The sequence below is a fragment of the Rutidosis leptorrhynchoides genome, chromosome 6 (genome assembly GCF_046630445.1).
Source record: "Rutidosis leptorrhynchoides isolate AG116_Rl617_1_P2 chromosome 6, CSIRO_AGI_Rlap_v1, whole genome shotgun sequence".
Classification (NCBI taxonomy): Eukaryota; Viridiplantae; Streptophyta; class Magnoliopsida; order Asterales; family Asteraceae; genus Rutidosis; species Rutidosis leptorrhynchoides.
The window spans coordinates 433573782-433645870 of NC_092338.1; the positions used below are offsets into that span (position 1 = coordinate 433573782).

The 72089-nt window shown below is 34.3% G+C and overlaps 3 protein-coding genes and 1 long non-coding RNA gene across 5 annotated transcripts; 3 read left to right on the forward strand and 1 right to left on the reverse strand.

The window, feature by feature from the left end:
- The first annotated feature begins 2258 nt into the window (after positions 1 to 2258).
- Positions 2259 to 52395, forward strand: LOC139854464 (uncharacterized). 2 transcript variants are annotated; one of them, XR_011761376.1, is made up of 4 exons: positions 2259 to 2656; positions 51801 to 51879; positions 51962 to 52048; positions 52156 to 52395. It is a non-coding gene; the product is annotated as an uncharacterized lncRNA (long non-coding RNA). The 2 variants fall into 2 exon arrangements; XR_011761375.1 differs by lacking the exon at positions 2259 to 2656 and having other exon boundaries at positions 51371 to 51879.
- A 3276-nt stretch (positions 52396 to 55671) lies between these two features.
- Positions 55672 to 58037, forward strand: LOC139855278 (uncharacterized). Its single transcript, XM_071844514.1, has 2 exons — positions 55672 to 55828; positions 57358 to 58037. The coding sequence occupies exons 1-2, from the start codon at positions 55672 to 55674 to the stop codon at positions 58035 to 58037; spliced, it is 837 nt and encodes a 278-aa protein (XP_071700615.1).
- A 410-nt stretch (positions 58038 to 58447) lies between these two features.
- On the forward strand, positions 58448 to 59248 carry LOC139855279 (thaumatin-like protein 1). Its single transcript, XM_071844515.1, has 2 exons — positions 58448 to 58499; positions 58584 to 59248. The coding sequence occupies exons 1-2, from the start codon at positions 58448 to 58450 to the stop codon at positions 59246 to 59248; spliced, it is 717 nt and encodes a 238-aa protein (XP_071700616.1).
- A 1087-nt stretch (positions 59249 to 60335) lies between these two features.
- Positions 60336 to 63172, reverse strand: LOC139853172 (fructose-bisphosphate aldolase 6, cytosolic-like). The gene is made up of 3 exons (XM_071842554.1): positions 63005 to 63172; positions 62227 to 62454; positions 60336 to 61416 (listed from the first exon to the last, which is right to left on the reverse strand). Exons 1-3 carry the CDS (start codon positions 63030 to 63032, stop codon positions 60599 to 60601), a joined length of 1074 nt encoding a protein of 357 aa, XP_071698655.1. The 5' UTR covers positions 63033 to 63172; the 3' UTR covers positions 60336 to 60598.
- Between the last annotated feature and the right edge of the window lie 8917 nt (positions 63173 to 72089).

Consider the following 72089-nt stretch of genomic DNA (forward strand, 5'->3'; position numbering starts at 1 on the left):
TTCACATATAGGTGGATTTGATGGACTTGTGTATAGGTCCAATTGGCACGGTTGTGAATTTTGGTTGACCACCTTTGGCGAGGTACACACTTGTGTGTACGCTATCACATGGACTTGTGATATGGAGTTATATAATCCCGATGTAGTGGGATTGGTATTGAGATACGGTTGAGTAACCCCGCTGATGTGGGTATTGATGAAGTAATGAATCTCGGGTAGTGCGGATTCATGATGACTCGGGTTGTTCGGTCATCTTATTGATGAGGTAGTGAATCTCGGGTAGTACGAATTCACTAAGGCACGGGTAATTCGACCAACCTCGGTTGTTGAAGTGGCGAAGGAAGTGAATCTCGGGTTGTGCGAATTCACTAAGGCTCGGGTTGTTCGGCCAACCTTCATGGGTTTAAGGTTAAGGGGTTAACCTTGTTGTATTACCGGTTGTATTCTTTTATATGCATATATATATATACTTATTGTATGTTGTAGCTAATCTTACGGATTTGGCTTGGTGGTACGTTAGGTATAACATTGCTTAGTTATGCTCGGATTGCGGTATGTGTTTACTATTTGTGCGTTGGCGATGCGTATTCATTTTATGCATATATATGTATGTAGTATATTCTCACTCACTAAGCGTTAACTTACCCTCTCGTTGTTTACATTTTTATAGATTCGCGTGGAGGCGGTGGCTCGGGTAAGCGTGAGGACTAGTGGACTTGCGTAGTTCGCTTTAAAAGACGTGCTTTTGGATTTGATTAGGATTAGGTAGCGTATCCCCAATCACCATGCTCGGTCTTTATTTTTGTGTTAAAACTCACGTGGTCGAAAACTTGCATTTTGTACGAAAGTAGTAAAACGGCCGATGTGGGCCCAGTGTTGTAAAACTTGTTTTATCGTGAAAATCTCTTAGTTTTAATTATTATAACATGTTGTGAAAACCGTTTCGTCTAAACGTGTCGGGAAGCGAGTTTTCCGCTCGCTTAAGTTGGACTCCGGGGACAGCCCCTGGCAGTTCATTTGGACGCCGTCCTGCCCTTCACTACTGGACGCCGTCCAGATGGTCTATATATATAAAAAAAAAATCTTGGTGTTTTGGTTGGATAACGGGTTGGGTCGTTACAAGTAGTAGAAAAAATGGCTCATGAAAAACACATACATATATACAACTTTACATAAGCTCTTGTAAGTATAGTGTTCATCCTTTTGAACAATCAAAGTGTGTAGCTTATGAAGAACAATATAGACAACTTTTTCAGGCAAGTGTTCACGTCCGGCAGTACTCTGCTTCGGACCGGTGTACCCTGGAAACAGACGAAGAATCTGTTTAAGGGAATTGTGTCAAACACAATCCCGGTTCAATCTTAAATTCGGTTAGCTCGTTTTAGTTTTCAGTTCTTATTCTATATATGTTTATAATGATTATATTGCTTGAGTAATATGTTATTATTTGATTTACTCAGTTTCAGTTTCGTATACTATATTCCTACAAACTTAAACAGATTTCTAAAACGAAATTGAGATGTTTGTTATTTTGATTCGGATTATAAACTGGATGTTTAATAAAACGATTTGGTAAAACCGTATTGTGTTGTTATCTATGATGATAGGAAAAGATATTTTAGAACTATGGCCTACGCTGATAGGCAGAAGTTTATATATGGTCATACTGAATGTTTTTGGCATTGTAATAAGTTTATATAGCCTTATTTGCCGTATTTTAATGTGTTGATTAATTGATATAAATTGATTGTTAATACGTTGTGAATTAAAATTGCATATCATTAAAGTGTAGCGACACATTATTAAATTGTTTTAACATATTATTTTAGAAAAGTTACACATGATATGTTACAATGTGTTTGAGATTTTTTTTTTCTTCTAATCCAAATATGATATGCTGGTCTTATAACATATATTGTGGTGAAGATATATTATTATAATGGTTAATGCATATTATAATTTGTGGTCATCGTTTGCGATTAATATGTTGATGATGATAATGATTTAGAACTGATGTTGTTCACACGTGTTAACTGATAAGACTTTTGCTTAAGATTTAATATATAATTTGATGTATGCATCCAATTATTTGATAAACCTCCACTAATAGTATCGTGTTATTATTCTAAATTCTAATTCTAATTCTAATTCTAATTCTAATTCAGTATAACAGCCCATGAATAGTAACTTGGGCATTTTGATCTTTTTACCTTGGCCTATATAAGTTCACACACTGGATTTTATACTCTTCACTTCACCTCCACCGCCATTCTTTGTTCTTCACATTCTCATCTGCACTCCCACAAGGTTCCGGCGATTTTAGAATCGCCACGTTCGTCTCCATCGCCGCCGATCCGATCGTCGTTGCTGCAATCACCACCACTATTACTCACCGTTGTTAACGTCTCCTCCTCCACCGTTGTCGTTGCTTTTACACCTGAGGGTTATAGATTTTGTAACTGGCATCACCGCCTTTGACGGTGGTGATGAAGGGCGATTTAGCCAATTTTCGTAGATAAATGGAAGTTACGATGATACTTCTTTGATTTACCATTTTTTCCCTTTTCTTAATTGATGTTCTTGAGGATAAAAAGTTAGGGTTCGTTGTTGCCGTCTACTCCTGTCACTGCAGGTTCCTTATTCGATTGTAGCGCAGGTTTGATTTGTTGATTTTCGTGATTTTTAGGGTTTGAACCGATTTCTACAGGCTTAAAAAAATACATTTTCTGTAGATGCTAAAATTGAAGGCCTAATTACTAAACATATTAACTCAATTAATCATATTTGTGCTTTTCTCTTTTTTATTCTACATCTACTGTTGTTATTTCTCATTACCTGCTATTATTTTTCATTACCTGCTGTTGTGATTATTTGATCAGTGATGTGAGTTTAGAACTGAAACTCATAGAAATTAGTTTTAATTATTTCATGCTTACTTAACTGATCATTGATTATTATGTGAGCTTAGGACTGCAACTATGGTTGAATTTGTTAAATATCAAGTGAATGCAATTTGTTTCATTTTGTGTGTTCTTTTAGTTTATTTATTGTTTAGTTTTCATATTATTGGAAGTTTGTGTATGTGCTATTTTGTTTTTGTATTTCAAGGTTTGGTATTTTGTGATTTTCATCTTGGTTTTAAGGTTTGTGTATGTAACTGGTATGTGATATTAGGTATAATGTGTAGTGACCCGAACTTTTCCATGTTTATATATATTAATTGAGATTGATATTTACATGATTAAATGTTTCTAACATGTTAAGCAATCAAACTTGTTAAGACTTGATTAATTGAAATATGTTTCATATAGACAATTGACCACCCAAGTTGACCGGTGATTCACGAACGTTAAAACTTGTAAAAACTATATGATGACATATATATGGATATATATATAGTTAACATGATACTATGATAAGTAAACATATCATTAAATATATTAACAATGAACTACATATGTAAAAACAAGACTACTAACTTAATGATTTTTAAACGAGACATATATGTAACGATTATCGTTGTAAAGACATTTAATGTATATATATCATATTAAGAGATATTCATACATGATAATATCATGATAATATAATAATTTAAAATCTCATTTGATATTATAAACATTGGGTTAACAACATTTAGCAAGATCGTTAACCTAAAGGTTTCAAAACAACACTTACATGTAACGACTAACGATGACTTAACGACTCAGTTAAAATGTATATACATGTAGTGTTTTAATATGTATTTATACACTTTTGAAAGACTTCAATACACTTATCAAAATACTTCTACTTAACAAAAATGCTTACAATTACATCCTCGTTCAGTTTCATCAACAATTCTACTCGTATGCACCCGTATTCGTACTCGTACAATACACAGCTTTTAGATGTATGTACTATTGGTATATACACTCCAATGATCAGCTCTTAGCAGCCCATGTGAGTCACCTAACACATGTGGGAACCATCATTTGGCAACTAGCATGAAATATCTCATAAAATTACAAAAATATGAGTAATCATTCATGACTTATTTACATGAAAACAAAATTACATATCCTTTATATCTAATCCATACACCAACGATCAAAAACACCTACAAACACTTTCATTTTTCAATTTTCTTCATCTAATTGATCTCTCTCAAGTTCTATCTTCAAGTTCTAAGTGTTCTTCATATATTCTACAAGTTCTAGTTACATAAAATCAAGAATACTTTCAAGTTTGCTAGCTCACTTTCAATCTTGTAAGGTGATCATCCAACCTCAAGAAATCTTTGTTTCTTACAGTAGGTTATCATTCTAATACAAGGTAATAATCATATTCAAACTTTGGTTCAATTTCTATAACTATAACAATCTTATTTCAAGTGATGATCTTACTTGAACTTGTTTTCGTGTCATGATTCTGCTTCAAGAACTTCGAGCCATCCAAGGATCCGTTGAAGCTAGATCCATTTTTCTCTTTTCCAGTAGGTTTATCCAAGGAACTTAAGGTAGTAATGATGTTCATAACATCATTCGATTCATACATATAAAGCTATCTTATTTGAAGGTTTAAACTTGTAATCACTAGAACATAGTTTAGTTAATTCTAAACTTGTTCGCAAACAAAAGTTAATCCTTCTAACTTGACTTTTAAAATCAACTAAACACATGTTCTATATCTATATGATATGCTAACTTAATGATTTAAAACCTGGAAACACGAAAAACACCGTAAAACCGGATTTACGCCGTCGTAGTAACACCGCGGGCTGTTTTGGGTTAGTTAATTAAAAACTATGATAAACTTTGATTTAAAAGTTGTTATTCTGAGAAAATGATTTTTATTATGAACATGAAACTATATCCAAAAATTATGGTTAAACTCAAAGTGGAAGTATGTTTTCTAAAATGGTTATCTAGACGTCGTTCTTTCGACTGAAATGACTACCTTTACAAAAACGACTTGTAACTTATTTTTCTGACTATAAACCTATACTTTTTCTGTTTAGATTCATAAAATAGAGTTCAATATGAAACCATAGCAATTTGATTCACTCAAAACGGATTTAAAATGAAGAAGTTATGGGTAAAACAAGATTGGATAATTTTTCTCATTTTAGCTACGTGAAAATTGGTAACAAATCTATTCCAACCATAACTTAATCAACTTGTATTGTATATTATGTAATCTTGAGATACCATAGACACGTATACAATGTTTCGACCTATCATGTCGACATATCTATATATATTTCGGAACAACCATAGACACTCTATATGTGAATGTTGGAGTTAGCTATACAGGGTTGAGGTTGATTCCAAAATATATATAGTTTGAGTTGTGATCAATACTGAGATACGTATACACTGGGTCGTGGATTGATTCAAGATAATATTTATCGATTTATTTCTGTACATCTAACTGTGGACAACTAGTTGTAGGTTACTAACGAGGACAGCTGACTTAATAAACTTAAAACATCAAAATATATTAAAAGTGTTGTAAATATATTTTGAACATACTTTGATATATATGTATATATTGTTATAGGTTCGTGAATCAACCAGTGGCCCAGTCTTACTTCCCGACGAAGTAAAAATCTGTGAAAGTGAGTTATAGTCCCACTTTTAAAATCTAATATTTTTGGAATGAGAATACATGCAGATTTTATAAATGATTTACAAAATAGACACAAGTACGTGAAACTACATTCTATGGTTGAATTATCGAAATCGAATATGCCCCTTTTTATTAAGTCTGGTAATCTAAGAATTAGGGAACAGCCACCCTAATTGACGCGAATCCTAAAGATAGATCTATTGGGCCTAACAAACCCCATCCAAAGTACCGGATGCTTTAGTACTTCGAAATTTATATCATATCCGAAGGGTGTCCCGAAATGATGGGGATATTCTTATCTATGCATCTTGTTAATGTCGGTTACCAGGTGTTCACCATATGAATGATTTTTATCTCTATGTATGGGATGTGTATTGAAATATGAAATCTTGTGGTCTGTTATTATGATTTGATATATATAGGTTAAACCTATAACTCACCAACATTTTTGTTGACGTTTTAAGCATGTTTATTCTTAGGTGATTATTAAAAGCTTCCGCTGTCGCATACTTAAATAAGGACGAGATTTGGAGTCCATGCTTGTATGATATTGTGTAAAAACTGCATTCAAGAAACTTATTTTGTTGTAACATATTTGTATTGTAAACCATTATGTAATGGTCGTGTGTAAACAGGATATTTTAGATTATCATTATTTGATAATCTACGTAAAGCTTTTTAAACCTTTATTGATGAAATAGAGGTTATGGTTTGTTTTAAAATGAATGCAGTCTTTGAAAAAACGTCTCATATAGAGGTCAAAACCTCGCAACGAAATCAATTAATATGGAACGTTTTTAATCAATAAGAACGGGACATTTCAGTTGGTATCAGAGCGTTGGTCTTAGAGAACTAGAATTTTGCATTAGTGTGTCTTATCGAGTTTGTTAGGATGCATTAGTGAGTCTGGACTTCGACCGTGTTTACTTGAAAAATGATTGCTTAACAAATTTTGTTGGAAACTATATATTTTTAACATGTGAATATTATGTGATATATTAATCTCTTAACGCGTTTGATATTATGTGATAGATGTCTACCTCTAGAACAAGTCCCATTGACTCACCTAATAATAATGAAGAGTCAAATGTAAATTGGAATGATTCGTGGACTGATTCACAAGTTCCCGAAGAGGAACCGGAAGAAGAGTCGGAACCGGAAGAATCGGAACCGGAAGAAGAATCGGAACCGGATGAAGAAATAGAACCGGTGGGGGAAATAATAAAACGGTTAAGTAAAAGAAAATCCTCAACCAACCGACCAAGGTTAATTATGGTCAATGGTGTTTCCGCCAAGGAAGCAAAATATTGGGAGGATTACCAATTCTCCGATGAATCGGATTCCGACGAGAATTCCGATGATGTTATAGAAATTACCCCAACTGAATTTAAAAAGGCAAAAGAAAATAATAAGGGAAAGGGCATAAAAATAGAGAAATCTAATTTCAACCCCGATGAACTTTATATGTATCGTCAACCCCCGAAGTCCTTAAGTTGTAACAATGACCCGGGAACCTCTAAACCACCAGGTTTTTCTAAACCAATATGGAAAACGACGGCTCGTATTAGGGGAACATCATATATCCTTAGAAACTTGGCAAAACGAACCAAAACCGAAGAAGAAGAAACAAGCGAGTCGGAATAAGATAGTTGTATTCGTGTGGTGTAATATATGTATTATAGTGTGCTTATGCTTTATGATATATGTAAAAATTGCTTGTATTAATAAGTATTTTTTTTATGAATCTAACTCTTGTCTATTTTATAGTATAAAAACACAAAATGGATAGACAACCCAATATTTTAAGAGACCTACCCGGAGACATGATTGATGAAATCTTGTCTAGAGTCGGTCAGAATTCTTCGGCACAACTATTTAAGGCGAGATCAGTTTGTAAGACATTCGAAGAACGTTCCAAGAATGCCTTGGTTTATAAAAGGCTTTCGTTCGAAAGATGGGGGATATCACATTGGGAAATCCATAAGTTACGATGTGTTTACTTTGACGCATATATTGCGGGGAACCCAAATGCTATTTTACGCAATGGGTTAAGAAATTATTTTGACTCAATATATCCGAATATTGGACTTCGTGATTTAGAAAAAGCGGCTAACATGCAACATAAAGAAGCATGTTATGCTTACGGATTAGTAATGTTCGCTTCTCACCAAAGTGAGAACAAGAACATCGGGCTACAACTATTAAACAAAATGTTCCCACAAGTGACGGAGTCGGTAATTGGGGTAAGAAATGAGGTTTTTAGATTGTTACGGGACTGTTGGACATTACGTAACCCTCGTCCCTTTGACGACGTTACAACACGCTGTCTTATCAACGGCCATAACGGTTATGTTCCACAAGATCAAGGATGGAAAGTAATCCTAGTAAAACCAGAATGCATGACTTGTTTCTGGACGTATGAATTACGTGTCTTTATTGCCTTTGCTGAACGACTTGTGTACTAACTAGAATTATCTTCACAACCATCTTGTATCAAATTTATTGTGTGCTATATTTCATACTATATGTAAAATAAGCGGTATTGTAAGTTTGTAAAATATTGTGTAAAAGTTTGAACGCGAAATATTATTATAATCAGTTTTTCATATAGAATTGTAGTAGTTGAATTGTATATTAGCTACTAAGTATGAACTTAACGGGTAGGTACTACCCGAATTTAAACTTATAAAACGCTAATATGAAGAAAAAGCTTTTATAAATGAGTTCATATTATGCTACGAAATACTATTAACTACTCTTAATATTCTGTATGATTAACTTGTTCCATTTGACTATTTTGAAGGAAATGGCACCGACTACTCGACACACCGTGAATATGAATGAAGAGGAATTTCGTACTTTTCTAGCTTCAAACATAGCCGCAGTACAGGCTACGCTACATACCAACAATAACCTTGGATCTAGCAGTACAGGAAATCGTGTAGGATGCACCTACAAAGAATTCACTGCCTGCAAACCTTTGGAATTTGATGGAACGGAAGGACCGATCGGATTGAAACGGTGGACCGAGAAGGTCGAATCGGTGTTTGCCATAAGTAAGTGTACTGAAGAGGACAAAGTGAAGTACGCTACGCATACCTTCACAGGTTCTGCGTTAACATGGTGGAATACCTATCTAGAGCAAGTGGGACAAGACGATGCGTACGCACTACCGTGGTCAGCATTCAAGCACTTGATGAACGAGAAGTACCGTCCCAGAATCGAGGTCAATAAGCTCAAGACAGAACTTAGAGGGTTACGAACCCAAGGATTTGATATTACCATGTACGAAAGACGATTCACAGAATTGTGCCTATTGTGTCCGGGAGCATTCGAAGATGAGGAAGAGAAGATCGACGCGTTTGTGAAAGGATTACCGGAAAGAATCCAAGAAGATATAAGTTCACACGAGCCCGCCTCCATACAACAGGCATGTAGAATGGCTCACAAACTAGTGAACCAGATTGAAGAAAGAATTAAAGAACAGACTGCTGAAGAGGCCAATGTGAAGCAAGTCAAAAGAAAGTGGGAGGAAAACGGTGATAAGAATCACCAATACAACAACAACAGCAATTACAACAATAATCGCAACAATTATCCCAACAATCGCAACATCAATCGCAACTACAACAAATGGCCCAACAACAACAACAACAACAACAACAACAACAACAACAACAACAACAATCATCCCAACAACAATAATAATCGCAACAACAACAACAATCAGAAGCAGCTATGCCAAAGGTGTGAAAAGTATCACTCGGGGTTCTGCACCAAATTTTGCAACAAGTGTAAAAGAAATGGTCATAGCGCGGCGAAGTGTGAGGTCTACGGACCAGGGGTTAATAGAACGAAATGAACAAATGGTGTCGGAACGAGTAATGGCGGAGCAAGTAGTGTCGGAGCAAGTTATGCCAATGTAGTTTGTTATAAATGTGGAAAACCGGGCCACATTATTAGAAATTGCCCGAACCAGGAGAACACGAATGGACAAGGCCGCGGAAGAGTTTTCAATATTAATGCGGCAGAGGCACAGGAAGACCCGGAGCTTGTTACGGGTACGTTTCTTATTGACAATAAATCTGCTTACGTTTTATTTGATTCGGGTGCGGATAGAAGCTATATGAGTAGAGATTTTTGTGCTAAATTAAGTTGTCCATTGACGCCTTTGGATAGTAAATTTTTACTCGAATTAGCAAATGGTAAATTAATTTCAGCAGATAATATATGTCGGAATCGAGAAATTAAACTGGTTAGCGAAACATTTAAGATTGATTTGATACCAGTAGAGTTAGGGAGTTTTGATGTGATAATCGGTATGGACTGGTTGAAAGAAGTGAAAGCAGAGATCGTTTGTTACAAAAATGCAATTCGCATTATACGAGAAAAAGGAAAACCCTTAATGGTGTACGGAGAAAAGGGCAACACGAAGCTACATCTTATTAGTAATTTGAAGGCACAAAAACTAATAAGAAAAGATTGCTATGCTGTTCTAGCACACGTCGAGAAAGTACAAACTGAAGAAAAGAGCATCAATGATGTTCCCGTCGCAAAAGAATTTCCCGATGTATTTCCGAAAGGATTACCGGGATTACCCCCACATCGATCCGTTGAATTTCAAATAGATCTTGTACCAGGAGCTGCACCAATAGCTCGTGCTCCTTACAGACTCGCACCCAACGAGATGAAAGAACTGCAAAGCCAATTACAAGAACTTTTAGAGCGTGGTTTCATTCGACCAAGCACATCACCGTGGGGAGCTCCTGTTTTGTTTGTCAAGAAGAAAGATGGTACATTCAGGTTGTGTACCAACTACCGAGAGTTGAACAAACTTACCATCAAGAACCGCTACCCACTACCGAGAATCGACGACTTATTTGATCAACTACAAGGCTCGTCTGTTTATTCAAAGATTGACTTACGTTTCGGGTATCATCAAATGCGGGTGAAAGAAGATGATATTCCAAAGACTGCTTTCAGAACACGTTACGGTCATTACGAGTTTATGGTCATGCCGTTTGGTTTAACTAATGCACCAGCTGTGTTCATGGACCTTATGAACTGAGTGTGTGGGCCATACCTTGACAAGTTTGTCATTGTTTTCATTGATGACATACTTATTTACTCAAAGAATGACCAAGAACACGGTGAACATTTGAGAAAGGTGTTAGAAGTATTGAGGAAGGAAGAATTGTACGCTAAATTTTCAAAGTGTGCATTTTGGTTGGAAGAAGTTCAATTCCTCGGTCACATAGTGAACAAAAAAGGTATTAAGGTGGATCCGGCAAAGATAGAAACTGTTGAAAAGTGGGAAACCCCAAAAACTCCGAAACACATACGCCAGTTTTTAGGACTAGCTGGTTACTACAGAAGGTTCATCCAAGACTTTTCCATAATAGCAAAACCCTTGACTGCATTAACGCATAAAGGGAAGAAATTTGAATGGAAGGATGAACAAGAGAAAGCGTTTCAGTTATTGAAGAAAAAGCTAACTACGGCACCTATATTGTCATTGCCTGAAGGGAATGATGATTTTGTGATTTATTGTGACGCATCAAAGCAAGGTCTCGGTTGTGTATTAATGCAACGAACGAAGGTGATTGCTTATGCGTCTAGACAATTGAAGATTCACGAGCAAAATTATACGACGCATGATTTGGAATTAGGCACGGTTGTTTTTGCATTAAAGACTTGGAGGCACTACTTATATGGGGTCAAAAGTATTATATATACCGACCACAAAAGTCTTCAGCACATATTTAATCAGAAACAACTGAATATTGAAAGGACCCGTTCATATACATTATAAACGATTCACAATAGTTGATTACATTGCGAGGTATTTGACCTCTATATGATACATTTTACAAAAATTGCATTCGTTTTTAAAAGACAATTTTTCTTTACATCAAAAATTGACAGGCATGCATACCATTTCATAATATCCACTATCCAACTATAAATTGATTTAATAATAATCTTTGATGAACTCAATAACTCGAATGCAACGTTCTTCGAAATATGCTATGAAAGACTCCAAGTAACATCTTTAAAATGAGCAAATGCACAGCGGAAGATTTCTTTAACACCCGAGAATAAACATGCTTTAAAGTGTCAACCAAAAGGTTGGTGAGTTCATTAGTTTATCATAATCATTTATTTCCATCATTTTAATAGACCACAAGAATTTCATTTCCAGTTCTCATAAATATATGTCCCATGCATAGAGACAAAAATAATCATTCATATGGTGAACACCTGGTAACCGACATTAACTAGATACATATAAGAATATCCCCTATCATTCCGGGATCCTCCTTCGGACATGATATAATTTCGAAGTACTAAAGCATCCGGTACTTTGGATGGGGTTTGTTAGGCCCAATAGATCTATCTTTAGGATTCGCATCAATTAGGGTGTCTGTTCTCTAATTCTTAGATTACCAGACTTTAATAAAAAGGGGCATATTCGATTTCGATAATTCAACCATAGAATGTAGTTTCAATTACTTGTGTCTATTTCGTCAAACATTTATAAAAGCGCATGTATTCTCAGTCCCAAAAATATAAAGGGTAAAAAGGTAAATGAAACTCACCATACTGTATTTCGTAGTAAAAATACATATAACGTCATTGAACAAGTGCAAGGTTGGCCTCGGATTCACGAACCTAAATTAATTATATATATTTATGTGTTGGTCAATATTTGTCTAACAAATTAGGTCAAGTCATAGTGTACCACAATCCTAATGCTCGAGACTAATATGCAAAAGTCAACAAAAGTAAATTTGACTCAAAATAATTTCCAAAAATCTATACATGATTAATATATAGTTTAAATATCGTCGTTTTATATTTTTAAATATTTTTAAAAGATTTATTAGAGTAAATAATATAATTTATTTATTAATAAATAAAATTTTATATTATATTTATATAATAAAATATACTTTTATATATATTAAGTAATAAAATTTATAGGGTTCATTTAATATTATAAAGATAATATGATAGGTATTATTAAAGTAAGTTATTACACGTAGTAAAATATGTTTGTATTAAATATTTATTTGATAAAATAATATCTATAATGATAGTAAGTAAAAGTTGTATTATTTTGTAATAATAATTATTTTATAAAAATATCAATATTTATAATTACTAAGATGACATTATGATAAAACGATAATTCTAATTATGATAACTTTAATATTTACGATAATTTTTAATATTATCTTTAAAATAATAATTCTATTTAAAATAATAATAATAATAATGATATTTTATAGTAACAATGACATTTCTATTAAAATGATAATTTTTGTTAAAATGATAGTTTTAATACTAACGATAATTTTAATAATAATAGTAATGATAAAAATAATAAGAACGATAATTTTATCTAAATCAATATCTTATAATATTTTAATTTCATCATGATACTCTTACCCATTATTTCCTAATCGTTTCGTTTAATAGCTTTTAATCGTCTTTTATATCGTGTTCGTAATAATGATAATAATAGTAATCAAAATAATTAGGTGTTACAAATATTTATTTTAATTACACTAATATTAATAATGATAGTTACTATAACATTATTAACGATAATACTAATAATTATCTTAATGATAATATAGTAATAATAATAATAACAATAACAATAACCATTTTTAAATAATGATATATATATTAATAATGATAATAATAATAATAATAATACCAATAATAATAATAATAATAATAATAATAATAATAATAATAATAATAATAATAATAATAATAATAATAATAATAATAATAATAATTGGATAATAATAATAATAATACTAATTATAACTTTAACGATAATAACGATAGTAATAATAAAAAAAATAACAATTTTTAATGATAAATCCTTTTATTGATAAAGATAATAATAATAATAATAAGATAAAATTAGAATGACGATAATAACGACGATAATAATAATCATTTTTAATAATAATACAAAAATTCGATGGACTATAACTTCAAATCCGTTCATCGAAATCATTCGATATCTAAATGAAAAGTTCTTAATTTTTCGCTAGCTTTCCAACGACATGCATATCTTATACCTTATCTCAGTTGCATATATAACTAATTCAGGATTCAACATAACCTAACTAAAGGCAATATCAAAAGTACAAATATGCATAATCCTATATACTCGAGCACTAGTCAGGGATACACTATTAGTATGTAAAAGTTAAATTATGAGTACTCACGTATCAATATTGAGATTCAATATTGCAGGAAAGGTACGTAGACGCAACGGAGATGATAAACACTATATTGATCTCACGAGCATACCCATGAACCATACCCAACCACCTCCATAGCTATAACCCATAATTTCCTTAATCCAATCCCACTCGAAAAACAATTTCGAAATTACTCGGACAGCATTCTGACGTAATATTTTATGTATACTAATAATATCTTAAAATAATACGGAGTAAATATATATATATGTAAATCGATTGAGAGAGTTTAGAGAAAAATATTTTCAAGTTTTTTATGAAATAATGAAACCTATTGAATTCTATTTATAATAGATTTTTGAATTATTAAAGTGAATTATTAAAGTGAATTATTAAAGTATGAATTATTAAAGTGAATTATTAAAGTATGAATTATTAAAGTGAATTATTAAAGTATGAATTATTAAAGTGAATTATTAAAGTATGAATTATTAAAGTGAATTATTAAAGTTAAAGTAAAGTAAAAATAAAGTAAATGTAAAGTTTAAGTATAGTAAAAGTATAAAACTATGTACGTATAATACACGAATAAATATATATAATATTAATTTAAATCGTTATATATATTTAATAAAATAAAATATAAATATCGTTATCTTTATCATACTGGTTAAGTAATGAGTTGTCAAAAGTGGTTCCAGATATTTATAAAAGTTATATACGTTTTAATAATAAAATTCTTTTTAAACTAAAAACGTTTTTGTACGTTTGAAACTAAATCAAATAAATATAATAATTTTGTTTTTCAAAACCAAATATATTTTTAAGAATCATTTTGTTTAAAGGTTAAAATAATGGAAATCGTTATATCATAAAATGTTTTTGAAAAGTAGAATCATATATATTCATAATAGGTTTGAAGTTTTTAAATTACAGTTTGTTGGTGAAGCATGGGATAAAGTTCAAAGGTTAAATAAACGTATGAAATCATCTTAATGAAAAATGTCGAGTTACATAACTTGTCGATATCCAACATCTAAGTTATTTACACTTCACGTTCTTACTTATAAATCACTTTACCATTTTTCGAATGTTGTCAAAAAGAATAGATTTCTTAAATCACAGTGGACCTTATAACATAGACCCGTAATCATATCATAATGTATCTGATAAATCAATCATTTGATATTATCTTCTAATTTCATCGATAAACATATTGAAACAAATACGTTCATGTAAAGTATTATACGCTTAATACTTTATTAATATTCTCAAGTTATAATATATATATACATATATATACATATTTATTTATATATAACAGTTCGTGAATCGTCGAAATTTGGTCGAGGTTATAATGAATGTATGAACACAATTTAAAATTCTTGAGATTTAACTTAACAAACTTTGCTTATCGTGTCAGAATAATATAAAGATAAAGTTTAAATTTGGTTGGAAATTTCCGGGTTGTCACAGTACCTACCCGTTAAAGAAATTTCGTCCCAAAATTTGAGTGGAAAGGTCGTGAATGATAATAAGTATGTTTTCATGATGCATACAGGCTGAAAATTAGAGTTTTATCATCAGCGAATAATTTGGATAAACAATCCATTTATATGAAGAGTACGAATGAAGCTAACATAGAAGAGTGAAATGAGTAAGTGTAGATTCATCTTATCATTTGACGTAGATATGATTGATTTCCAGATTTCAAGGGATTTGAAGAAAATCTTTGTAATAAGATTTGATTCTCCGGTAACAAAAGGAATTAGGATCCGCTTTAAATGCGATTGTCCATTTTAATTCTTCTGTCAGAGATTTTCTTATAAATTCACCTCCTTCGTTTTCTTACAACTCACACCTTCTGTTGATGCATTTTATGCAAGTCCCTAGACATCTACCCACGTCCATTGCAGGTACAACAGTTTATAGGCCACCATGATCGTTCGTTATTATCCTATCCGTGTTTGTATGTGGTTACAGCAACTGCAGGAACGAGATTTGGATGTTTAACTATGTTAGACTTAGTCAGACGTCCGAGTGAAGCCTCACTCGTACGGCTGACAGGCTCATACGCACGGTTGATGCTGAGCTAAGTCACAATTACAACCTAAATAAGAAGACACGAGTGAGTGATCACCCGTACGGCTGATGAAGCCAACTCGCATGTGTGATGGATGAATCGTACGGGTGAGTCAACAGCAGGGGTATATAAAGTCTTATGTTCTTCATTTTAGGTTAAGCCTCTCATTTGTTACACACACTCAGATCTGGTGAGCTCCTCCGATTCTCTCTCAACCCAAATCACCCAGGTAGTGAATAATAGCTCTAGGTGTTGATCTAATCACACTTGATTTAGTTGTGGTATGACTAAATTAATCCCAAAAAGCTTAACCAATTCACTAGAGGGTTTGATTCACTTATTCCGTCATTGTGTGTGTTAAATCTGTTGATTTCTAAGTTCCTAGTCATGTTTCATCACCTTCTATTCTTTCCCCCTCAACTCATATTTTAAAGTATTCATCAATATGCTCCATCCATTTCTGATTCTCGATATACTTATAACTTTCATATCGGTCATTCTTCTTTTTCATCTATCACCGGAAGAATCTATTTACTTCTACTATACTCTTGGGTTTATAGTGTTTCTAGTTCTCCCGTGTCTTTATATTGCTATATGCATCGATATATATGGTTTATAATTTTTGGTTTGTAGTTGGGCTTTATATCTTCCCTTATATTTCAAAGTCTCTGTTTCTATCTTCTATAATCATTGTCATCCACAGTTAATGCTCTCTTTTATTTGCTGCAATTTATACCCCAATTTCTATTTCGGAGTTTTGTCCTTTCGTTTCTTCTTCTTGCGATTAAGCAACGCTTGTAATGGTCCAGAATTCACAGATATGAATTTCGGAATGAACATTGTTAATGTTCTAGGAAGGAAATTGTGATGGCACGATCTTGACTTGTCAAATTACTAGAATACCTTGTAAAAGGCCGAATCATCAAGAAATATTTTCTTGATATTTTAGAGGTTAAATAGAATACAAGAGTCGTATAACATGGCACATGATGATGTTATGATCTGTGAATCATCACGTTCCATTTAGAAACTCAGCATGAATTACTGTAATATAATCACGTTGATCAAGTGTCATTATATTATACTAACTCATGCTTCAGTTTCCAACACTACTTCAAAAACATTCATATTTTAAACTCAAAGGTTTACAGAGTATAGGAACTAAACAGTTTCCTTTTTGATGTAATACAGATAGCGCAAAGAGATAAATGATTCCAGATAAGAATAGTTATGGAAATATCTTCAGAAATATAGAGGATATTTATAATGAAAGATACGATGATATCTTAGAATTTCTAATATCAGAGGATGATGAAGAATATTGTCTGTAAGGTTTAGTGTCAGGAGCAAGGTATTCGTTAATGACTTCAGCAGACACTGAATCATTTGGATTCTTTGAAGTCAGGTTCAGTCTTTGTGATTTGTCCACAGCCTCTTTCATACTTTGCTCAATCCGTTTTCCAGTTCCAAAACTTCTCTATTTCTGAGCTTTGTTAATACACTAATCTTTATCATCAAACTTTTTACTGCTAAGGTCGTTTACAGCTTTTGTTGCTTCATCAGCATTTCGAGAACTAGTTCGCGGTTCAGAGTGTTTTTCAGAAACTTCACATTCGAAGTATGTAAGCCTTGGAAATAGACGTTATGTATAGCTGTTGGCGTCAACATGCTGTGAGATTTCAAAATACTGATTGCTAATTCCCAATGATTCGTATGGCAATTCTCGTTACAAGAGGCAGATGAGTAAATGATGAGGTTTCGATAAATATAAAGATTCTTCAGAATGCCCAAGATCAGTGAAGTTGTTGGTAAGTTTATTGCTAATGTGATGGAATATGAAAGGTTCTCCGGTAACAAAAGGGTAATCACATATATCAAAATTATGATAAGGCTACTCCGAATGGAAAAAATCGAAGTTGTCTTGCTGGAGCTGTGATATAATTTGCTACTTTGCAAAGGAATTGCAAGGTTATTTTGGCTAATAAATGCCAAAAGATCTTACACAGATATGTGTTGAATTATGACTTTGGTTTCGAGAGCTTTTTAAGTACATAACTGTGGGTAATATGTGGTTGGATCATCATCTCGATTGCTCATTATTTGAAGTGTCTTCAGAGATTTTCGAAGGGTTTGAACACAGAATGTAATCGTTTGTATACATTTGATGTTCTAACACACTTTTGAAGTCAAAGTATAGCTTTGAAAGATGTAGGAATCTAAAAGTGATGGTACCGGTTATATCTCGAATTGAATTCTGAGATTTTAAAATCAGAATATGTAATTGGGTTTGAATGAGTATGGTTGTTTTGATTTCTATGAAAGAATGTATATTATTGTGAAAGTAGGAAGTATAATTGATAATTTGCTTAATCTGATTCGAAGAATGTAACATATTAATTGTGAATTTATATATATCTCTCGGGTATTACCTACCCGTTAAAAAATTTTCACAATTAATATTTTGTACATTAGAATTTTATTACAGTCTTTATGAAAATATATATGTATATATTCTCCTCAGATGTAACATAGATTTTAATGAGTTAATACTAAATTAAACTCATTCGATTTACGGTTGGAACTAGAATTGAATAATTCCTTGAAGGCTTTAGAGGTTACATAAGTATTTCTTCAATAATATTGAAATTATAAATCAATACTTCGTTATTTGTTGAGATGTGATGTTGGTTTTCGTTAAATTCTTGTAAACTTCGCAAAGTACGAATGATGTTATCTGAAAAGTTTCGTTACATCAATGATGAAGTGTAAAATCAAATATATACTTGATTTATTAGGAATTGGAACTTGTTGAATTGAGACAGAGATTGTAGTTAACGATGGTTAAGTTGCGGGCGAGGGACGTACATTATTGCATATTTGTAATATGAATTAACCGAGTAGTTAAGATTCACACACAATAGCTTAGCACGGAAAGATTTATTTTTTATTTCAAATATATATATATATATATATATATATATATATATATATATATATATATATATATATATATATATATATATATATATATATATATATATATATATAAAATATATATATAATTTCTTCAGAGGGAATGAGTTAATTCTTCATAACTTGTTGATACAATATAAACGTTATTGATTCGTAATGATGTCCACAGTGATTCTTAAACTGACGGAGTTTGCAATGTTATAGGTGTTGTTGATTCTGATGTTGACTGTACTGACGATGCTGGTGACGTTGACGGTACTGTTGATGTTGTTGGTAAAACAATTTTAACTTGTTAATCACACACCATTTTTGTCAGGGTTTCTACTCTTCCTTCTATCATTTTGGTTCGCTTAACTGATTTATGGTTAGGGCTAGATTAGATAATCTCTAAGACTTTAGAGATTATATAATCGCCGCGGAATGTTTCTCCAATGAAGTTATGAATTAATACTTCATCAGTTATTGTTGTTGGTACTCCATGGTATCTATGGTGCGTATGACGTTGATGCTCGTGGGACAGATTGTGAAGTTGAGGTTTACAACGCGGTTGTGGTTGGAGGTGGTAATGGTACTGTTGGCGTTGATGATGGTGGTACTGGTTATTCTGCTGATGCTGCTGCTGGTGTTTGTAATCTCTGCACCATATTCTCCAAAGCCACTACCCGAGCGCGAAGTTCGTTGACTTCTTCTATTATTCCAGGATGATTGTCGGTCGGAACGAGCGGATAAATAAAATCTAGAATTTGATGTAGTATATAATCGTGACAAGATACCCTGGAAATGAGAGAGAAAATGGTGTCTCGAACAGGTTTGCCGGTAAGTGCTTCAGGTTCTTCGCCAAGAGGGCAATGTGGTGGATGGAAAGGATCGCCTTCTTCTTGTTTCCAATGATTGAGGAGGCTACGAACCCATCCCCAATTCATCCAGAATAGGTGATGACTGATTGGTTGATCCATTTCGGTCACACTGCTTTCAGAGCTTGAGTGAGATTCCATTTCGGAATCCGAGTGACTTGAACTGATGACAAATTCTATTTCGTACGATTGGATAAAGGATTTTCGATATAAAATGATTTTTCGGCTATCGGGTGGTATTCTATTTACATAGGATATCTATATATAGAGATCAAAAGATTTCATAGATTACGGAGGAATTTGCGGGATATGTCAGGCAAAGTTTAAGTAACAGATACGATAAGATATGATTTAGCAGATACGCTAAGATATGAATTTTGTCTATACACTACTCATGCAATTAATGTAGCAAGATGTGTCTAGACTAATAATGATAAGCAGGTAATTTCCTATGGATGATAAGCAGATGATTTTCGACTAGAAATGATAAGCAAAACTTTTGACATGCAGACACGGTCGAAGTCCAGACTCACTAATGCATCCTAACGACTTATCAGTTAGACACACTAATGCAGAACTGGTTCGCTAAGACCACCGCTCTGATACCAACTGAAAGGACCCGTTCATATACATTATAAACGATTCACAATAGTTGATTACATTGCGAGGTATTTGACCTCTATATGATACATTTTACAAACATTGCATTCGTTTTTAAAAGACAATTTTTCTTTACATCAAAAATTGACAGGCATGCATACCATTTCATAATATCCACTATCCAACTATAAATTGATTTAATAATAATCTTTGATGAACTCAATGACTCGAATGCAACGTTCTTCGAAATATGCTATGAAAGACTCCAAGTAATATCTTTAAAATGAGCAAATGCACAGCGGAAGATTTCTTTAACACCTGAGAATAAACATGCTTTAAAGTGTCAACCAAAAGGTTGGTGAGTTCATTAGTTTATCATAATCATTTATTTCCATCATTTTAATAGACCACAAGAATTTCATTTCCAGTTCTCATAAATATACGTCCCATGCATAGAGACAAAAATAATCATTCATATGGTGAACACCTGGTAACTGACATTAACTAGATACATATAAGAATATCCCCTATCATTCCGGGATCCTCCTTCGGACATGATATAATTTCGAAGTACTAAAGCATCCGGTACTTTGGATGGGGTTTGTTAGGCCCAATAGATCTATCTTTAGGATTCGCGTCAATTAGGGTGTCTGTTCCCTAATTCTTAGATTACCATACTTTAATAAAAAAGGGCATATTCGATTTCGATAATTCAACCATAGAATGTAGTTTCAATTACTTGTGTCTATTTCGTCAAACATTTATAAAAGCGCATGTATTCTCAGTCCCAAAAATATAAAGGGTAAAAAGGTAAATGAAACTCACCATACTGTATTTCGTAGTAAAAATACATATAACGTCATTGAACAAGTGCAAGGTTGGCCTCGGATTCACGAACCTAAATTAATTATATATATTTATGTGTTGGTCAATATTTGTCTAACAAATTAGGTCAAGTCATAGTGTACCACAATCCTAATGCTCGAGACTAATATGCAAAAGTCAACAAAAGTAAATTTGACTCAAAATAATTTCCAAAAATCTATACATGATTAATATATAGTTTAAATATCGTCGTTTTATATTTTTAAATATTTTTAAAAGATTTATTAGAGTAAATAATATAATTTATTTATTAATAAATAAAATTTTATATTATATTTATATAATAAAATATACTTTTATATATATTAAGTAATAAAATTTATAGGGTTCATTTAATATTATAAAGATAATATGATAGGTATTATTAAAGTAAGTTATTACACGTAGTAAAATATGTTTGTATTAAATATTTATTTGATAAAATAATATCTATAATGATAGTAAGTAAAAGTTGTATTATTTTGTAATAATAATTATTTTATAAAAATATCAATATTTATAATTACTAAGATGACATTATGATAAAACGATAATTCTAATTATGATAACTTTAATATTTACGATAATTTTTAATATTATCTTTAAAATAATAATTCTATTTAAAATAATAATAATAATAATGATATTTTATAGTAACAATGACATTTCTATTAAAATGATAATTTTTGTTAAAATGATAGTTTTAATACTAACGATAATTTTAATAATAATAGTAATGATAAAAATAATAAGAACGATAATTTTATCTAAATCAATATCTTATAATATTTTAATTTCATCATGATACTCTTACCCATTATTTCCTAATCGTTTCGTTTAATAGCTTTTAATCGTCTTTTATATCGTGTTCGTAATAATGATAATAATAGTAATCAAAATAATTAGGTGTTACAAATATTTATTTTAATTACACTAATATTAATAATGATAGCTACTATAACATTATTAACGATAATACTAATAATTATCTTAATGATAATATAGTAATAATAATAATAACAATAACAATAACCATTTTTAAATAATGATATATATATTAATAATGATAATAATAATAATAATACCAATAATAATAATAATAATAATAATAATAATAATAATAATAATAATAATAATAATAATTGGATAATAATAATAATAATACTAATTATAACTTTAACGATAATAACGATAGTAATAATAAAAAAAATAACAATTTTTAATGATAAATCCTTTTATTGATAAAGATAATAATAATAATAATAATAAGATAAAATTAGAACGACGATAATAACGACGATAATAATAATCATTTTTAATAATAATACAAAAATTCGATGGACTATAACTTCAAATCCGTTCATCGAAATCATTCGATATCTAAATGAAAAGTTCTTAATTTTTCGCTAGCTTTCCAACGACATGCATATCTTATACCTTATCTCAGTTGCATATATAACTAATTCAGGATTCAACATAACCTAACTAAAGGCAATATCAAAAGTACAAATATGCATAATCCTATATACTCGAGCACTAGTCAGGGATACACTATTAGTATGTAAAAGTTAAATTATGAGTACTCACGTATCAATATTGAGATTCAATATTGCAGGAAAGGTACGTAGACGCAACGGAGATGATAAACACTATATTGATCTCACGAGCATACCCATGAACCATACCCAATCACCTCCATAGCTATAACCCATAATTTCCTTAATCCAATCCCACTCGAAAAACAATTTCGAAATCACTCGGACAGCATTCTGACGTAATATTTTATGTATACTAATAATATCTTAAAATAATACGGAGTAAATATATATATGTAAATCGATTGAGAGAGTTTAGAGAAAAATATTTTCAAGTTTCTTATGAAATAATGAAACCTATTGAATTCTATTTATAATAGATTTTTGAATTATTAAAGTGAATTATTAAAGTATGAATTATTAAAGTGAATTATTAAAGTATGAATTATTAAAGTGAATTATTAAAGTATGAATTATTAAAGTGAATTATTAAAGTATGAATTATTAAAGTGAATTATTAAAGTTAAAGTAAAGTAAAAATAAAGTAAAGGTAAAGTTTAAGTATAGTAAAAGTATAAAACTATGTACGTATAATACACGAATAAATATATATAATATTAATTTAAATCGTTATATATATTTAATAAAATAAAATATAAATATCGTTATCTTTATCATGCTGGTTAAGTAATGAGTTGTCAAAAGTGGTTCTAGATATTTATAAAAGTTATATACGTTTTAATAATAAAATTCTTTTTAAACTAAAAACATTTTTGTACGTTTGAAACTAAATCAAATAAATATAATAATTTTGTTTTCCAAAACCAAATATATTTTTAAGAATCATTTTGTTTAAAGGTTAAAATAATGGAAATCGTTATATCATAAAATGTTTTAGAAAAGTAGAATCATATATATTCATAATAGGTTTGAAGTTTTTAAATTACAGTTTATTGGTGAAGCATGGGATAAAGTTCAAAGGTTAAATAAACGTATGAAATCATCTTAATGAAAAATGTCGAGTTACATAACTTGTCGATATCCAACATCTAAGTTATTTACACTTCACGTTCTTACTTATAAATCACTTTACCATTTTCCGAATCTTGTCAAAAAGAATAGATTTCTTAAATCACAGTGGACCTTATAACATAGACCCGTAATCATATCATAATGTATCTGATAAATCAATCATTTGATATTATCTTCTAATTTCATCGATAAACATATTGAAACAAATACGTTCATGTAAAGTATTATACGTTTAATACTTTATTAATATTCTCAAGTTATAATATATATATACATATATATACATATTTATTTATATATAACAGTTCGTGAATCGTCGGAATTTGGTCGAGGTTATAATGAATGTATGAACACAATTTAAAATTCTTGAGATTTAACTTAACAAACTTTGCTTATCGTGTCAGAATAATATAAAGATAAAGTTTATATTTGGTTGGAAATTTCCGGGCTGTCACAAATATGAGGCAGCGTAGGTGGATTGAATTGTTGAATGATTACGACTTTGAGATTCGTTACCACCCGGGGAAGGCAAATGTGGTAGCCGACGCCTTGAGCAGAAAGGACAGAGAACCCATTCGAGTAAAATCTATGAATATAATGATTCACAATAACCTTACTACTCAAATAAAGGAGGCGCAACAAGGAGTTTTAAAAGAGGGAAATTTAAAGGATGAAATACCCAAAGGATCGGAGAAGCATCTTAATATTCGGGAAGACGGAACCCGGTATAGGGCTGAAAGAATTTGGGTACCAAAATTTAGAGATATGAGAGAAATGGTACTTAGAGAAGCTCATAAAACCAGATACTCAATACATCCTGGAACGGGGAAGATGTACAAGGATCTTAAGAAACATTTTTGGTGGCTGGATATGAAAGTTGATGTTGCTAAATACGTAGGAGAATGTTTGACGTGTTCTAAGGTCAAAGCTGAGCATCAGAAACCATCAGGTCTACTTCAACAACCCGAAATCCTGGAATGGAAATGGGAAAACATTACCATGGATTTCATCACTAAATTGCCAAGGACTGCAAGTGGTTTTGATACTATTTGGGTAATAGTTGATCGTCTCACCAAATCAGCACACTTCCTGCCAATAAGAGAAGATGACAAGATGGAGAAGTTAGCACGACTGTATTTGAAGGAAGTCGTCTCCAGACATGGAATACCAATCTCTATTATCTCTGATAGGGATGGCAGATTTATTTCAAGATTCTGGCAGACATTACAGCAAGTATTAGGAACTCGTCTAGACATGAGTACTGCCTATCATCCACAAACTGATGGGCAGAGCGAAAGGACGATACAAACGCTTGAAGACATGCTACGATCATGTGTTATTGATTTCGGAAACAGTTGGGATCGACATCTACCGTTAGCAGAATTTTCCAACAACAACAGCTACCATTCAAGCATTGAGATGGCGCCGTTTAAAGCACTTTATGGTAGAAAGTGCAGGTCTCCGATTTGTTGGAGTGAAGTGGGGGATAGACAGATTACGGATCCGGAGATTATACAAGAAACTACCGAGAAGATCATCCAAATTCAACAACGGTTGAAAACCGCCCAAAGTCGACAAAAGAGCTACGCTGACATTAAAAGAAAAGATATAGAATTTGAAATTGGAGAGATGGTCATGCTTAAAGTTGCACCTTGGAAAGGCGTTGTTCGATTTGGTAAACGAGGGAAATTAAATCCAAGGTATATTGGACCATTCAAGATTATTGATCGTGTCGGACCAGTAGCTTACCGACTTGAGTTACCTCAACAACTCGCGGCTATACATAACACTTTCCACGTCTCGAATTTGAAGAAATGCTTTGCTAAAGAAGATCTCACTATTCCGTTAGATGAAATCCAAATCAACGAAAAACTCCAATTCATCGAAGAACCCGTCGAAATAATGGATCGTGAGGTTAAAAGACTTAAGCAAAACAAGATACCAATTGTTAAGGTTCGATGGAATGCTCGTAGAGGACCCGAGTTCACCTGGGAGCGTGAAGATCAGATGAAGAAGAAATACCCGCATCTATTTCCAGAAGATTCGTCAACACCTTCAACAGCTTAAAATTTTGGGACGAAATTTATTTAGCGGGAGGGTACTGTAGTGACCCGAACTTTTCCATGTTTATATATATTAATTGAGATTGATATTTACATGATTAAATGTTTCCAACATGTTAAGCAATCAAACTTGTTAAGACTTGATTAATTGAAATATGTTTCATATAGACAATTGACCACCCAAGTTGACCGGTGATTCACGAACGTTAAAACTTGTAAAAACTATATGATGACATATATATGGATATATATATAGTTAACATGATACTATGATAAGTAAACATATCATTAAGTATATTAACAATGAACTACATATGTAAAAACAAGACTACTAACTTAATGATTTTTAAACGAGACATATATGTAACGATTATCGTTGTAAAGATATTTAATGTATATATATCATATTAAGAGATATTCATACATGATAATATCATGATAATATAATAATTTAAAATCTCATTTGATATTATAAACATTGGGTTAACAACATTTAACAAGATCGTTAACCTAAAGGTTTCAAAACAACACTTACATGTAACGACTAACGATGACTTAACGACTCAGTTAAAATGTATATACATGTAGTTTTTTAATATGTATTTATACACTTTTGAAAGACTTCAATACACTTATCAAAATACTTCTACTTAACAAAAATGCTTACAATTACATCCTCGTTCAGTTTCATCAACAATTCTACTCGTATGCACCCGTATTCGTACTCGTACAATACACAGCTTTTAGATGTATGTACTATTGGTATATACACTCCAATGATCAGCTCTTAGCAGCCCATGTGAGTCACCTAACACATGTGGGAACCATCATTTGGCAACTAGCATGAAATATCTCATAAAATTACAAAAATATGAGTAATCATTCATGACTTATTTACATGAAAACAAAATTACATATCCTTTATATCTAATCCATACACCAACGACCAAAAACACCTACAAACACTTTCATTCTTCAATTTTCTTCATCTAATTGATCTCTCTCAAGTTCTATCTTCAAGTTCTAAGTGTTCTTCATATATTCTACAAGTTCTAGTTACATAAAATCAAGAATACTTTCAAGTTTGCTAGCTCACTTCCAATCTTGTAAGGTGATCATCCAACCTCAAGAAATCTTTGTTTCTTACAGTAGGTTATCATTCTAATACAAGGTAATAATCATATTCAAACTTTGGTTTAATTTCTATAACTATAACAATCTTATTTCAAGTGATGATCTTACTTGAACTTGTTTTCGTGTCATGATTCTGCTTCAAGAACTTCGAGCCATCCAAGGATCCGTTGAAGCTAGATCCATTTTTCTCTTTTCCAGTAGGTTTATCCAAGGAACTTAAGGTAGTAATGACGTTCATAACATCATTTGATTCATACATATAAAGCTATCTTATTTGAAGGTTTAAACTTGTAATCACTAGAACATAGTTTAGTTAATTCTAAACTTGTTCGCAAACAAAAGTTAATCCTTCTAACTTGTAACGACCCGTCAAAATCGCTATTGACGCGGCACGTTAATCATTGATTCCACAGTGAGGTTTTGACCTCTATATGATACGTTTTGATAAAATATTGCATTCATTAAAATAAGTGACTTTCTAAACATAGAAAGTTATAAACATGTGGGCGAGTGCTTAGGTATAAGCAAAACCCCGAAATACATAAGTCTTTAATTTACAGGTTGACATCACAGTCCAATTATTTATTACACAACGCAGTTTTATTTTGAATGCAATAAACTTTGTACAAAGCATGAGAGACTCCATGCAGGCAACAAGCACATCACAGCGGAAGCATTCTAAGGACCTGAGAATAAAACATGCTAAAAAGTCAACACGAATGTTGGTGAGTTATAGGTTTAATTGCTCGAGTCATAAACATATATAAAGATAGACCACAAGATTTCATCAAAAGTTTATCAATAGATTCTACGTAACAGAGCACCCTGGTAACTAAACTTAACGCTATAGTGATAATTACCCCATTCGTTTTAATACACGCAAACCAACGTGTCTTAAACTCAAATAACATACGTCCGTTAAAAGGCTAGCGCTCTAGCTCGGACGGGGATGTCAAGCCCTATGGATCCATATACAATTATTCGCGCCCACCAGTCCATATCCTATGTACTGGCAGCTACTAGTTACCAAAGCTAAGGGATTTTCGGTTTAACTCAGTGTAGAATTTAGTATGTACTTGTGTCTTATCGCGTTTAAAATAAATTGCATGTATTCTCAGCCCAAAAATATTTAAAGTATTTAAAAAGGGATCTATAACTCACAGTTCAATATTGCGATTCAATATTGTAGGCAAATTGCGTAGACGTAATGATGGTAGACGACTGTATGGTTGGTCTTGGATTCAAGAACAATACCCCGAACAATACCCAATATTTCCTTATTTTAAAACGGTTTGAAACCCGAATTAAAAATACCCTCGAATATACTTTATTATTATTAAACTTAAAATTAAAATTATAATTATAATTATAATTATAAAATTTACGTACATAAATTTTTATGAAATATTTCGTCGAGCAAAACTGACCTTTTATAGTACTTTTCGATTTACTGTAGCTCATGCGATCGCATGAGTTTTCAGTGTTTTTGCCATGCGATCGCATGGCCGCCTTTTTCTGTTTCTGTTTGCTAGTTCGCCGACATCAAATAGTGTTTACTGTAGCAAATAGTGGTACTGTAGCAAATAGTGTTTTACTGTAGCAAATAGTGTTTACTGTAGCAAATAGTGTTTTACTGTAGCAAATAGTGTTTACTGTAGCAAATAGTGTTTTACTGTAGCAAATCACTGTAGCAAACTCGTTTTTCACTGTAGCACTGTAGCAAAATACGGTTTCACTGTAGCAAATAGTGTTTTACTGTAGCAAATTAATTTTTACTGTAGGAAAGTCGTTTTTACTTGTACATATATATATACATACATATAATTGTTCATGAATCGTCGAGAGTAGTCAAAGGTAATTGTATATATGTAACAGTTCTAAAATTTTGAGACTCAATCTAACAGACTTTGTTTAACGTGTTAAAATAATAAATCGTATAGAGAATTGGTTTAAATAAGTCAAAAATTTTCGGGTCATCACAGTACCTCCCCGTTAAAGAAAATTTCGTCCCGAAATTTTGAGTAGTACCTGTTTCATGAGCGATATCAGTGAACAAATGTGGATACTTTTGCTTCATTTGATCTTCACGTTCCCAAGTAAACTCGGGTCCTCGTCTTGCGTTCCAACGAACCCTAACTATCGGTATTTTGCTTTGTTTTAATTGTTTGACCTCACGGTCCATGATTTCAACAGGTTCTTCGATAAAATGGAGTTTATCATTGATTCGTATTTCATCAAGAGGAATTACGACATCCTCTTCAGCTAAACATTTCTTCAAATTTGACACGTGAAATGTGTTGTGAACACTACTAAGTTCTTGCGGTAGCTTTAATCGATAAGCAACTGTTCCAATTCTTTCGGTGATTTCAAAGGGTCCTACGTACCTAGGACTTAGCTTTCCTCGTTTACCGAATCGTACAACGCCTTTCCAGGGTGACACTTTCAACATGACTTTGTCGCCCACTTGAAATTCTAGCAGTTTTCTTCTTACATCAGCATAACTCTTTTGGCGACTCATGGCCGTTTTCAATCGCTGTTGTATTTGAATGATCTTTTCGGTGGTTTCATGAATAATTTCTGGTCCAGTAAGTTGTCTTTCTCCTACTTCACTCCAACATATAGGAGATCTGCACTTTCTACCGTAAAGTGCTTCAAATGGCGCTGCGTTGATGCTCGTATGATAGCTGTTATTGTATGAAAATTCTGCCAACGGTAAGTGTCGATCCCAACTGGTTCCAAAGTCAATCACGCATGCCCGTAACATGTCTTCCAATGTTTGTATTGTTCTTTCACTTTGACCATCTGTCTGTGGGTGATAAGCAGTGCTCATATCTAATCGAGTTCCCAATGCTTTTTGTAATGACTGCCAGAAACGTGATGTGAATCGGGTGTCGCGATCAGATATGATAGAGATGGGTACACCATGCCTGGAAACTACTTCCTTCAAATATAGGCGTGCTAATTTCTCCATACTGTCTGTCTCCTTTATTGGTAGAAAGTGAGCTGATTTAGTTAGACGATCAACTATCACCCAAATAGTATTATGACTACTTGTAGTCCTTGGCAATTTCGTAATGAAATCCATGGTTATTCTTTCCCATTTCCACTGCGGAATTTCTGGTTGTTGCAGTAATCCTGACGGCTTTTGGTGCTCAGCTTTGACCTTTGCACACGTTAAACATTTGCTTACATAAGTAGCAATTTCTGTTTTCATATTAGGCCACCAATAAAACTTCTTGAGATCGTGGTACATTTTTCCGTTTCCTGGGTGAATTGAGTACCTCGTTTTGTGTGCTTCATCCAGTACTAGTTGCCTTAGGTTACCATGTTTTGGTACCCATATCCTACCAGCAAAATACAGGGTTCCATCGGCTTTTTCTTCAAGTTGTTTTTCTAACCCTTTGCTTATTTCGCCTTTTCCGTTTTCTTCTTTTAAAGCCTCTAACTGTGCTGCTTGAATTTGCTTTGTGAGATCAGTACGAATTGTAATATTCAAAGCTCGGACCCTAAGAGGTTTTACTCTTTCTTTTCGACTTAGGGCATCAGCTACAACATTAGCCTTTCCGGGGTGGTAACGGATTTCACAATCGTAATCGTTTAACAACTCTACCCAGCGACGTTGCCTCATATTGAGTTGTTTTTGATCAAAAATATGCTGAAGACTCTTATGGTCGGTGTACACTGTACACTTGGTGCCATATAGATAGTGTCTCCATATTTTGAGTGCAAAAACTACTGCTCCAAGTTCTAAATCGTGCGTCGTATAGTTCTTTTCATGAATTTTTAGTTGTCGTGAGGCATATGCGATGACTTTTGTGCGTTGCATTAATACACATCCTAAACCTTGGCGTGAAGCATCACAATAGATCACGAAATCATCATTTCCTTCCGGTAATGACAAAATGGGTGCAGACGTTAACTTCTTCTTTAATAACTGGAATGAGGATTCCTGTTCTGTGGACCAATCATACTTCTTTCCCTTTTGAGTCAATGCAGTTAAGGGTTTGGCGATTCTAGAGAAATCTTGAATGAATCTTCGGTAGTAACCAGCAAGACCTAAGAATTGGCGAATTTGTGTTGGAGTCTTCGGGGTTTCCCATTTACTAATGGCTTCGATCTTGGCGGGGTCAACTTTAATTCCATGTTTACTGACAACATGGCCCAAAAATTGTACTTATTGTAACCAGAAATCACACTTCGAAAATTTTGCGTACAATTCTTCTTTCTTGAGTATCTCTAGTACCAGTCTTAAGTGTTGCTCATGTTCTTCCTTGTTCTTCGAGTAAATCAATATGTCGTCGATAAAAACAATGACAAATTTGTCTAAATACGGTCTACAGATGCGATTCATTAGATCCATGAATACTGCTGGAGCATTAGTTAATCCAAAAGGCATGACTAGAAACTCATAGTGACCGTAACGGGTTCTGAACGCGGTTTTAGGAACATCTTCTTCCTTCACTCTCAGTTGATGATATCCGGAGCGTAGATCAATCTTAGAATAAACACTTGATCCTTGCAATTGATCAAACAAATCATCAATCCTCGGTAATGGGTACCGATTCTTGATCGTTAATTTGTTTAATTCTCTGTAATCTATGCACATTCTCATAGATCCATCCTTCTTCTTGACGAACAGAATAGGAGCACCCCAAGGTGAAAAACTAGGACGAATAAATCCACGGTCCGATAATTCTTGCAACTGGTCTTGTAATTCTTGCATTTCTGAAGGTGCAAGTCTATATGGAGATCGGGCTACAGGTGCAGCTCCTGGTATGAGATCAATCTGGAATTCTACACATCTGAGTGGAGGTAGCCCCTGTAATTCTTTTGGAAATACTCCGGGATATTCTCTTACAACTGGCATGTCATCAATGCTTCTTTCTTCAGTATCGATCTTCTTTACGTGTGCCAGAATAGCATAACAACCTTTTCTTATAAGTTTCTGGGCCTTCATGCAGCTGATAAAGTTCAGTTTTGAGTTGTTCTTCTCCCCATAAATCATTAATGACGTTTCATCCTTACGAGGGATGCGGATTGCTTTCTCAGCGCAAACAACTTCCGCTCTTGTTTTGGACATCCAGTCCATGCCAACGATTACATCAAAACTTCCTAATTCTACGGGTATCAAATCAATTTTGAAGGTTTCACCAGCGAGATTCATTTCGCAACCATGGCAAATTTTATCGGCTTTTATCAGTTTACCATTAGCTAATTCAATAGTATATTTATCGTCTAGAGGTAATGATGCACATTTTAGTTTAAAACTAAAGTCTTTACACATATAACTTCTATCAGCACCCGTATCAAACATAATAGAAGCTAGTTGATTATTAACGGTAAACGTACCCGTGACAAGATTAGGATCCTCACGTGCTTTACTGGCACTAACATTAAATGCCCTCCCACGTGCGGGTTCTTTGTTCTTCTCCTTATCAGGGCATTGATTTATAAAGTGACCAGACTTCCCGCATCCATAACATTTCTTGACATCGGTCGATTTTGTCTTTACTTCAGAAACGGTGGCATAACAATCTTTCGCCACATGTCCTTTCTTGTTGCACTTATCACAGACCACTTGGCAATAGCCTGCATGATGTGTGTAACACCTTTTGCAGAACGGATGAGGTCCCTTATAGTTTGGACTTGCATTTGCCCCATCTTGTTTACCTTTAAAAGTTTCTTGTTTCTTCAGGTGAGTACTTTTGCTCTTATAGTCTTCCCATTTCCTCTTTCCTTCAGTTGTCTTGACTTCGGTAATTGGTGCCTTAATCGAACTCTCTGTGATCTGGTCCATGAGTTGGTGTGCCATTGTCATGGCTTCCTGCATCGTATTTGGTTTGGACGATGTAACATTTCCTTTGATATTGATCGATAAACCGTCAATATACATTTCTATCTTTCGCTTCTCGTTTGGCACCAATTCGGGACACAACAATGCTAGTTCCATGAAACGCTTTTCATAGTTATTGAGATTCGCGCCGATAACCTTCAGATTACGTAACTCAGATTCCATTTTTCTGATCTCGTTTCGAGGACAGTACTCCTCGATTAGCATCTTTTTCAGTTCTTCCCAAGAGATATCATATGCCGTATCTATTCCTTCTGCTTTAGCATAATTGTTCCACCAAGTAAGTGCACCATCTTGCAACGTGCACGAAGCATACTTTGACTTGTCTCCGTTCGCACAATTACTGATTTTGAAAACGGACTCCATCTTTTCAAACCATCGGGTTAGACCGACTGGTCCCTCGATTCCACTAAACGTCTGTGGTTTGCATCCTTGAAAAGTTTTGTATGAGCATCCGTTTCGTGAGTTTGTGTTTACGGCTGCTGCTTTGGCTGCTGCTTCGTGTAGTGACCCGAACTTTTCCATGTTTATATATATTAATTGAGATTGATGTTTACATGATTAAATGTTTCCAACATGTTAAGCAATCAAACTTGTTAAGACTTGATTAATTGAAATAGGTTTCATATAGACAATTGACCACCCAAGTTGACCGGTGATTCACGAACGTTAAAACTTGTAAAAAAAACTATATGATGACATATATATGGTTATATATATAGTTAACATGATATTATGATAAGTAAACATATCATTAATTATATTAACAATGAACTACATATGTAAAAACAAGACTACTAACTTAATGATTTTGAAACGAGACATATATGTAACGTTTATCGTTGTAACGACATTTAATGTATATATATCATATTAAGAGATATTCGTACATCATAATATCATGATAATATAATAATTTAAAATCTCTTTTGATATTATAAACATTGGGTTAACAACATTTAACAAGATCGTTAACCTAAAGGTTTCAAAACAACACTTACATGTAACGACTAACGATGACTTAACGACTCAGTTAAAATGTATATACATGTAGTGTTTTAATATGTATTTATACACTTTTGAAAGACTTCAATACACTTATCAAAATACTTCTACTTAACAAAAATGCTTACAATTACATTCTCGTTCAGTTTCATCAACAATTCTACTCGTATGCACCCGTATTCGTACTCGTACAATACACAGCTTTTAGATGTATGTACTATTGGTATATACACTCCAATGATCAGCTCTTAGCAGCCCATGTGAGTCACCTAACACATGTGGGAACCATCATTTGGCAACTAGCATGAAATATCTCATAAGATTACAAAAATATGAGTAATCATTCATGACTTATTTACATGAAAACAAAATTACATATCCTTTATATCTAATCCATACACCAACGACCAAAAACACCTACAAACACTTTCATTCTTCAATTTTCTTCATCTAATTGAACTCTCTCAAGTTCTATCTTCAAGTTCTAAGTGTTCTTCATAAATTCCAAAAGTTCTAGTTTCATAAAATCAAGAATACTTTCAAGTTTGCTAGCTCACTTCCAATCTTGTAAGGTGATCATCCAACCTCAAGAAATCTTTGTTTCTTACAGTAGGTTATCATTCTAATACAAGGTAATAATCATATTCAAACTTTGGTTCAATTTCTATAACTATAACAATCTTATTTCAAGTGATGATCTTACTTGAACTTGTTTTCGTGTCATGATTTTGCTTCAAGAACTTTGAGCCATCCAAGGATCCATTGAAGCTAGATCCATTTTTCTCTTTTCCAGTAGGTTCATCCAAGGAACTTAAGGTAGTAATGATGTTCATAACATCATTCGATTCATACATATAAAGCTATCTTATTCGAAGGTTTAAACTTGTAATCACTAGAACATAGTTTAGTTAATTCTAAACTTGTTCGCAAACAAAAGTTAATCCTTCTAACTTGACTTTTAAAATCAACTAAACACATGTTATATATCTATATGATATGCTAACTTAATGATTTAAAACCTGGAAACACGAAAAACACCGTAAAACCGGATTTACGCCGTCGTAGTAACACCGCGGGCTGTTTTGGGTTAGTTAATTAAAAACTATGATAAACTTTGATTTAAAAGTTGTTATTCTGAGAAAATGATTTTTATTATGAACATGAAACTATATCCAAAAATTATGGTTAAACTCAAAGTGGAAGTATGTTTTCTAAAATGGTCATCTAGACGTCGTTCTTTCGACTGAAATGACTACCTTTACAAAAACGACTTGTAACTTATTTTTCCGACTAGAAACCTATACTTTTTTGTTTAGATTCATAAAATAGAGTTCAATATGAAACCATAGCAATTTGATTCACTCAAAACGGATTTAAAATGAAGAAGTTATGGGTAAAACAAGATTGGATAATTTTTCTCATTTTAGCTACGTGAAAATTGGTAACAAATCTATTCCAACCATAACTTAATCAACTTGTATTATATATTATGTAATCTTGAGATACCATAGACACGTATACAATGTTTCGACCTATCATGTCGACACATCTATATATATTTCGGAACAACCATAGACACTCTATATGTGAATGTTGGAGTTAGCTATACAGGGTTGAGGTTGATTCCAAAATATATATAGTTTGAGTTGTGATCAATACTGAGATACGTATACACTGGGTCGTGGATTGATTCAAGATAATATTTATCGATTTATTTCTGTACATCTAACTGTGGACAACTAGTTGTAGGTTACTAACGAGGACATCTGACTTAATAAACTTAAAACATCAAAATATATTAAAAGTGTTGTAAATATATTTTGAACATACTTTGATATATATGTATATATTGTTATAGGTTCGTGAATCAACCAGTGGCCAAGTCTTACTTCCCGACGAAGTAAAAATCTGTGAAAGTGAGTTATAGTCCCACTTTTAAAATCTAATATTTTTGGGATGAGAATACATGCAGGTTTTATAAATGATTTACAAAATAGACACAAGTACGTGAAACTACATTCTATGGTTGAATTATCGAAATCGAATATGCCCCTTTTTATTAAGTCTGGTAATCTAAGAATTAGGGAACAGACACCCTAATTGACGCGAATCCTAAAGATAGATCTATTGGGCCTAACAAACCCCATCCAAAGTACCGGATGCTTTAGTACTTCGAAATTTATATCATATCCGAAGGGTGTCCCGGAATGATGGGGATATTCTTATATATGCATCTTGTTATTGTCGGTTACCAGGTGTTCACCATATGAATGATTTTTATCTCTATGTATGGGATGTGTATTGAAATATGAAATCTTGTGGTCTATTGTTACGATTTGATATATATAGGTTAAACCTATAACTCACCAACATTTTTGTTGACGTTTTAAGCATGTTTATTCTCAGGTGATTATTAAGAGCTTCCGCTGTCGCATACTTAAATAAGGACAAGATTTGGAGTCCATGCTTGTATGATATTGTGTAAAAACTGCATTCAAGAAACTTATTTTGTTGTAACATATTTGTATTGTAAACCATTATGTAATGGTCGTGTGTAAACAGGATATTTTAGATTATCATTATTTGATAATCTACGTAAAGCTTTTTAAACCTTTATTGATGAAATAAAGGTTATGGTTTGTTTAAAAATGAATGCAGTCTTTGAAAAACGTCTCATATAGAGGTCAAAACCTCGCAACGAAATCAATTAATATGGAACGTTTTTAATCAATAAGAACGGGACATTTCAGTTGGTATCCGAGCGTTGGTCTTAGAGAACCAGAAAATTTGCATTAGTGTGTATTATCGAGTTTGTTAGGATGCATTAGTGAGTCTGGACTTCGACCGTGTTTTCTTTAAAAATGATTGCTTAACATTTTTGTTGGAAACTATATATTTTTAACATATGAATATTATGTGATATATTAATCTCTTAACGTGTTTGATATTATGTGATAGATGTCTACCTCTAGAACAAGTCCCATTGACTCACCTAATAATAATGAAGAGTCAAATGTAAATTGGAATGATTTGTGGACTGATTCACAAGTTCCCGAAGAGGAACCGGAAGAAGAGTCGGAACCGGAAGAAGAATCGGAACCGGAAGAAGAATCGGAACCGGATGAAGAAATAGAACCGGTGGGGGAAATAATAAAACGGTTAAGTAAAAGAAAATCCTCAACCAACCGACCAAAGTTAATTATGGTCAATGGTGTTTCCGCCAAGGAAGCAAAATATTGGGAGGATTACCAATTCTCCGATGAATCGGATTCCGACGAGAATTCCGATGATGTTATAGAAATTACCCCAACTGAATTTAAAAAGGCAAAAGAAAATAATAAGGGAAAGGGCATAAAAATAGAGAAATCTAATTCCAACCCCGATGAACTTTATATGTATCGTCAACCCCCGAAGTCCTTAAGTTGTAACAATGACCTGGGAACCTCTAAACCACCAGGTTTTTCTAAACCAATGTGGACAACGACGGCTCGTATTAGGGGAACATCATATATCCCTAGAAACTTGGCAAAACGAACCAAAACCGAAGAAGAAACGAGCGAGTCGGAATAAGATAGTTGTATTCGTGTGGTGTAATATATGGAATATAGTGTTCTTATGCTTTATGATATATGTAAAAATTGCTTGTATTAATAAGTATTTTTTTTTATGAATCTAACTCTTGTCTATTTTACAGTTTAAAAACACAAAATGGATAGACAACCAAATATTTTAAGAGACCTACCCGGAGACATGATTGATGAAATCTTGTCTAGAGTCGGCCAGAATTCTTCGGCACAACTATTTAAGGCGAGATCAGTTTGTAAGACATTCGAAGAACGTTCCAAGAATGTCTTGGTTTATAAGAGACTTTCGTTTGAAAGATGGGGGATATCACATTGGGAAATCCATAAGTTACGATGTGTTTACTTTGACGCATATATTGCGGGGAACCCAAATGCTATTTTACGCAACGGGTTAAGAAATTATTTTGACTCAATATATCCGAATATTGGACTTCGTGATTTAGAAAAAGCGGCTAACATGCAACATAAAGAAGCATGTTATGCTTACGGATTAGTAATGTTCGCTTCTCACCAAAGTGAGAACAAGAACATCGGGCTACAACTATTAAACAAAACGTTTCCACAAGTGACGGAGTCGGTAATTGGGGTAAGAAATGAGGTTTTTAGATTATTACGGGACTGTTGGACATTACGTAACCCTCGTCCCTTTGATGACGTTACAACACGCTGTCTTATCAACGGCCATAACGGTTATGTTGCACAAGACCAAGGATGGGAAGTAGTCCTAGTAAAACCAGAATGCATGACTTGTTTCTGGACGTATGAATTACGTGTCTTTATTGCCTTTGCTGAACGACTTGTGTACTAGCTAGAATTGTCTTCACAACTATCTTGTATCAAAGTTATTGTGTGCTATATTTCATGCTTTATGTAAAATAAGCGGTATTGTAAGTTTGTAAAATATTGTATAAAAGTTTGAACGCGAAATATTATTATAATCAGTTTTTCATATAGAATTGTAGTAGTTGAATTGTATATTAGCTACTAAGTATGAACTTAACGGGTAGGTACTACCCGAATTTAAACTTATAAAACGCTAATATGAAGAAAAAGCTTTTATAAATGAGTTCATATTATGCTACGAAATACTATTAACTACTCTTAATATTCTGTATGATTAACTTGTTCCATTTAACTATTTTGAAGGAAATGGCACCGACTACTCGACACACCGTGAATATGAATGAAGAGGAATTCCGTACTTTTCTAGCTTCAAACATAGCCGCAGTACAGGCTGCGCTACATACCAACAATAACCTTGGATCTAGCAGTACAGGAAATCGTGTAGGATGCACCTACAAAGAATTCACTGCCTGCAAACCTTTGGAATTTGATGGAACCGAAGGACCGATCGGATTGAAACGGTGGACCGAGAAGGTTGAATCGGTGTTTGCCATAAGTAAGTGTACTGAAGAGGACAAAGTGAAGTACGCTACGCATACCTTCACAGGTTCTGCGTTAACATGGTGGAATACCTATCTAGAGCAAGTGGGACAAGATGATGCGTACGCACTACCGTGGTCAGCATTCAAGCACTTGATGAACGAGAAGTACCGTCCCAGAACCGAGGTCAATAAGCTCAAGACAGAACTTAGAGGGTTACGAACCCAAGGATTTGATATTACCACGTACGAAAGACGATTCACAGAATTGTGCCTATTGTGTCCGGGAGCATTCGAAGATGAGGAAGAGAAGATCGACGCGTTTGTGAAAGGATTACCGGAAAGAATCCAAGAAGATATAAGTTCACACGAGCCCGCCTCCATACAACAGGCATGTAGAATGGCTCACAAACTAGTGAACCAGATTGAAGAAAGAATTAAAGAACAGACTGGTGAAGAGGCCAATGTGAAGCAAGTCAAAAGAAAGTGGGAGGAAAACGGTGATAAGAATCACCAATACAACAACAACAGCAATTACAACAATAATCGCAACAATTATCCCAACAATCGTAACATCAATCGCAACTACAACAAACGGCCCAACAACAACAACAACAACAACAACAACAACAACAACAACAACAACAGCAACTACAACAATCATCCCAACAACAATAATAACCGCAACAACAACAACAATCAGAAGCAACTATGCCAAAGGTGTGAAAAGAATCACTCGGGGTTCTGCACCAAATTTTGCAACAAGTGTAAAAGAAATGGTCATAGCGCGGCGAAGTGTGAGGTCTACGGACCAGGGGTTAATAGAACGAAAGGAACAAATGGTGTCGGAACGAGTAATGGCGGAGCAAGTAGTGTCGGAGCAAGTTATGCCAATGTAGTTTGTTATAAATGTGGAAAACCAGGCCACATTATTAGAAATTGCCCGAACCAGGAGAACACGAATGGACAAGGCCGTGGAAGAGTTTTCAATATTAATGCGGTAGAGGCACAGGAAGACCCGGAGCTTGTTACGGGTACGTTTCTTATTGACAATAAATCTGCTTACGTTTTATTTGATTCGGGTGCGGATAGAAGCTATATGAGTAGAGATTTTTGTGCTAAATTAAGTTGTCCATTGACGCCTTTGGATAGTAAATTTTTACTCGAATTAGCAAATGGTAAATTAATTTCAGCAGATAATATATGTCGGAATCGAGAAATTAAACTGGTTAGCGAAACATTTAAGATTGATTTGATACCAGTAGAGTTAGGGAGTTTTGATGTGATAATCGGTATGGACTGGTTGAAAGAAGTGAAAGCGGAGATCGTTTGTTACAAAAATGCAATTCGCATTATACGAGAAAAAGGAAAACCCTTAATGGTGTACGGAGAAAAGGGCAACACGAAGCTACATCTTATTAGTAATTTGAAGGCACAAAAACTAATAAGAAAAGGTTGCTATGCTGTTCTAGCACACGTCGAGAAAGTACAAACTGAAGAAAAGAGCATCAATGATGTTCCCATTGCAAAAGAATTTCCCGATGTATTTCCGAAAGAATTACCGGGATTACCCCCACATCGATCCGTTGAATTTCAAATAGATCTTGTACCAGGAGCTGCACCAATAGCTCGTGCTCCTTACAGACTCGCACCCAGCGAGATGAAAGAACTGCAAAGCCAATTACAAGAACTTTTAGAGCGTGGTTTCATTCGACCAAGCACATCACCGTGGGGAGCTCCTGTTTTGTTTGTCAAGAAGAAAGATGGTACATTCAGGTTGTGTATCGACTACCGAGAGTTGAACAAACTTACCATCAAGAACCGCTACCCACTACCGAGAATCGACGACTTATTTGATCAACTACAAGGCTCGTCTGTTTATTCAAAGATTGACTTACGTTCCGGGTATCATCAAATGCGGGTGAAAGAAGATGATATTCCAAAGACTGCTTTCAGAACACGTTACGGTCATTACGAGTTTATGGTCATGCCGTTTGGTTTAACTAATGCACCAGCTGTGTTCATGGACCTTATGAACCGAGTGTGTGGACCATACCTTGACAAGTTTGTCATTGTTTTCATTGATGACATACTTATTTACTCAAAGAATGACCAAGAACACGGTGAACATTTGAGAAAGGTGTTAGAAGTATTGAGGAAGGAAGAATTGTACGCTAAGTTTTCAAAGTGTGCATTTTGGTTGGAAGAAGTTCAATTCCTCGGTCACATAGTGAACAAAGAAGGTATTAAGGTGGATCCGGCAAAGATAGAAACTGTTGAAAAGTGGGAAACCCCGAAAACTCCGAAACACATACGCCAGTTTTTAGGACTAGCTGGTTACTACAGAAGGTTCATCCAAGACTTTTCCAGAATAGCAAAACCCTTGACTGCATTAACGCATAAAGGGAAGAAATTTGAATGGAATGATGAACAAGAGAAAGCGTTTCAGTTATTGAAGAAAAAGCTAACTACGGCACCTATATTGTCATTGCCTGAAGGGAATGATGATTTTGTGATTTATTGTGACGCATCAAAGCAAGGTCTCGGTTGTGTATTAATGCAACGAACGAAAGTGATTGCTTATGCGTCTAGACAATTGAAGATTCACGAACAAAATTATACGACGCATGATTTGGAATTAGGCGCGGTTGTTTTTGCATTAAAGACTTGGAGGCACTACTTATATGGGGTCAAAAGTATTATATATACCGACCACAAAAGTCTTCAACACATATTTAATCAGAAACAACTGAATATGAGGCAGCGTAGGTGGATTGAATTATTGAATGATTACGATTTTGAGATTCGTTACCACCCGGGGAAGGCAAATGTGGTAGCCGATGCCTTGAGCAGGAAGGATAGAGAACCCATTCGAGTAAAATCTATGAATATAATGATTCATAATAACATTACTACTCAAATAAAGGAGGCGCAACAAGGAGTTTTAAAAGAGGGAAATTTAAAGGATGAAATACCCAAAGGATCGGAGAAGCATCTTAATATTCGGGAAGACGGAACCCGGTATAGGGCTGAAAGGATTTGGGTACCAAAATTTGGAGATATGAGAGAAATGGTACTTAGAGAAGCTCATAAAACCAGATACTCAATACATCCTGGAACGGGGAAGATGTACAAGGATCTCAAGAAACATTTTTGGTGGCCGGGTATGAAAGCCGATGTTGCTAAATACGTAGGAGAATGTTTGACGTGTTCTAAGGTCAAAGCTGAGCATCAGAAACCATCAGGTCTACTTCAACAACCCGAAATCCCGGAATGGAAATGGGAAAACATTACCATGGATTTCATCACTAAATTGCCAAGGACTGCAAGTGGTTTTGATACTATTTGGGTAATAGTTGATCGTCTCACCAAATCAGCACACTTCCTACCAATAAGAGAAGATGACAAGATGGAGAAGTTAGCACGACTGTATTTGAAGGAAGTCGTCTCCAGACATGGAATACCAATCTCTATTATCTCTGATAGGGATGGCAGATTTATTTCAAGATTCTGGCAGACATTACAGCAAGCATTAGGAACTCGTCTAGACATGAGTACTGCCTATCATCCACAAACTGATGGGCAGAGCGAAAGGACGATACAAACGCTTGAAGACATGCTACGAGCATGTGTTATTGATTTCGGAAACAGTTGGGATCGACATCTACCGTTAGCAGAATTTTCCTACAACAACAGCTACCATTCAAGCATTGAGATGGCGCCGTTTGAAGCACTTTATGGTAGAAAGTGCAGGTCTCCGATTTGTTGGAGTGAGGTGGGGGATAGACAGATTACGGGTCCGGAGATTATACAAGAAACTACCGAGAAGATCATCCAAATTCAACAACGGTTGAAAACCGCCCAAAGTCGACAAAAGAGCTACGCTGACATTAAAAGAAAAGATATAGAATTTGAAATTGGAGAGATGGTCATGCTTAAAGTTTCACCTTGGAAAGGCGTTGTTCGATTTGGTAAACGAGGGAAATTAAATCCAAGGTATATTGGACCATTCAAGATTATTGATCGTGTCGGACCAGTAGCTTACCGACTTGAGTTACCTCAACAACTCGCGGCTGTACATAACACTTTCCACGTCTCGAATTTGAAGAAATGTTTTGCTAAAGAAGATCTCACTATTCCGTTAGATGAAATCCAAATCAACGAAAAACTCCAATTCATCGAAGAACCCGTCGAAATAATGGATCGTGAGGTTAAAAGACTTAAGCAAAACAAGATACCAATTGTTAAGGTTCGATGGAATGCTCGTAGAGGACCCGAGTTCACCTGGGAGCGTGAAGATCAGATGAAGAAGAAATACCCGCATCTATTTCCAGAAGATTCGTCAACACCTTCAACAGCTTAAAATTTCGGGACGAAATTTATTTAACGGGTAGGTACTGTAGTGACCCGAACTTTTCCATGTTTATATATATTAATTGAGATTGATGTTTACATGATTAAATGTTTCCAACATGTTAAGCAATCAAACTTGTTAAGACTTGATTAATTGAAATAGGTTTCATATAGACAATTGACCACCCAAGTTGACCGGTGATTCACGAACGTTAAAACTTGTAAAAAAAACTATATGATGACATATATATGGTTATATATATAGTTAACATGATATTATGATAAGTAAACATATCATTAATTATATTAACAATGAACTACATATGTAAAAACAAGACTACTAACTTAATGATTTTGAAACGAGACATATATGTAACGTTTATCGTTGTAACGACATTTAATGTATATATATCATATTAAGAGATATTCGTACATCATAATATCATGATAATATAATAATTTAAAATCTCTTTTGATATTATAAACATTGGGTTAACAACATTTAACAAGATCGTTAACCTAAAGGTTTCAAAACAACACTTACATGTAACGACTAACGATGACTTAACGACTCAGTTAAAATGTATATACATGTAGTTTTTTAATATGTATTTATACACTTTTGAAAGACTTCAATACACTTATCAAAATACTTCTACTTAACAAAAATGCTTACAATTACATTCTCGTTCAGTTTCATCAACAATTCTACTCGTATGCACCCGTATTCGTACTCGTACAATACACAGCTTTTAGATGTATGTACTATTGGTATATACACTCCAATGATCAGCTCTTAGCAGCCCATGTGAGTCACCTAACACATGTGGGAACCATCATTTGGCAACTAGCATGAAATATCTCATAAGATTACAAAAATATGAGTAATCATTCATGACTTATTTACATGAAAACAAAATTACATATCCTTTATATCTAATCCATACACCAACGACCAAAAACACCTACAAACACTTTCATTCTTCAATTTTCTTCATCTAATTGAACTCTCTCAAGTTCTATCTTCAAGTTCTAAGTGTTCTTCATAAATTCCAAAAGTTCTAGTTTCATAAAATCAAGAATACTTTCAAGTTTGCTAGCTCACTTCCAATCTTGTAAGGTGATCATCCAACCTCAAGAAATCTTTGTTTCTTACAGTAGGTTATCATTCTAATACAAGGTAATAATCATATTCAAACTTTGGTTCAATTTCTATAACTATAACAATCTTATTTCAAGTGATGATCTTACTTGAACTTGTTTTCGTGTCATGATTTTGCTTCAAGAACTTTGAGCCATCCAAGGATCCATTGAAGCTAGATCCATTTTTCTCTTTTCCAGTAGGTTCATCCAAGGAACTTAAGGTAGTAATGATGTTCATAACATCATTCGATTCATACATATAAAGCTATCTTATTCGAAGGTTTAAACTTGTAATCACTAGAACATAGTTTAGTTAATTCTAAACTTGTTCGCAAACAAAAGTTAATCCTTCTAACTTGACTTTTAAAATCAACTAAACACATGTTCTATATCTATATGATATGCTAACTTAATGATTTAAAACCTGGAAACACGAAAAACACCGTAAAACCGGATTTACGCCGTCGTAGTAACACCGCGGGCTGTTTTGGGTTAGTTAATTAAAAACTATGATAAACTTTGATTTAAAAGTTGTTATTCTGAGAAAATGATTTTTATTATGAACATGAAACTATATCCAAAAATTATGGTTAAACTCAAAGTGGAAGTATGTTTTCTAAAATGGTCATCTAGACGTCGTTCTTTCGACTGAAATGACTACCTTTACAAAAACGACTTGTAACTTATTTTTCCGACTAGAAACCTATACTTTTTTGTTTAGATTCATAAAATAGAGTTCAATATGAAACCATAGCAATTTGATTCACTCAAAACGGATTTAAAATGAAGAAGTTATGGGTAAAACAAGATTGGATAATTTTTCTCATTTTAGCTACGTGAAAATTGGTAACAAATCTATTCCAACCATAACTTAATCAACTTGTATTATATATTATGTAATCTTGAGATACCATAGACACGTATACAATGTTTCGACCTATCATGTCGACACATCTATATATATTTCGGAACAACCATAGACACTCTATATGTGAATGTTGGAGTTAGCTATACAGGGTTGAGGTTGATTCCAAAATATATATAGTTTGAGTTGTGATCAATACTGAGATACGTATACACTGGGTCGTGGATTGATTCAAGATAATATTTATCGATTTATTTCTGTACATCTAACTATGGACAACTAGTTGTAGGTTACTAACGAGGACATCTGACTTAATAAACTTAAAACATCAAAATATATTAAAAGTGTTGTAAATATATTTTGAACATACTTTGATATATATGTATATATTGTTATAGGTTCGTGAATCAACCAGTGGCCAAGTCTTACTTCCCGACGAAGTAAAAATCTGTGAAAGTGAGTTATAGTCCCACTTTTAAAATCTAATATTTTTGGGATGAGAATACATGCAGGTTTTATAAATGATTTACAAAATAGACACAAGTACGTGAAACTACATTCTATGGTTGAATTATCGAAATCGAATATGCCCCTTTTTATTAAGTCTGGTAATCTAAGAATTAGGGAACAGACACCCTAATTGACGCGAATCCTAAAGATAGATCTATTGGGCCTAACAAACCCCATCCAAAGTACCGGATGCTTTAGTACTTCGAAATTTATATCATATCCGAAGGGTGTCCCGGAATGATGGGGATATTCTTATATATGCATCTTGTTATTGTCGGTTACCAGGTGTTCACCATATGAATGATTTTTATCTCTATGTATGGGATGTGTATTGAAATATGAAATCTTGTGGTCTATTGTTACGATTTGATATATATAGGTTAAACCTATAACTCACCAACATTTTTGTTGACGTTTTAAGCATGTTTATTCTCAGGTGATTATTAAGAGCTTCCGCTGTCGCATACTTAAATAAGGACAAGATTTGGAGTCCATGCTTGTATGATATTGTGTAAAAACTGCATTCAAGAAACTTATTTTGTTGTAACATATTTGTATTGTAAACCATTATGTAATGGTCGTGTGTAAACAGGATATTTTAGATTATCATTATTTGATAATCTACGTAAAGCTTTTTAAACCTTTATTGATGAAATAAAGGTTATGGTTTGTTTAAAAATGAATGCAGTCTTTGAAAAACGTCTCATATAGAGGTCAAAACCTCGCAACGAAATCAATTAATATGGAACGTTTTTAATCAATAAGAACGGGACATTTCACTTCGGCTGTTGCTTTTGCTGCCTCGGCTGCCGCAATTCTTTCATTCACACGTTTCTCGACTAGTTGCTCAAACTCAGCATCCGACATTTGAGACATGTTTCTTCAATAAACACAACAGATATAATTTAATCATATAGAATATTATAGGTAAAATGAGTTGTCAATAGTTAATCGTAGCATATTAATAATATGAACCGATTATTATAAAAGCTTTTTCTTCTTATTAGCATTTTATAATTATTTCTAGGGTATTACCTACCCGTTAAGTTTATACATAATAGCTAGTACAAGGAATTAACTACTAAAATCCTAATAATATTCCACTATGAAAAATTATAGCGAGTTACTACATTATTATGTAATAATAATAATAAGAAGTAGTAATAATACAAATAATCATTCCATGCATTTATTATTAATAAACCAAAATAATACAATACCATACAATACTGATATTTTACATATGCTTATTTTACATAACAAGATAGAGTAGCACACATAAGCAATAAAATAGCGCATGGAAGATTTATGGTTGCGAGGTCGTTCATTCAGAACTATCAGAAACTTCTTCCCATTTGGTTCTCTCTGCCAATTGTTTGTGTGCACATGGTCCGACAGACATTCTGGCAGTGTATTTTATTTTTAGTTGGGGTTTTGAGGTACCCGTTACCTCAGTGGGTTTTATACAATAAGGGTGGTTACGGATCGAATGGTCCTGTTCTTTTTTAATAACTAAGGACATTTTATTATTGTGGTTGTTTTTATTATCTATTGCAAGTTGGAATTTCTCCTTAGTGATCTCTTTTATTTCATTAGCGACATCCTCCTCCTTACTGATCTCGTCTGATGACGAACTGTCTGAGTCATGTGTAGGAGAATATGACGACGAACTGCAAGAATATGTACCGGTGGTCATGAACCGAAATCTGCCAGGCGTAATCGGCATAACCCGCCCGTCGGCGGTATATCTGGACCAATGTCCATATTTGTTTAAAAATGGACGATCCTCTTTTACTCCAGGGATCATGGGTCCATGCCAACGATACTGTGGCTCCGGAAAACTAAAGCTGGGTGGAGCTGGAACCTCCTCTGGGTTTACCGGGAGTTGAGATTCCCCTGCTAACACAATTTCTTCTTTAATAGGTATTTGAACGCCCTTTTCAGTTGTGGATAGAATAGATTCAGTGTCCGATTCCGAGTCGTACAAAATGATAGGATTAGAAGAAGTCATCTATCACATAATTGAAACAACAATTACGTTAGCATATAAATATATTACATATAATGTTTTTGACCAAATGATAAGCAAAAATCAGTAAAAACAAATATGTTCATAGTCCAGACTCACTAATGCATCCTAACAATTACCAGTTAAACACACTAATGTAATTTCTGGTTCCCTATGACCTCAAGCTCGGATACCAACTGTAACGACCCGTCAAAATCGCTATTGACGCGGCACGTTAATCATTGATTCCACAGTGAGGTTTTGACCTCTATATGATACGTTTTGATATAATATTGCATTCATTAAAATAAGTGACTTTCTAAACATAGAAAGTTATAAACATGTGGGCGAGTGCTTAGGTATAAGCAAAACCCCGAAATACATAAGTCTTTAATTTACAGGTTGACATCACAGTCCAATTATTTATTACACAACGCAGTTTTATTTTGAATGCAATAAACTTTGTACAAAGCATGAGAGACTCCATGCAGGCAACAAGCACATCACAGCGGAAGCATTCTAAGGACCTGAGAATAAAACATGCTAAAAAGTCAACACGAATGTTGGTGAGTTATAGGTTTAATTGCTCGAGTCATAAACATATATAAAGATAGACCACAAGATTTCATCAAAAGTTTATCAATAGATTCTACGTAACAGAGCACCCTGGTAACTAAACTTAACGCTATAGTGATAATTACCCCATTCGTTTTAATACACGCAAACCAACGTGTCTTAAACTCAAATAACATACGTCCGTTAAAAGGCTAGCGCTCTAGCTCGGACGGGGATGTCAAGCCCTATGGATCCATATACAATTATTCGCGCCCACCAGTCCATATCCTATGTACTGGCAGCTACTAGTTACCAAAGCTAAGGGATTTTCGGTTTAACTCAGTGTAGAATTTAGTATGCACTTGTGTCTTATCGCGTTTAAAATAAATTGCATGTATTCTCAGCCCAAAAATATTTAAAGTATTTAAAAAGGGATCTATAACTCACAGTTCAATATTGCGATTCAATATTGTAGGCAAATTGCGTAGACGTAATGATGGTAGACGACTGTATGGTTGGTCTTGGATTCAAGAACAATACCCCGAACAATACCCAATATTTCCTTATTTTAAAACGGTTTGAAACCCGAATTAAAAATACCCTCGAATATACTTTATTATTATTAAACTTAAAATTAAAATTATAATTATAATTATAATTATAAAATTTACGTACATAAATTTTTATGAAATATTTCGTCGAGCAAAACTGACCTTTTATAGTACTTTTCGATTTACTGTAGCTCATGTGATCGCATGAGTTTTCAGTGTTTTTGCCATGCGATCGCATGGCCGCCTTTTCTGTTTCTGTTTGCTAGTTCGCCGACATCAAATAGTGTTTACTGTAGCAAATAGTGGTACTGTAGCAAATAGTGTTTTACTGTAGCAAATAGTGTTTACTGTAGCAAATAGTGTTTTACTGTAGCAAATAGTGTTTACTGTAGCAAATAGTGTTTTAATGTAGCAAATAGTGTTTTACTGTAGCAAATCACTGTAGCAAACTCGTTTTCACTGTAGCACTGTAGCAAAATACGGTTTCACTGTAGCAAATAGTGTTTTACTGTAGCAAATTAATTTTTACTGTAGGAAAGTCGTTTTTACTTGTACATATATATATACATACATATAATTGTTCATGAATCATCGAGAGTAGTCAAATGTAATTGTATATATGTAACAGTTCTAAAATTTTGAGACTCAATCTAACAGACTTTGTTTAACGTGTTAAAATAATAAATCGTATAGAGAATTGGTTTAAATAAGTCAAAAATTTTCGGGTCATCACATAACTTGACTTTTAAAATTAACTAAACACATGTTCTATATCTATATGATATGCTAACTTAATAATTTAAAACCTGGAAACACGAAAAACACCGTAAAACCGGATTTACGCCGTCGTAGTAACACCGCGGGCTGTTTTGGGTTAGTTAATTAAAAACTATGATAAACTTTGATTTAAAAGTTGTTATTCTGAGAAAATGATTTTTATTATGAACATGAAACTATATCCAAAAATTATGGTTAAACTCAAAGTGGAAGTATGTTTTCTAAAATGGTCATCTAGACGCCGTTCTTTCGACTGAAATGACTACCTTTACAAAAACGACTTGTAACTTATTTTTCCGACTATAAACCTATACTTTTTCTGTTTAGATTCATAAAATAGAGTTCAATATGAAACCATAGAAATTTGATTCACTCAAAACGGATTTAAAATGAAGAAGTTATGGGTAAAACAAGATTGGATAATTTTTCTCATTTTAGCTACGTGAAAATTGGTAACAAATCTATTCCAACCATAACTTAATCAACTTGTATTGTATATTATGTAATCTTGAGATACCATAGACACGTATACAATGTTTCGACCTATCATGTCGACACATCTATATATATTTCGGAACAACCATAGACACTCTATATGTGAATGTTGGAGTTAGCTATACAGGGTTGAGGTTGATTCCAAAATATATATAGTTTGAGTTGTGATCAATACTGAGATACATATACACTGGGTCGTGGATTGATTCAAGATAATATTTATCGATTTATTTCTGTACATCTAACTGTGGACAACTAGTTGTAGGTTACTAACGAGGACAGCTGACTTAATAAACTTAAAACATTAAAATATATTAAAAGTGTTGTAAATATATTTTGAACATACTTTGATATATATGTATATATTGTTATAGGTTCGTGAATCAACTAGTGGCCAAGTCTTACTTCCCGACGAAGTAAAAATCTGTGAAAGTGAGTTATAGTCTCACTTTTAAAATCTAATATTTTTGGGATGGGAATACATGCAGGTTTTATAAATGATTTACAAAATAGACACAAGTACGTGAAACTACATTCTATGGTTGAATTATCGAAATCGAATATGCCCCTTTTTATTAAGTCTGGTAATCTAAGAATTAGGGAACAGACACCCTAATTGACGCGAATCCTAAAGATAGATCTATTGGGCCTAACAAACCCCATCCAAAGTACCGGATGCTTTAGTACTTCGAAATTTATATCATATCCGAAGGGTGTCCCGGAATGATGGGGATATTCTTATATATGCATCTTGTTAATGTCGGTTACCAGGTGTTCACCATATGAATGATTTTTATCTCTATGTATGGGATGTGTATTGAAATATGAAATCTTGTGGTCTATTATTATGATTTGATATATATAGGTTAAACCTATAACTCGCCAACATTTTTGTTGACGTTTTAAGCATGTTTATTCTCAGGTGATTATTAAGAGCTTCCGCTGTCGCATACTTAAATAAGGACGAGATTTGGAGTCCATGCTTGTATGATATTGTGTAAAAACTGCATTCAAGAAACTTATTTTGTTGTAACATATTTGTATTGTAAACCATTATGTAATGGTCGTGTGTAAACAGGATATTTTAGATTATCATTATTTGATAATCTACGTAAAGCTTTTTAAACCTTTATTGATGAAATAAAGGTTATGGTTTGTTTTAAAATGAATGCAGTCTTTGAAAAAACGTCTCATATAGAGGTCAAAACCTCGCAACGAAATCAATTAATATGGAACGTTTTTAATCAATAAGAACGGGACATTTCATAATGTTTATATTGTTATGTCACTTTTTGGAAGTTATAGGGATGCTGGATTTGTTTCAGATTTTCTGTAACCTACTATTGTTGTTGTTGTTTGAAACATTATTAGGGAACATCTTTTCTTTTACATGTTATGAAGGTCTTTTTTGGTTTCTTAATTAAGATTAGTACTTAATTTTATATGTATAATAACTTGGCAAAGTACTAATGGTATATGCAATGAAGAATTGTTTCTGGTATAACCTCCTAATTTTAACTTTATTAGAGTATCATTATTTCTTAGCGTCAATATTGATGATCTTTTACATGATTTTCCTTGATATGTATGTTTCTTCCTTTGTTTGTTGTTGTTTCATGTATTTTGGCCTTTTCTAGATATGCAATTAGTAAATAAATAACGTATGACCGTTAGTTGTTTGAGGATTTATTTATTTTTAGGAGTTTAAGATTCACATTCAATTGGTTTCCGCTCTAATCGAATAGGATTTTCCAATCCACTCCTCATCATGATGTTCACGTGTTTGTTGGAGGGTTAATATGCACTTCTTCTTTAAAGCTTACGGTAATTACAATATCGTTTTTATCAAGATTGTATTCATTATTATTTTGGTTGATTTTCTTTCACATTGCTATTGGTGTTTCAGTGTTTGTGATACTTCGATTTGAATTACTGGCTGGATTCGAAAGCATGGCTACATCAGCAGCAAAGCATAGATATGCATTCGTATCAGGTACTAATTTTCACCATTTTTAAACAAAAATGATGCGTTACTAAAAAAAACTAAGCTCTGTTGTGATTGGTTGTGTTTTAGACATATATAATGATTGATTGCTGCAGGTAAAGAAAGATCAATTCATTGCTTGATTTTGGTTTAATACAATTTCAAAAGTTGGTATGTAATTAGTGCGCGAGAAAGGTATACCATAATCTAATGGTTGTTTATTTGTAATTATTATATAACAGTCTTGGGTATGATTAGTAATGAAGTTCCTTCGAAGTTACTGTAATTGATGTATTCACTTAATAGTAGGATCATGGTGGTCTTTCAAGATATTGGCTTTCATAAAATTAATAGCATCCACCCTTCTATAACTATCTTTTGCTTAGCAACTAAGTACACTATGTACATAGCTGTATTTTTTGCTTAACAATACGAAATACATAAAAACGTAACCACGCAGCGTAGCCCGTCGGGCCACATCTCTAGTTTACATAAATGGTTATGGTCGTATGAACAGTTGTTATAATAACACTATTTGTTAGCAACATTTGGTTACATCTATTTATTCGATTGTGTTATTGATAGTTGTTTATCAATTTTTCAAGATTTTGAATGGAATCTCAGCTTCGAGCACTCCAATATTCATGACCTCCGCTAATATTGTCATTGATGGGACAGTACCACCGCTTTTTAATGTGGGTATTTCTCATGTTGAGAAACTTGAAAAGTTTACTGGTGTGAACTTTAAACGTTAGCAGTAAAAGATGTTCTTTTATCTGACTACGGTGAACCTTACGAGGTTCTTGACTGAAACTTGCGAGGTTCATGACTGAACCTTGCAAATCATGATGCTCAAATTGTGAGCGTGGTTCAGGCTTGGAATCATTCAGATTACTTGTACGCAAGTCGATCGTTCTATAACGTGTATTCGAACAGTCTTCGGATCGTTTTCGGACTGATTTCGAACTGTATTTCGATCTGTTTCCAGACAATATTAGACACTGGTTATAGACTGTCTTCGGGACAGTATTCGGACAGTTTTAGACTGTTATTAAACTGGATATAAAATTGTTTGTTTAACAGTTGGGCTTAAACATGTTTGGTTTAACCAATTTTGTCGAAACGGTTTAGTTTAATCGTTTAGTATAAACCTTTTGGTTTTAACATGTTTAGTTACATGTTTGTGTTTAAACCTGCTTGGTTTAACTAAAGGGTTGAAACCTGTTCGGTTTACCTTTTGAGTTGAAACATTTTTAAGGTGATACCTGTTTAGTTACCCTTTGAGTTTTTACCTGTTTGGTTTACTTGTTTGGGTCGAAACCTATTTGGTTTACCCAGTTGGGTTTAAACCTATTTGGTTTACTTGTTTAGGTTAAACCTGCTCGGTTTACCTATTTGGTTGAAACCTGATTGGTTTGATCTAGTTGAGTTGAAACATGTTTAGTTTAACTCAGTTTGTTCACGGTAAAATAAAACTTTATTTGGGTTGAAAACCTAAATTAGTTCAGTTCACGTGGTATTTTCTGACTGCAATTTTCTGTTTTGCTAAAACAGTTTATTTTAGTTTATATTTTAGAGTGATGATCCTGGAAAAATTGTCTTCTGGATAGGAATTGAATAATGTGTTGTATGTTCCCGAGATTTGTTAGGAATCTGGTGCCCGGATGTTTGTTGAACAAGTTTGGCATTTAAAAATAAAATAAAATTTGAAAATATGTTCAAAAGGTCATGTTGACCAAGAGTGAATGTATATTTAAAAGGGTTATGCCCTATAAATGTGAAACTTGTGTTGAAGCCAAATTAACGAGATGATTTTCAGTTGAACGAATAACCAAACCTCTTGATATGGTCCACACCGATGTGTGTGATTTGAAATTCATTCCAATGAGGAATGGAAACAAGTACTTCATTACGTTTATCGATGATAGCACGAAGTATTGTTATGTTTACTTGTTGAAAAGTAAAGATGAAGCAATTGAGAAGTTTATTTCCAAAAAAAAAAGTTGAGAATCAACTTAGACGGATAATCAAGGTTATTCGTAGTGATAGAGGTGGTGAATATGTCACACTTTTTGCTGAATTTTGTTCACAAAATGGCATTAGATATGAATTCACTGCACCTTACTCACCCTAATCGAATGAGACTATTGAACCAAAGAATAGAACCTTGAAAGATATGGTGAATGCCATGTTGTTAAGATCTGGTGTAAGCCAGTAAATGTGGGGGATGTCATCCTATCAGCAAACTATCTTTTAAATAAGATAACCAAAAAGAATAGGGATGAAACCCTATACGATTTATGGTGGAATAGAAAACCATCCTATGATTACCTCAAAGTGTGGGGGTGCCTAGCAAAGGTAGTTGTTCCACTACCTAAGGCACAAAAGATATGTTCAAAGACTTTTGACTGCATATTTATCGGAGGTGCTGAACACTGTAGTCCTTATCGCTTCCTTGTGCATGCATCCAAGATTTTGGATATAGACAAAGGTTCGATAATAGAATCGGAAAACGTTTCATTCTTTGAAAATGTATTTCTATACATTACAAATGAACGTCGAAGTTCGTCTAGAATAGACGATGTAGGTGTTGAGGATGAGACACCTAATGAGCTAGTTCTAAAGGAACTTCCTCGATAAATGACATACGCATTATGCTTACAGAGGAATTAAGACTGAATGTATAAAAGATATACATGATATTTGAAACCCTCTTAAATGGTATATTTAAGACGGTGTTTATGTATATGAAGTCGATTTTTTCATGATGCAAGGGATATGCTATGACATTCCTTATGAGAAAGGCTATGGAGAATATGAATGATGCGTCTTTTATTCTAAAGATTTAGACATAAAGTCTATGGAGTACTAGACTTGGACTTGTTAATGATGATCATCTGCAGAGATCAATTAACAACTAATATTTCATTGTGTTAAATTTATTTAAAGAAAAAATCGCTTTCATTAAGTAATAAAAGCATCTGGTATATTGTGGAACCAGATTTGTAAACGTCACTGATGATATGAATTATTCCATTTATGTGGGATTATGATATTGAAGATAATTATTAAATAAAGATGTCAATCTTTATTATATTATTATTATCTTTAGATTGGAATTACCTAATCAGAATTCAGATGTGAAAATATAATTTGAGTGCGAGAACTTTGTTAAGTTTTCTAAATTCGACGTCTCTAGGTCAAACCTAGAATATGACTAAGAATTGCTCAAATACAAATCACAAAAGATGTAAATCTTATGTGTGGACATTTGAATGCTTCACTGATTAGAATCATATTAGATATATATGATAATGATATCAAGTTGCAAGACATGTGGGGGAAGCTTTGAACGGATAAGCAGTAACCCTTGTTAGTTGTGTAAAATGAACACAATAGCTTGAAAATGTGGGGGTGTCTTGTATTTGATATCAAGAACATGATGCATGATAATGCGTTCTATCGTATCGAATGAGTTGTACTCGATCCAAATTAGCATATGCTGTAAGCAAGCTGAGTAGATACAAGAGTAATCCAAGTACATCTCATTGGAGTTGTATGATTCTAGAGCGACAAGTGGATATGTATTTACACTTGGAAGCGTTGTTATTTCGTGAAAATCGTGTAAACTAATGGTTATTGCTAGATCCACGATGGAATCAGAATTCATCGCTTTGGATAAAGCTGGTGAAGAGGTAGAATGGCTACGTCAATTTGTTAAGGATATACCAAAATGGCCAAAGCATGTGTCGGCCATACGTATACATTGTAATAGCCAATCGGTGATTGGTAGAGCTCATATTACAATGTATAATGGTAAGACTGACGTAGACATAATAAAGTACGACAACTAATCTCTAGAGAAATATCAATATTGACTATGTAAATTCAAAGGATAATATTGCGGATCCGCTAACAAAAGGCTTAAGCAGAGAGCTAGTGTATGAGCCGTGCGTGGGAATGGGACTAAAGCCCATGAAAGGCTAAGTTTGTATGAAGGAAAACCTAACTCAGTTGACTGGAGGTCCCAAGATCTGAGTTCAATAGGACAACCTACTTGTATGAACTGGCGAAGTTACTGCAGGGGAGTTAATTACTAAACTAGCAACCCCTAACTTTTTTAAAGGGAGTTTACTAATTAAGAGTAGACTTCCTAGTCCATTCCTAAAAGTGACATGTAAAAGGATAAGTCCATGGCTTTTAATGATTCAACTGAAATAACCATGCGTGGTTGATCAGTAGCCATTCGGTGGTGAATCACCTATGTGAGAGAGAAGTGGGGTCGCTTCGAAGGGTATTGTTGGGGCACAATACTTGATAAGCTCTCGCAGAACCAGGCTAATGTTCATGACCATAACGAACATAACTATGAGGACTTGACTTTGTCAGGGAGAGTTTTTGTGTGAAGCGTATTATCGCCTACACAAATGGCAGACGAGTTCAAAGACATCGCCGTCTACTCAGAGCCAGTAGACTAAGTGCGTTTCATGAGTGAAGGTTCAAAGGGTAACATCTACCTATCGTATGCAAGATTCAACTGCTGGAAATTTTGTTTGAACATGTGTGTGTTGAGATCGATTTAAACTCATTGAGGTGTAAATGAGGTTTACACCAATTATTAGCGTATATTATAATGATATGTTTATGTAGTCGGTGGCCAAGGCTACATAACATAACGTTATATATCCAAAATATGAGATATAAATGCTCGAGAGCTGTTGAAGTGAGCTACGTTGAATGAGAAGTCCGGTAACTGTTAGTGTGTAAGTTATCAATTTCATTCGTGTGGGGAATTGTTGGAAAATTAGTTTTGATGTGTGAATTAAAATTGATGTTAAAGAGTAAGTTTGAAGATTGCAATTATTGTGACTCTTCATATCTTTAACTTGTCAATAATAATGACATTTTATTGTCTTTAAGTCACCATCCTTTTATTTTCTTCCAAGACATATAACAAGAGATGTAGTCTCTAGTTGAAGTAGTAGAAAAAATGGCTCATGAAAAACACATACATATATACAACTTTACATAAGCTTTTGTAAGTATAGTGTTCATCCTTTTGAACAAGCAAAGTGTGTAGCTTATGAAGAACAATATAGACAACTTTTTCAGGCAAGTGTTCAAGTCCGGCAGTACGCTGTTTCGGATCGGTGTACCCTGGGAACAGACGAAGAATCGGTTTAAGGGAATTGTGTCAAACACAAGCCCGGTTCAACCTTTAATTCGGTTAGCTCGTTTTAATTTTCAGTTCTTATTCTATATATGTTTATAATCTGATTATATTGCTTGAGTAATATGTTATTATTTGATTTACTCAGTTTCAGTTTCGTATACTATATTCCTACAAAAATTCCCTATGTTACTAAATGTGCCGATTCCTAACAGAGATGAGAGTGATAAATTATTTTGGAAGACACATGATGGAAGCCTAGTAGAGTTCTCTGCTAAACAAGCATGGGAATCTATCCGTCCACATGCGTCAAAGGTTGATTGGGCCGAATTTGTTTGGTTTGCTAATGCGATCCCCCGTCATTCCTTTATTACTTGGTTACTTGTTAAAGAGAAGCTAAAGACTCAAGACAAGATGAAGGATTGGGATGTAGTAGATGCGTATTCGTTGCTTTGCTCGTTATGTAAGTTACAGCATGATTCTCATAACCATCTATTTTTTGAATGCAAATTTTCATTGGAGGTCTGGGAAAGGGTGAAGCGGCTCATTGATATTCCGGGTATTGGGAACAAATGGAAAGAGATTGTTCAACAGTTTGTGCCGGTTGCTAAAAGGAAAGTGGCTCGAGTCATAGTTGCCAAAATAGTGTTCACAGCAACGGTATATTTCGTATGGCAAGAACGTAATGCAAGGTTGTTTCGAGGGGAATCACGAAATCCAACCCAGGTTTTCAACATCATCTTTGGAACTGTGAGATTAAAGCTGATGTCGGTGAAGTTTAAAGAGTCTCCTCACGTGCACAAGTTGAAGATGGCTTGGAAAATATAATGTGCTCGTGTTGTTTGTGGTTGTTCTTTGATTTGTGTCGGTTGCTTTTTATGTAGCCTTTGACATTTTTCATGTTTTCGAGTTTATTTGCTCGTTGACATTTTTGTAATTGTGAATTTATAATAATATTTACTGGGTGTACACCATTTACCAAAAAAAAATTAGTGCTAGGTAGTTAACCTATGTTCTTATGTAATATATTATCAATTATTATCATTTATTATTTAATTTAATATTCATCTGAATTTTGATAGTATGTGCTTAATTGGGATATCAATGCTAAGTAGTTAACATATGTTCTTATGTAATAAATGTCATTATTATTCCCCTATCTATTTAACACGGGATTTATACAAACCATTTTCATATATCTTGAACAAACTACAAATACTTCATACAGATTATTGATAATGAAGATTGAACTTCTCATTGCTCTTTTCCTAGCCACAACTTTGATATATGGTATGTTCGCTCCTTAATTATATGAAATTGAATATGTAACAATTTCGCTCATAACAAAAATCAAATAACATTAATTCATTGCAGGTGTTCGTTCGACCGTTTTCACGATTAAAAACAATTGCAATCACGCAATAGCACCCGGCATTCTAACCGGCTCGGGGACCCCTGTAACATCAGGGTTTGAACTAGGACCTGGAGCCTCAAACGCTGTTGACATATCCGGGTCATGGTCAGGTAGAGTTTGGGCTAGATATGGTTGCTCAAATAACGGTGGAAAGTTTAGTTGTGCAAGTGGAGATTGTGGTTCGGGTCAAGTAGAATGCAATGGTGCTGGTGGAGCCCCACCCGCAACACTTGCTGAATTCACATTATCCGATGCTAGTGGTAAAGACTTTTATGATGTTAGTAATGTTGACGGATTTAATTTGCCCGTTTCGATAAATGCACAAGGTGGTGGATGTGCATCAACCGATTGTTCGGCCAATATAAACGCTAAATGTCCATCTGACCTTGCGGTGAAAGATGGATCAGGTGGAACGATCGGATGTAAAAGTGCGTGTGTGGCGTTTAACACAGATGAATATTGTTGCAGGGGAGATTTTGGAACACCTCAAACATGTCATCCAACAGATTATTCAAAGTTATTTAAGGGGCTTTGTCCTAAGGCTTATAGTTATGCTTATGATGATGGTTCAAGCACTTTTAGTTGTGCTACCGGTGGTAATTATGTTATTACATTTTGTCCATGAGATCATTGCAACGAAAAATTGAAAACTTGAATATCGAGTAATGAATGTTACATTTACCAATTTTTTAGCATATTATTTTCTATAAACCGTTACATTATATATATATATATATATATATATATATATATATATATATATATATATATATATATATATATATATATATATATATATATATATATATTAATTATAATATGATACGTCACTAGTTTTTGATGTTGAAACTTACAAAATGACATCTTAGATCATCTTTGATGTGTTAAAAAGTGTGTTTTTTGACATTATAATAGTAATGAAAAAACGCATGCACAATGACGTTTCATTGTAAATATAATCATATATCTATATAATTTCGTATTTATAAATATTTTTTGATTAATAATATTATTATTAAATGGATATCATTATAAGGAATAAAACTACTAGTAACGGTTGCACCAATCTAAAGTCAGTCAGTTTCAGAGATTGACACCACAACTAGCAAGCTTCCTTGCTAGCACCAATGCTCTAGCATCCACCATTTCACAAATTAATGGCATTTTTCATCAAGCTGCTGTGTGCGTCTTTGTTGTACAACATGCAGTAAAAGTGATACTTTGTATCACTTAATTAATTGAGGTGGATACATATAATGATGACGGGATATGTTATGAATATTAGTGAAATGTGATAACTGAAGAGAAGATTAAAGAGATTGGAATGGGCGTAGAAGTCTCCATTTTCGGGGGTTTAACAAGAAACAAAATGTAAAGAAGCATGTTTTTCACCAATTACCATATTATAATCACCAATTTACCAATCATAGAGGACAAATAGAAAGAAAAAAAAATCTATGACAGAATTTTAGTAAAAGCATGTTTTTCACCAGTAATTACAGGATGACGGGCCCACTTACCTCTTACCTGTAGGCATCATCTTGTTTGAACAAATTAGCATACAGTTAGTGGAAGTTAGAATTGTATTATGGGTGGCAAAATGGGCGGTCAGCTTTTGTCACAGGTCAGACAGTTCAAACGAGTCACAGGTCATTGTAATTTCAAACAATACCAGTGAAGTATCAAATTACACAAGATACATAAAAAATACAGTAAAACATAAATATATATAATTTTTCAGAAAACAGTTCAAAGACATCATCAACCTGAACCAATGCTTGAAGTTTCTCAAGCTTATTCGCCGAGGCTAGACAAAAATTAAAAAGCCTAGTAATAAGTATGCCCGAGGTTTAAACACCAAAAAAAAAAAAAAAAAAAAAAAAAAAAAAAGTAATATCCCCTGTGAATTAAACACAACCAATGGAACCATTACTCATGAGAAATCAGTAATATTATTTTATACCCATTAATAAAATTAGTATTTGTAATCCTTAACATGAAGACTCTCAGTAGCCCCATCAACAGCAGCACCACCCTGATATTTTCCAAGTGTTGCATCAGAATTCGCCTTGCATCGAACAAGAAACGCGTCTTGAGCCGCCTTCACATTTTCTTCCTTACCAGCCCACGCCTTGAGTGTACTCTGTTGTAACGCACGTCCAAACGAAAAAGTCAAACTCCACGGCTTCTTACCCTTCAACTGGTTCATCGCATTCAAGTTGACTGTAGCCTCTTCCTCACTTTGACCACCAGACAAGAACACGACAGCTGGGACCGCTGCAGGCATGGTTCGTTGAAGTGCACGGACTGTGTACTCAGCCACAACTTCGGGTGCAACCTTTTTCGCATCAGATCCTGGTGTAACCATGTTGGGTTTCAAAAGTGTACCCTCGAGAAGCACATGGTGGTCATTAAGAGCCTTGTAGCAAGCAGCTAGAACACGTTCTGTTACATCAGCACACTTGTTGATGTCATGAGGTCCATCAACGAGGATTTCGGGCTCAACAATTGGGACTAGCCCGTTTTCTTGGCAGATGATAGCGTATCGGGCTAACCCGTTAGCGTTTTCGTTAATGGCTAGCTGGGATGGCTCGTTAGGGCCGATCTTGAGGACAGCACGCCACTTGGCAAACCTAGCACCGGCTGAGTAGTATTGGGCGCACCGCTGGCCAAGACCGTCTAGACCTTGAGTGGTGGTCTCACCATTGGTTCCGGCTAGCTCGACTGTACCCTTGTCGACCTTGATTCCGGGAAGGACATTCGCCTCCTTCATCACATCAACAAAAGGCTTACCTGCAACAATTATTACATGTATATTATAAATAGAGAATACCAAATATGCTCAATTGAAGTCACTCAACTAGAATTCCTATTTCTTCTAATTTTATTTTATTTTTATTTTTTTTTGAAAGGCAAGTAAGTTTTATATATATATATATATAAAATACACGAAACAAAGTAGCAAGAAGCTAGACAAGACACGAGACCACGCACAAACACACAAACAAACATAAACTGGAACACACTAGCACGAGAACACTAAAGGAAACTCGCACACCCCTAGCCCAACTACCAAAGATCCACACCGAAATGAATACCACGACTAGTTATTTAATCTATGTTATGAGCAACAAGCAACTTCATCATCGTCCTCTTCTAATTTTAAGTGTTAAATTACTATAAATTTTATTTAAGACAAAATATCACCGATGGTCTCTGTGGTTTATAACGGAGATCTGTACTTTTTCCATCATGGATGGTCTCTGTGGTCACGGGTGATTAAAATGCAAAACACAGGGACCATCCTTGACCCAAAAAAAACAACACTGGGACCATGAGTGTAAACCGATACAAAACACAGGGACCATTCGTGATATTTTGTCTCTATTAAACCTGAACTGCAACTAAATTTGGGTGTTGTTACCAGAACACATACAATTCCTATTAAAGTCTACCAATAGTTAATAACCTGCAAAGTTTATATACAAAAATTACTAATAACAAAATTTGATCATCAATTTGCTCAAGAAGTTTTCTAACTCTACCCCTAGTTTTGATTTATGATAACACATTGGCAGATGTTGATATGTTAAATGTTTGTACCTGCAGCGGTTTTTTGGTAGAGAGTTTCTTCGAAAAGAATGATTCCGCTAAGGCAATCCATGGCACCAGGGGTGCAGAAAAGAAGCTCGCGAAGGGCTCGCCTGTTTGACTCAACGTTCTCGACATTGATGCTAGCAAGACGCTTTCCAATTGTGCCAGTTGATTCATCAGCAGCTAAAATACCTTTTCCGGGTGTACCAATGTATGTAGCATTGGCAATAAGTTCATCTGATATACAACAACAACATTCAGTGTAAATAACTGATCATATTAATTTACTGCAAACTAGTTATTAGCAAAATCAACATCAATTGCATTTAAACCGTGAAGTTACAACCAATTAAAGCATAAACTACAAGCAAAATAAAGCATGTAGACAAATTAATAGTAACACTTTGTAGTAATTTTAAGATTGGTCATGAATCTCAACTTATATTTCCATTCTAATGGAAAAAATTGAAGTATATATTATTATTTTATTTTAAATATAATAATAAAATAATAATAATAAATAAAGCATATACTGTTAAAAAAAATAAACGGTTATCAAGTACTGTAATCCAAATGGCATCTCAAAACATTTTTTGAATTTTTTCCATTAAGTTTTTTATGATGATCCATGATCATGATATAATATAACATAAAAAATATCAAAATCAGTCAGATTATCAACAATCACAAACGAAATTAAAAAACCTGCTAATTAATATTAATCACAGATGTTACAATACAAAATTAAAATGGTAACAAAACAGATGATGAAAATAAGGAATCATACCAGCGTACTTTCCCTTGTAACAAGACATGATTATGAGATTTGATTTTGATTAAAAAATAATAATAAATAGGTTGAGAAGGAGAGAATGATATGAAAAAAGAAGATTGTTTGAGGGTTTATATATAAAGAGAAGAAGGTGGGAGGATCGGATTTGTCGCTGCTTTTTTTCTTTTTCATCAAGTTGTTTTATTAAACCGCTTTCTATGCCGGTTTTTAATACTTTTTTTTTGTATGTAAATTATTTTGTTTTCTTAATTAACGGTTTGGTATAATTTTGAGTTTTAATTTTGATTTGATACGTATTTTGTCTATATATAACTTTGTTTATTATCTCAAATTATTTATTCTTTTTATTTTATTTATACCTTGTCCTAATAATTGTTAATTTTAATGATTACTTAATTAATATCAAAAATTATCTATCTAACCATTATTAATTATTTTCAATTTAATTTTCAAATAAACCCATTTTAACTAACAAATATATATTTAGTAAATGTATTATAAATCCAGTAAAACTTACTATTACATGACAATTTTCAATCGAAACGCAAAAACTCGTAACTCACAGGGCTACAATTTTAAATTTTGTAATTACTTGAATATAGTCTTTTTTTTTTAATTGTTATACTTTTATTTTATATAGTTTAATTGTTTGATCTAAATGCTTATATAAATTTCAAAATTTCTTTAGTTTTTTAACTATATTAAGTAGTTGATTAAATTTGAAAGAGACAAAGCTTGCTTATATAAGCCGTAGGTTGTAATTTGATTGCACTTTGACGTCCAAATTTAGTAGAGATCCAATGACGTTATCCTTAGCCCCAAAGTATGTTTTGTATGTAGCTCTCTAAGTTATGCACTGTTATTTTATACTAACGTCATCGCTAATTCAAGAGTTTATCATCAGTCAAAAAGACATTTAAAATTTCGTTGATCTTAGCCTTGACCCTCCCAATACAGATGTTTAAGTTCCGCCACTGCTTACTGTATGTAACAATAAAAAAACACCATTTTGTTATTGTAGATTTAATATTTAAACTAGTTGTGGAGCCCTCGCTTCGCGCCGGGGGCTCCGTTTTGAATGCGAGTTAAAAAAAAAGTCTAGATCTATTTTGTAAAAAAAAAATAAAAAAAAAATCGACATCTAACATTGAAGGGTTGTTCCTTTTGTGAAAGTTGCTTCTTTTATCGTTGAGGAAGAAAAGAGAAAAAAAAAGTTAGTTGATTTTTTTGTAAAAAAGTATTTTTTCGACATCTTTTGGTAACATTGAAGGGTTGGTTCTTTTACGAAAGTTGCTTATTTTATCGTTGGGGACAAAAAAAATTGTAAAAAAAAGAATGTTTTTTGACATCTTTTGGTAGCATTGAAGCGTTGTTCATTTTATGAAAGTTGCCTCTTTTATCGTTGAGGAAGAAAAGAGAGAAAAAAAAGTTAGTTGATTTTTTTTGTAAAAAGGTATTTTTTTTTCGACATCTTTTGGTAACATTGAAGGGTTGGTTCTTTTACGAAAGTTGCTTATTTTATCGTCGGAGACAAAAAAAAATGGTAAATGACGAAAATACCATTGGTTACTATTGGTGAATAATGAAATAGAGTTTTGTCTATTAGTATATATATATAAATAATAGTAGTACTAATAACAAAAATAATGAATAGTTATTAGATAGTAAAAAGTATGTGGTCGATTTATAATGGATGAGAAGTGTAATGGTGAATTTATGAAATGTGAAAAGTTTGTGGTAAGTTTATAAAAGTTATAAAGTTAATTATTATAGAGGTGTGGTTGAATTATAAAAAAAGTAAAAGGTTTGGTGGTTGAATTATAAAAAGTAAAAAATGGGTGTGCGTTTGTGAAGTTTAAAAAGTTAACTAGTCATTTTAAGTATGTCTTTTAGATATGTAGGTATAATATAACAATTAATACATTATTACTTCTTATAACAATATTAAATAAGAGACAAATTAGACAATTCATAAATATATCTTATCTTACTAATATATCTGAAATCCAACAAAATGTCAAACCAGACAGTTTTTATGGAACGAAATGAGTATTTATTATAGTTTACAATCAGTTGCTAAGATATTGATATTATGATGTTGTCATCAACCATGCTTAGTTTCCATTGTTTCAATAATACACATGTGATATGATTGCCAAATGGATACTAATTTAGTTACAAAAATCAATAGATTTTCTTTTAAATATCATATAAAGTCTTCGCATAAACCTCAACTGTAGTTAAAGGTGTCTCGGCTTCACAATTTATGAAAGAGTGATGTTTAATAACATTATTTTTCTCTTTGATTCGATCCGAAAATAGTTCCGAATACATACTTCGATATTTTTTAGAAGCTGGAGGAAGTGTTTATAACTTAGGATGCACTTGATTACCTTTTAAATGAATGGTTAATGTTGAATCATTTAGCGTTCAACACGTTTGTTTTTGAAGTCTAAATAACATATGATACTAAATCTTTAAACTTTAGTGCCGAACCATTCAAAGTTGAGATTTCTAGTTAACCATTAAACACTAAATATTATTAATATCGTCTTTAAAATGTATTACAAACATATTAAATAACTATATTATTTTTTATTCATGTAGAAGGTTAATAGCGTAATTTTACATTATTTGCATCGTTCATTCAAAATGATTAGTAAACTTGTTATTGTGATTCAGAACTAACTATACTCGGTACTTTAAAATTATTCAGATTATGAATAATTTGACGTTCAATCATTTTGTTTTGTCAAACATACACTAATTGCGTGTGATACAATTTCCATTAATAATAATAATATTATTATTATTATTATTATTATTATTATTATTATTATTATTATAATAATAATAATAATAATAATAATAATCAACTTAAAAGTATTAAAACTTACAAAAAATTAGTGGGGAGCCTAGAGACAATCTGGGCCCCCACACCTCTAGCAATAGCAAAACCTATCCTAGTAAAAATATGAGCAGCAGCACCGGCACCAATATCTTGCGCCATCGAACTCTTCTGAACCCGCTTTAGCAAAGAAACAGCATCCTTTTCTAATTCCCCAAGGGAAGAAAATGAGAAAGGAATGAAACCATAACCAATCGTCTGACAGCTAGATTCGTACTTGACCCGCTTCCGACGAGCCGCATCAACCACAGCACGTCCAGGGACAAAGTCAGAAAGCCCAGACTGTGTCAAAGGAGAAGACCCTGTCAAGTCAACACAAACATCGCGACCACAATCCCAGGAATAAAGTAACACATCTGCAGGTCTGAGGGCCCTGTCGTTCCCTCCAGACAACCCAATGTCAACCTCCTTTCTCGCTGAAATCCCAGATCGATAACAAACATCAACAAGGGAATCCCGAACAACATTATGTCGATGCTTAATACCCACCATACCAGCACAAGACACCGCGTGATCCCCGAAAATATCCCCAGTAAAAACCCTTGAACAGGCAGAGCATGCCGTCGAGATAGAGAACAATGGAACACCTAATCGGTAGCACAACACACATCGGTAAGTCTTTGCGTTCATCGTCTGACCCAACCCCAAAATTGGGACTGCCCTTAGCCAAGCAGAGGTGTGATCACCCTGCTGCGATTTCCATAAGGCCGATTGTCGGGGAGATAACGAAAAAGTGGATTCTGCAGAAGCGGTAACCTTTGTGAAATAAACATCTGCCAATTTCTTCATGAGTATTGGGGCAGCGACCTCACTCGAATTACCTAAAATATCAAACCCAACTGTTTTATTAAACAGACCCAATGCATCTTCAAAAGCACGACCAAGACCAACAATACTCGCATGACGTAGTAGCTTGGTCTGCAATCCAGCAGACTGTAATCGAGAAGCCAGAAAAGCATAATGACGAACATCTCCCGCAGAATAAACACCAAGCCCTCCAAATGCAAATGGCAAGGTGGCAAGCCGCCACTGCCAATCACCAAACCCAGGCCCTGAAGCAGTAACAATACGCTCCAAGGAAGATCGAAGAGCTCCATCGAAAGCGCGTTGAGCCGCCTCAAATATACTAGGAGGACAAGTACGCAAGGAAAAGTAGAGTTTAGAAACTCCCGTACATGCCCTAAGCAACAACAACTCACACTGAGGATCATCAAGCTTAGCAACCTTATCCATAAGCGCAATGGACTTGGTCACCCTTTGCATCACCAGTTCACTACAAAAACCAGGATCGGAACTTGCGGGGGCCCCAAGCAACTTAACACCATTTAAAGGCCGAGCGATATTAGGAGGAAAGACACCTACTTGCCTGCTGCGAGGGTCCTCAGTAGGCCAGAAAATTTCAGTTTTTTCAACGTTGAGATGCAGCCCAAAACGAGGCCCATCCTCCATAATCAAATGCAAAACCTTCCCCACCACCAAAGTGTCCCCAATAATAGTACCATCATCCAAATACCACGCCTGAAGACAAACCTCAAAATTATCTCTGATTTTAGAAACTAAGGGTTGTAGGACCAAAGCAAAAAGCAGCGGACCAAGGGGATCACCCTGTTGCACCCCCTGAGAAGACCATAATGTGTGGTTCCCATAATACAATCTGCCTGGATTAGAGTAGCAAAATTCAACCCACCGAGAAAGGCTCGGACAAAGGCGGCGAACTTCACGTAACATGACCGTACGATCAACTAGATTGAAGGCATTTTGAAAATCAACTAATAACATAGAGAGGCCAACATCAGAGCCACGATCCTCAATCAGCCGATTCACAGCATGAAGAATAGCCTCACCACCTGAAGAAACACCAACACCAAACTGAAGACCATCGAAGTAACTTCCCAAAGACTGGCCAACCATAGCAGCGCCAACCTTCGAAACAAGACGTCGCCAAACAGTACCCACAGCTATAGGACGAAGACCACCGCCGGGCTTGACAAGCGGTGTGAGGGGAGCACTAGCAATATACTCTCCTAATTCCATAGGGCACCTTCCAGCTAGAAAGAGATTAACGACTCCGGTAATAGAGCCAACCAACTCATCCGAGACTGCCACAGCAGCACCACTCAAGCAATCCAAAAGGTGTTGTGCACGTAAACCATCCCTACCACATGAAGTGCCCCGAGGAAAACTTTTAATCTGGCCCAAAACAACAGCAGAAGTCGTAACGAGGTGAAGGTGATCAACCGTCATATCAGGCAAGGATGGAGCGATAGAAGAAGGGTGCTTAGACAGCAAGTCCGCCAGTGTGGCGTCATTATAAGGAGCAACGCCTGATGAAGAAAGAACACGAGCTGCAGCGGTGTAATGGCCATCACAAATCTTCCTACGACACTGCTTAATAATAAAATTATTATTATTATTATTATAATAATAATAATAAACTTAAAAGTTTTAAAACTTACAAAAAATTAGTGGGAAGCCTAGAGACAATCTGGGTCCCCACACCTCTAGCAATAGCAAAACCTATCCTAGTAAAAATATGAGCAGCAGCACCGGCACCAATATCTTGAGCCATCGAACTCTTCTGAACCCGCTTTAGCAAAGAAACAGCCTCCATTTCTAATTCCCCAAGGGAAGAAAATGAGAAAGGAATGAAACCATAACCAATCGCTTGACAGCTAGATCCGTACTTGACCCGCTTTCGACGAGCCGCATCAACCACAGCACGTCCAGGGACAAAGTCAGAAATCCCAGACTGTGTCAAAGGAGAAGACCCTGTCAAGTCAACACAAACATCGCGACCACAATCCCAGGAATAAAGTAACACATCTGCAGGTCTGAGGGCTCTGTCGTTCTCTCCAGACAACCCAATGTCAACCTCCTTCTTCGCTGAAATCCTAGATCGATAACAAACATCAACAAGTGAATCCCGAACAACATTATGTCGATGCTTAATACCCACCACACCAGCACAAGACACCGCGTGATCCCCAAAAATATCCCCAGTAAAAACCCTTGAACAGGCAGAGCATGCCGTCGAGATAGAGAACAATGGAACACCTAACCGGTAGCACAACACACATCGGTAAGTCTTTGCGTTCATCGTCTGACCCAACCCCAAAATAGGGACTGCCCTTAGCCAATCAGAGGTGTGATCACCCTGCTGTGATTTTCATAAGGCCGATTGTCGGGGAGATAACGAAAAAGAGGATTCTGCAGAAGCGGTAACCTTTGTGAAATAAACATCTGCCAATTTCTTCATGAGTATTGGAGCAGCGACCTCACTCGGATTACCTAAAATATCAAACCCAACCGTTTTATTAAACAGACCCAATGCATCTTCAAAAGCACGACCAAGACCAACAATACCCGCATGACGTAGGAGCTTGGTCTGCAACCCAGCAGACTGTAATCGAGAAGCTAGAAAAACATAATGACGAACATCTCCTGCAGAATAAACACCAAGCCCTTCAAATGCAAATGGCAAGGTGGCAAGCCGCCACTGCCAATCACCAAACCCAGGCCCTGAAGCAGTAACAATACGCTCCAAGGAAGATCGAAGGGCTCCATCGAAAGCGCGTTGAGCCGCCTCAAATATACTAGGAGGACAATTACGCAAGGTAAAGTAGAGTTTAGAAACTCCCGTACATGCCCTAAGCAACAACAACTCACACTGAGGATCATCAAGCTTAGCAACCTTATCCATAAGCGCAATGGACTTGGTCACCCTTTGCATCACCAGTTCACTACAAAAACCAGGATCGGAACTTGCGGGGGCCTCAAGCAACTTAACACCATTTAAAGGTCGAGCAATATTAGGAGGAAAGACACCTACTTGCCTGCTGCGAGGGTCCTCCGTAGGCCAGAAAATTTCAGTTTTTTCAACGTTGAGATGTAGCCCAAAACGAGGTCCATCCTCCATAATCAAATACAAAACCTTCCCCACCACCAAAGTGTTCCCAATAATAGTGCCATCATCCAAATACCACGCCTGAAGACAAACCTCAAAATTATCTCTGATTTTAGAAACCAAGGGTTGTAAGACCAAAGCAAAAAGCAGCGAACCAAGGGGATCACCCTGTTGCACCCCCTGAGAAGACTATAAGGTGTGGTTCCCATAATACAATCTGGCTGGATTAGAGTAGCAAAATTCAACCCACCGAGAAATGCTCGGACAAAGGCGGCAAATTTCACGTAACATGACCGTACGATCAACTAGATAGAATGCATTTTGAAAATCAACTAATAACATAGAGAGGCCAACATCAGAGCCACGATCCTCAATCAACCGTTTCACAGTATGAAGAATAGCCTCGCCACCTGACGAAACCCCAACACCAAATTGAAGACCATCGAAGTAACTTCCCAAAGACTGGCCAACCACAGCAGCGCCAACCTTCGAAACAAGACGTCGCCAAACAGTACCCACAGCTATAGGACGAAGACCCCCGCCGGGCTTGACAAGCGGTGTGAGGGGAGCACTAGCTATATACTCTCCTAATTCCATAGGGCACCTTCCAGCTAGAAAGAGATTAACGACCCCGGTAATAGAGCCAACCAACTCATCCGAGACTGCCACAGCAGCACCACTCAAGCAATCCATAAGGTGTTGTGCACGTAAACCATCCCTACCACATGATGTGCCCCGAGGAAAACTTTTAATCTGGCCCAAAACAACAGCAGAAGTCGTAACGAGGTGAGGGTGATCAACCGGCATATTAGGCAAGGATGGAGCTATAGAAGAAGGGTGCTTAGACAGCAAGTCCGCCAATGTGGCGTCATTATAAGGAGCAACGCCTGATGAAGAAAGAACACGAACTGCAGCGGTGTAATGGCCATCACAAATTTTCCTACGACACTGCTTAATATTACGCACTTCCAAATTAAGGACCTCATATAAAGAAATGTTACTCTTCACGAGGTAATTATGTCATATTTCATTTTTTTGGTTTTGTTTTTTCCTTCTTTACTTTTGGGCCATTTTTAAGTTTTATAAATAAATAACTATTCCAAAGTCCGGGATAACAACGTTATCCTCGCCCGGAGCATACAGTCATTTTACGCGCCAAAACCCTTATAAAAAGGGTTTTTGTGTTACCCTATATGAACATATCCGATAAATCCACCCCCTTCTATGCTCTTTTCCTGACCCTTTCTAAGTTTCTTGGATCCTGCCCTGTGTCTCTCTGGACTTGGCTATCGCTCATGAATGTTATATAAATATCTCTATGTAGTGATCGGCCTTCTAAAAGCTTCGCCAGAAGCGACTAGTCACTTCACGAATACTATAATGCCTATTAACTATTAACTTTATTATTAAAACACAATGCATTCCTTCACATTTCAAGGGCGGGATAAATGGTTTAACTACCCCCTTATTTGATAGTGCTCCAAATGAACATATATTTAGTAGCAATATCGTTTCAATATGTAAAGTTTTTAAATGTAATTTCCTTATTTTTAGTTGTAATAGTTAAATAAATAAGTGCGAAGACGAAAGACGCAAATCGCTCGGAGATGAAGATTTAAAGACAAAAACGAAGATTTGAAAGACCAAAACGTCCAAAATGGTCAAACGTACAAGTTACACTCCAAGTGGTTCAATATATTGATGAGAAACGTCTCAAAATTACAAAAGTACAAGCCGCAAAATGCAAAGTACAAGATATTAAATTATACGAAAAGGCGTTAGAAAATCCGGAACCAAGACATGAACCAACTTTCAACGCTCGACGCAACGGAGCTAAAATTACAAGTTAACTATGCTCAAGAATATAATATAATATTTAAATAATTCATAATAAGAATAATAATAAATAATAAAAAGTTGTTAATTGAGCATAGTTAAGGGGTCATAAGTGAAAATTTCAAATCACCAATTGCCTATAAAATGGAATTCACGGAGTAATGAAAAAATACACCTTTCTTCATATTTCTTTCTCTCTTCTGTAATATGTAATATATATTTATATTATAATTTTAATATAAGTTAATTTTAATAATAAAGTTATGGTTTAGTTGGGTTATTGTAAGAAATATTTTACGGGTTTTAAGTCGAAATTCTGTCCGTGCAACGCTACGCGATTAATCATCACTGTAAGCTATGTTCTTCCTTTTTAATTTAATGTCTCGTAACTAAGTTATTATTATGCTTATTTGAGCCGAAGTAATCGTGAT

Coding starts and splice junctions, on each gene's coding strand:
- LOC139855278 (XM_071844514.1), top strand. CDS start 55,672: ATGGTTATTGCTAGATCCACGATGGAATCAGAATTCATCGCTTTGGAT. Junction 55,829..57,357: donor TAATAGCCAATCGGTGATTG/GTAGAGCTCATA, acceptor TGATTTACTCAG/TTTCAGTTTCGTATACTATA.
- LOC139855279 (XM_071844515.1), top strand. CDS start 58,448: ATGAAGATTGAACTTCTCATTGCTCTTTTCCTAGCCACAACTTTGATA. Junction 58,500..58,583: donor AGCCACAACTTTGATATATG/GTATGTTCGCTC, acceptor AATTCATTGCAG/GTGTTCGTTCGACCGTTTTC.
- LOC139853172 (XM_071842554.1), bottom strand. CDS start 63,032: ATGTCTTGTTACAAGGGAAAGTACGCTG. Junction 62,455..63,004: donor TTACAAGGGAAAGTACGCTG/GTATGATTCCTT, acceptor GTTGTATATCAG/ATGAACTTATTGCCAATGCT. Junction 61,417..62,226: donor CTACCAAAAAACCGCTGCAG/GTACAAACATTT, acceptor TAATTGTTGCAG/GTAAGCCTTTTGTTGATGTG.